The 72,089-nt window shown below is 33.5% G+C and overlaps 4 protein-coding genes and 2 long non-coding RNA genes across 10 annotated transcripts in view; all 6 read left to right on the forward strand.

Moving 5' to 3' along the window:
• The first annotated feature begins 7,778 nt into the window (after positions 1-7,778).
• Positions 7,779-11,821, forward strand: LOC142616981 (putative disease resistance protein RGA4). The gene has a single exon (XM_075789703.1). It carries the CDS (start codon positions 8,873-8,875, stop codon positions 11,819-11,821), a length of 2,949 nt encoding a protein of 982 aa, XP_075645818.1. The 5' UTR covers positions 7,779-8,872.
• Positions 11,822-12,188: 367 nt separating this feature from the next.
• Positions 12,189-19,904, forward strand: LOC142617093 (uncharacterized). 4 transcript variants are annotated; one of them, XR_012840899.1, is made up of 8 exons: positions 12,189-12,217; positions 12,315-12,639; positions 12,872-13,012; positions 14,690-14,760; positions 14,972-14,986; positions 16,068-17,824; positions 18,189-18,276; positions 19,531-19,904. It is a non-coding gene; the product is annotated as an uncharacterized LOC142617093 (long non-coding RNA). The 4 variants fall into 4 exon arrangements; XR_012840901.1 differs by having other exon boundaries at positions 12,315-12,525; XR_012840900.1 differs by lacking the exon at positions 12,189-12,217 and having other exon boundaries at positions 12,533-13,012; positions 16,068-16,179; positions 16,393-17,824.
• A 6,158-nt stretch (positions 19,905-26,062) lies between these two features.
• On the forward strand, positions 26,063-40,056 carry LOC142617097 (pre-rRNA-processing protein esf1-like). 2 transcript variants are annotated; one of them, XM_075789790.1, is made up of 8 exons: positions 26,063-26,385; positions 28,735-28,846; positions 29,060-29,159; positions 34,374-34,618; positions 35,690-35,852; positions 36,756-36,884; positions 38,132-38,838; positions 39,279-40,056. In XM_075789790.1, the coding sequence occupies exons 3-8, from the start codon at positions 29,136-29,138 to the stop codon at positions 39,538-39,540; spliced, it is 1,530 nt and encodes a 509-aa protein (XP_075645905.1). In that variant the 5' UTR covers positions 26,063-26,385; positions 28,735-28,846; positions 29,060-29,135; the 3' UTR covers positions 39,541-40,056. The 2 variants fall into 2 exon arrangements, with proteins under 2 accessions (XP_075645905.1, XP_075645906.1); XM_075789791.1 differs by lacking the exons at positions 26,063-26,385; positions 28,735-28,846; positions 29,060-29,159 and adding an exon at positions 33,608-33,733.
• A 220-nt stretch (positions 40,057-40,276) lies between these two features.
• On the forward strand, positions 40,277-40,928 carry LOC142617098 (uncharacterized). The gene is made up of 3 exons (XR_012840903.1): positions 40,277-40,407; positions 40,639-40,712; positions 40,792-40,928. It is a non-coding gene; the product is annotated as an uncharacterized LOC142617098 (long non-coding RNA).
• A 13,437-nt stretch (positions 40,929-54,365) lies between these two features.
• Positions 54,366-59,653, forward strand: LOC142617095 (putative disease resistance protein RGA4). Its single transcript, XM_075789788.1, has 2 exons — positions 54,366-57,781; positions 59,429-59,653. The coding sequence occupies exons 1-2, from the start codon at positions 54,601-54,603 to the stop codon at positions 59,563-59,565; spliced, it is 3,318 nt and encodes a 1,105-aa protein (XP_075645903.1). The 5' UTR covers positions 54,366-54,600; the 3' UTR covers positions 59,566-59,653.
• Positions 59,654-67,009: 7,356 nt separating this feature from the next.
• LOC142617096 (carotenoid 9,10(9',10')-cleavage dioxygenase 1-like) overlaps positions 67,010-72,089 on the forward strand; it is a 10,160-nt gene continuing 5,080 nt past the window's right edge. Inside the window, exons 1-5 of the mRNA XM_075789789.1 lie at positions 67,010-67,310; positions 69,579-69,649; positions 69,862-69,876; positions 71,315-71,426; positions 71,641-71,740. Coding sequence (XP_075645904.1) covers positions 67,074-67,310; positions 69,579-69,649; positions 69,862-69,876; positions 71,315-71,426; positions 71,641-71,740 — 535 coding nt within the window. The 5' untranslated portion in view covers positions 67,010-67,073. The remainder of the gene's footprint in view (positions 67,311-69,578; positions 69,650-69,861; positions 69,877-71,314; positions 71,427-71,640; positions 71,741-72,089) is intronic.

Raw genomic sequence — 72,089 nt, forward strand, 5'->3', positions numbered from 1 at the left:
CTAATTATCCTTATAAAAGAAAACATACTATATCACTAACTTACAAGACTCTTGACTTGAAGGAATTATAAATGTCTTAAACAAACATAATTAACATTGTAATTCTTAACTACTAGAAATATTGCACCACCCAACCTACTTGATTTTCAAGTAGGGTTATAAATGAATCAAAGCATTCATAAATAGCTTAGACTTAAATTAATCAAGCTTATGCCTAAATTTTTTGCTTGTTTAATAAACGAGATAGCTCTAAGTAGAAAAGTATATATAAAAAAAAAGATCTTCATAAACGAACTTGTGAACATTAATGCTCAATACAAAACAAGTTGACCCTAAACTAGTTTATAGGCTCAGTAATAAGCTTGATATAAGTTTGACAATTAAACTCATATCTTACTAAGATTTTAAGTAATTAGGATTAGTGATTACTTGTCCAAACCGATAAGTTTTATATGGGATTGATAATACATTTGTGTTGGATTTCAAGCTCGAAAACTTGAAATTAAGCTCGAGTTTAAGCTTGAGCTCAAAATATGAGCTTGAACTCGAACATTATTTATAGGATTGGTTCAAGCTTGAGCCAAGTTTAAACATTTTACATTCATTATCGAGCCAAACTTAAACATTTTAGATTTGTAATTCATTGTCGATCCAAATTTGAACACTTACTACTTGATAAAGGTTGACTCATTTATAGTCTATTTTCAAATTCACATGAGAAAAAAAAAGTTATACTTGTCTTTTCTTTCTTCTTCTTTTTTATTTTTTATTTTTTATTTTAAAGAAGAAGATAACTAGTTGGTCAAAGGAAATAACTAAGATGCATCAAGTGTGCCAAATGCTAACACATCAAATACCAAAAATACATCTCCATCAAATGTGCCATACGTCAAATAATTTTAACACATGCTATAGTACACTTCTAATAGATGGTGGGTGTTCTTTTAGGTTATTTTAATCAGTGACGTATTAAAATAAGAGATGAGATATAGGGTGTAATATTAAATATTATGTTAAAATAAATAAAGTAAATTTTTGGTATATTAAAATAGAATTTTCGTTTTTAAGCACATTTGGTGCTAATGCTCTAATGTTAGAATTTTGATGGATGTAATGTATAATAAATACATATTTAATAAATAGTGTAATCGTGTAAAGATGGCCAAGTCTATGTTCACATGGTGTTCAAGACTTTTTTTTTTTTTGATAAGCGTGCTCAAGACTTTGATACAATGGAAAATAAAAATAAATCTATGCTCAACGACTAGTGTTGTCACACACTGCCACTAAATGTTTAAAAAATTGTTGTAAAAGTTGTGCTTTTGTACCTTTTCTCTTACCCAATTCCACATTTCCCACAAAAAGCCAAATAGTCTCGGTGGAAAAATTCCTTGCTTTATCATTGTTTTTTTTTGAGGGAGTATCATTGTTCTTGTTAAAAGCAAATGCTAACAAGTAGCATGCGGTGTTTATTAAGGCTGGACTAATATGAGTCTCATTTAATAAAAAAATTAAATAAATAACATAAAAAGACATAAAATTGACCCCACAATCTATTTTAATATTTAAGAGAAATGAGTGGGTAAAAAATAAAACTAAATTTGAGTTTTTATTTTTAAATTTTGCTTGAATATAATTTTTTTTTTTTTTTGAGAAATTGCTTGAATATAATTTATTTGAATTAGTTCATCAAGAAGTCAGGTATGCATGATAATATTGGTAACATTCCAAGAAAATTCATAAAGTTATGCATGATAAACCGGTAGCTTTCTAAGAAAATTCATAAAGGAAGACTAGAAGTAACGGTAAATTTCTTAGAAAACACATAAAGTCATCATAATTAATGTAACTTTCTAAGAAAATTCGTAAAGGAAAACGTGTATGGATGAGAAAAAACAAGAGAAAAATATTTTAAAAATAAGAAGAAAGTAAAATGTTGTAAAGAGAGTTGGCTTGGGCAATGTGCTTTAGCCAAATTATAAAGCCACTGTCCAGCCTTATTTTGGAATTTTTCTTTGTTGCATTAAAAAAATTAATTAGTATTTTAACTAAAGTAATAGTAGTTTAAATGAATTGGTTAGATTAATTTTAAAATAACAAGTTTTATAAATTTTTTAAAAAAATTACGTTTTTATATATATAAAAAAAGTAATAGAAACTTCAAAATACCTTGAAATGATACGCTGAAATTAACCAGTACCGAAATATTTTGTTCCACTAAATAAACCAAAACGGTATTAATAACATTGTTATATATGCTCTGTTCTTGCCGCAACATGTAGTTTTAAGTATTCTTTTCTTCAAAAACAATAAAATATAAAATACCCAAAAAGAATTCTATTTTTCAACCTTTTTCACATAAAAAAAAAACAGGAAAATAAATTAATAAATGTCAATACAGTTAAATTCCAAATAAGTATCAAACACAAGACTAAAAGTTATTTCTTTTCCTCCACTTACCAAGCAAAAAAATATGTTAGGATTTATATATGTTTTTAACGTGTTATGTAAGTTTCTAATGATAGCTATTTCTATTTCTACTACCAATTTTTATTGGAAAACATTGTATTCTCGAATTTGTGACCTATATACTTTTCTTTGTATTGTTATGGTTGGTGACATTGGGGTAACAACTATATTTTATATCGATTATATTATGTTTTATATCAAGAAATACATGACAGTCACACTATCTCTACATATTTTTTATTATAATTACTAACATTTAAACATTACTACTATTTTTAAATCTCTTTAATTTGATAACATGATAGTAAACAAATCTTTTGAAAATATTACTACTATTTTTTTAAATCTCTTTAAGTAAATTTTTCCGTACATCACACGGATCAGTAACTAGTATATATAAAATAGAACAGAGAGATGTGTATTTATTATTACTATGCCTCTAAAAACTACGTTACTTTCCCATGCATGAGCATACTTGTTCTAAGAAAACTGGCTTTAGCTTCGTAAATGCAAAAAAGTAGCTATATGGGTCCAAACGGTTTTCTTTTGGTGCAAAAGGGTTCAACAGTCAACACTCTCACCTGGAGCCTCCTCAATTTTCATTCTCCTATGCACGATAACGGTAACATTCCAAGAAAATTCATAAAGTTGTGCATGATATAACGGTAGCTTTCTAAGAAAATTCATAAGCTTCATATTGGGCCTGACAAGCTTTACATGGTGCTCAAGACTTTGATGCAATGAAAAATAAAAAGAAAGTTATGTTCAATGATCAGTGCTGTCTCACACTGCCACTAAAATTTTTCAAAATTATTGTAAAAGTTGTGCTTTTGTACATTTTCTTTTACCAATTCCACATTCCCCACGAAAACCCAGATAGTCATGGTGGAAAAAACAATCCTTGCTCTATCATTGTTTTTATTAAATAAAACAAAATGAGTTGGTAAAAAAAAATTAGAATTGATTTTTTTATTTTTTATATTTGCTTGAATATAATTGATTTGAATTAGTTCATCATGAAGTCAGGTATCGAATCCACTCAGCATTCATTTCTTTTTCTCTTGAATTTAAACACTCTTTTTTCTTTTTTCGTTTTTGAGAAACAGAACTTAAACACTCTGATCCTCCGAAATATGTTATACGGCAGTCGTTTTAATTAGAACATATATGTATGACTAGTCGACTTGGTTAAGTGTTGTAACGATGTGTGTATAGATTTGATTGGATATTAGATATAGTTAGTGCTTTCTAAGAATATTCATAAAGGAAGACTAGAAGTAATGGTAAATTTCTTAGAAAACACATAAAGCCGTGCATGATTAATGTAACTTTCTAAGAAATTCATAAAGGAAAACTAGTAACGGTAACTTTCTTCCCCTTTACACTCTTATCTTATTAAGGTTTTAAGTAATTAGGAGAAGTGATTACTTGTGCAAACCAATAAGCTTTATATGGGCTTAATAATATATTTGTGTTGGATTTTAAGCTCAAAAACTTGATATTAAGCTTGAGTTTAAGCTTCAACTTGACTAATGGATCTAGCCAAGTTCAAGTTTTTAAACTTTTTAATGAGCTTGAACTTGAATGTGAACATTATTTATAGGATTGGTTCAAGCTTGAGCCAAGTTTAAACATTTTACATTCACTATCAACTAAACTTAAATATTTTATATTTGTAATTCGATGTCAAGTCAAATTTGAATACTTACTACTTGATAAAGGTCAACTTATTTACTGTCTATTTTCAAATTTACATGAGAAAAAAACAAGTTCTATAGTTGGTCAGAGAAAATTTAGAGCATTGACATCATGAGGTGTGTCGAATGCTAAAACATCAAATACCAAAAATACATCTTCATCACATGTGTCATATGCCAAATTATATTAACGCATGCTATAGGACACTTCTACTAGATGGTAGGTGTCTTTTTAGGTTATTTTAATAAGTGACGAGTTAAAATAAGAGATAAGATGTAGGGTCTAATATTAAATGCTATGCTAAAATAGATTAAGTAAATTTTTTGTATGTTAAAATAGAATTTTTTTTTATAACATTTGGTGCTAATGCTCTAGCGTTAGAATTTTGAGGAATGTGATGTATGATATAGTTAATTACTCGATGTGAATGCTAAAATTTTTAAAACCCTTAATGTGAATGTTCTTATGTCATTTTAGATAGTGTTTAATGCAGGGGCAGACCTAGGATTTTAAACTAGTGCGGCCGAAGTATAAAAAGAAAAAAAAAATCCAAATAAGTATTCATATGGTACCAACAAACTATCAACCAAGATCAATAAATAAAATAATTGTTTCTTAATACATTAAGATGTAATCATTTTACCAACAAAGACAAAAAAAAAAATACAAAATAATATTGTTCTTAAGAGCATCAATTGTTGCAAGAATGAATATATATATATATATATATATATATATATATATATATATATTCAGAAATTGACAAGGTTCATAGTAAACTTAAAGACAATTGTAAAAGAAAAGATTTGCAGATAAAATACTATGAGAAAAACTGTGCTTGTCCAACAAAAAGGAGAGATCATTTCAAAAAATATTCTTAGAAGAAAAGACACTATGCGGGACAAAAAAACAATGTATTAAGAAACAATGATTTTATGTATTGATCTTGGTTGATTATATATATATATTCACAAACCAAAACTTACTTTGGCTACTTTAATATAGCATTTGAAATGTCTCGTACAGTAGTGTTTTTGATTTTGGTGTTCTAAATGGATGTTTCGTACATGCACTTAAAAACTGAAAATTGTTGTTTAAAAATATGTGTAGAAATACGTGTGGGTGAAAATGTGTGTGGAAATATGTGTAATGTTGTTTAAAAATTGAAAATTGTTATTTGAAAACATGTACCAAACACCCCAATATTTACCATTTAGAACACCCAATGCTAGTACTTTAATACTGGGCTAACTGAGATTTTTTATTTTTTATTTTAAAATTTTGGTTTTGTTAAGTTTTTGAGTTTGGTAATTACTATTTAGGCTAGGCTAATTAAAAAGAGAGGGAGTCTAAGTTTTTAAAAGAATGAGGCACAATTTTTTTCTTTGGGCCAGGGGCTGAGCCCCCTTGGCCCCCTCCTTGTGGATCCGTCCTTAGTTTAATGGAGCACAAATATATATATATATATATATATATATATATATATATATATATATATATATATATATATATATATATATATATATATTATACATAAATTGGTGTAATCATGCAAAGAAGGGCCAAGGTATATGCTCACATGGTGCACTAGACTTTGGTGCAATGGAAAATAAAAATAAAGTTATGCTCAACGATCAGTGCTATCTCACACTGCCACTAAAATTTTTCAAAATTATTGTAAAAGTTGTGCTTTTGTACATTTTCTTTTACCAATTCCACATTCCCCAAGAAAACCCAGATAGTCAAGGTGGAAAAAAAAAAATCCTTGCTTTATCATTGTTTTTAGAGCATCCACAGCAGTGGAGCTAAAAATTTAGCTTTTTAGCTCTACAAAAAATTACTTTATCTATTTTAGCTATTCATTTTGCAAAACATGCTGCAGCAGTGGATTTATTTTAACTTTCAACGCAATAAAATAATATAAACATTACAATAAAATAATACATCTTCTACAATAAAATAATACAAATACACAGTCACCACAAACCAAACCCAGGAACCCGAAAATCCAACAACCCAAAACTGAAACTCACCTCGCCGGTACGCCGAAACCCACCACACCAATACGCCGGAACCCACACCGAGACGCCGAAACCCACCACGCCGAGACGCCGGAACCCACGCCGAGACGCCGAAACACACCACGAAGCCCACCACGCTGAGACGCCGAAACCCACCACGAAGCCCACCACGCCGATACGCCGAAACCCTCGCCGGTACGCCGAAACCCACCACACTAATACGCCGGAACCCACACCGAGACGCCGAAACCCACCACACCGAGACGCCGGAACCCACGCTGAGACGTCGAAACACACCACGAAGCCCACCACGCCGAGACGCCGAAACCCACCACGAAGCCCACCACGCCGATACGCCGAAACCCATGCCGGTACGCCGAAACCCACCACTCCGATCCACAAGCAAGCACTCCAGTCCACGGAAAGCCACTTCGATCCACGAGGCCGGAGCACAATCCACAACCCAACGACGGTGAGCTTCAGAGAGGGCGGTGAGCTTCAGAGAAGGAGAGACTGAAATGGAATTTCCGGAGTGACTGAAGCGAGGAGAGAGACGTGAAATGAAAGAGGGAGTCTGTGACCGAATAAAATAGTATTTTTTTTTATAACTTTCAGCTACAGTGCTCATGTAGTGATACATGAGCACTGTAGCGCAAAGCTAAAAAAATTTAGCTTTGCCTCCACTGCTGTGTATGGCATTTTGTGGTTTGAGTGGAGCTAAAATAGCAATATAGCTATTTAGCTCCACTGCTGTGAATGCTCTTATTAAATAAAACAAAATGAGTGGGTAAAAAAAATTAGAATTGATTTTCTATTTTTAATATTTGCTTGAATATAATTGATTTGAATTAGTTCATCATGTAGTCAGGTATCGGATCCACTCAGCATTCTTTTATTTTTCTCTGAAATGTATTGAATTTAAACACTCTGGTCCTCTGGAATCTGTTATACGACAGTCGTTTTAATTAGAAAAAATATGTACGACAAGTCATCTTGGTTAAGCGTTGTAACGATGCGTGTTAGTCTGTTATCCACATATAATAGCCTCTGTAGGCTCTGTTTTTTCCAGCCATGCTCTGTTTCTCAAAAAGCAAAGATGTGTGTATTTATTCAAAAAGCAAAAGGACTGGGCTAGACTTTCAAGGCAAGATGTTAGTCCTACATCATTACTCATTTGGATCTGCCTCTGAAAACTCTGTTTCTTTCCTATGCATGAGCGTGATTGTTCTAAGAAAATTGGCTTTAGCTTCATTGATGCACAAAGGGTTTTCTTTCGGTGCAAAAGGGCTCAACAGTCAACACTACCACATGGTGCCTCCTCATTTTCCTATGCATGATAACGGTAACATTCCCAGAAAATTCATAAAGTTGTGCATGATATAACGGTAGCTTTCTAAGAAAATTCACAAAGGAAGACTAGTAACGATAATTTCTTAGAAAAAAACATAAAGCTGTGCATGATTCATGTAACTTTCTAAGAAAATTCATACATGGAAAACTAGTAACCGTAACCTTCTTCCCCTTCAAATATTCGGTCCTCCTCGTCTCCTTCTTCACAGCAACATTACCCTCTAGCATTCTTCTCGCTCTTTTAGCCTTCTTTTTTCACTCTCTAGCATATTGAAGCATTTCAAGCTCTCACTCTTTTAGAAAGCTTTTCTTTCACTCTCTAGCACTGAACCACTTGAAGTCCACCCTCTCTTGCTTCCCTCTCGCTCTTTAAGTCTTCCTTTCTCTAGCATACTAAAGCACTTCAAGCTCACTCTCTAGCTTTCCTCTCATTTTTCTAGCCTGTCTTTCACTCACTAGAAAGTTTTTCATTCACTCTAGCATTGAAGCACTTGAAGCCCACCCTCTCTCTCCAGCATCCCTTTCACTCTTTTAGCCTTCCTTTGTCTCACTAGTCACTACGAACAAATGGCTGAAGCAATCATTTTCACTCTCTAAAATACTGAAGCACTTCAAGCTCACTCTCTAGCTTTCCTCTCGTTTTTCTAGCCTATCTTTCACTCACTAGAAAGTATTTCATTCACTCTAGCATTGAAGCACTTGAAGCCCACCCTCTCCAGCTTCCCTTTCACTCTTTTAGCCTTCCTTTGTCTCACTAGTCATACGAACAAATGGCTGAAGCAATCCTTTTTCACTCTCTAAAATACTGAAGCACTTCAAGCTCACTCTCTAGCTTTCCTCTCGTTCTTCTAGCCTTCCTTTCACTCAATAGAAAGTTTTTCTTTTACTCTCTAGACTCTAGCACTGAATTACTTGAAGACCGTCCTCTCTTGCTTCCCTCTTGCTCTTTAAGCATTCCTTTCTCTCACTACGGAAAAATGGCTGAAGCAATCCTCTGCGGAGTTGCACAGACCATAATTGAAAATTTGGGCTCTGCGGCTTTTGAAAATTTTGGACCACTGTGGAATGTTAAAGATGACATTGAAAGCATCAAGAACACAGTGTCCAGAATACAAGCTGTCCTTCTGGATGCAATGGAGCAGCCGAACCGCAACCATCAAGCCAGTGACTGGCTTGAAAAGCTCAAGGATAATTTTTAGGATGCAGATGACTTGTTGGGTGAGTATAAGTTCCACGTTGAATTAGCTTTGCAGCAAAAAGGGACGAGTGGGAATACTGCAGAAAAGGTACGCAATTTCTTTAGAAGTATCCCACTTGTTTTTAGAAATCGTAAGATGAGTCTTAGAATAATCGAATTGAGGCAAAATCTAATTGCAATGGCGCAAGATAGAAATAACTTTCATTTTAATGAGGGCCATGTGAAGCCTCAAGTGAGTCTGAACAGGGAGACTATCCCATGGTTACCAAATAAAGAAGTTATTGGGAGAGATGATGACAAAAATGCCATCATAAAACTTTTATTGGAGCCTAATAATGATGAGAATGTATCTACCACTGCTATTGTGGGAATTGGGGGGTTAGGCAAGACCACACTTGCTCAAACTGTATACAATCATGAAAAAGTCAATACACATTTTGAGCTAAAAATATGGGTATGCGTTTTAAATGTCTTCGAGGTGACAACAATTGCTAAAAAACTAATAAATGGTATTGATAAAGATGATAGCATGGAACTAATGCGAAAGAAACGTCGTAAGTTTAATCTTGAAGTCCTCATGGGTCAAGTCCGTGACATGGATCCATTGAGGGAACTTGTTAACAAAATTTATCAAAAGAAATTTTTACTTGTGTTGGATGATATCTGGAATGAAAATGATAAAAATTGGAATGACTTTAAAAGCCTTTTAATTGGTGGTGCAAAGGGAAGTAAGATTCTAATAACCACGCGAGTCCTATTGGTTGCAAAGATTACACGTCCTGTTTCAATATATGATCTTAAAGGTCTTTCTAAAGACTATTCTTGGTTTTTATTTGAGAAAATAGCATTTAGAAATAGGCAAGAGACCAACAACGCTAATCTAATAGAAATTGGAAGGGAGATTGTAGACAAATGTCAAGGAGTACCCCTTGCCATAGAGTCCATTGGAAATGCATTATATTTTGAAAAAAAAGATGGGTGGTTAAAGACGAAGGATAAGGTACAAGAAAATGTAATTGAACAGGGAGGTGGTAATACCCTTTTAATTCTAAAGTTGAGTTATGATCATCTTCCATCATATATTAAAGGTTGTTTTGCCTTTTGTTCTTTGTTTCCTAAATCTTACGGGATTGATAGGATGACATTGATTCAACTATGGATGGCACATGGGTTAATCCAATTGCCAAATAATATAGAGCAAGTAGAAGATGTTGCAGATGAGTGCATCAAGAATCTACTTTGCAGGTCATTTTTTTATCAAGACTGTGATTTTAATGGACAAGTGATATACAAGATGCATGATTTATATCATGATCTTGCACTATCAATTGCAAGGGCAGACTGTAGACTTGACTATTTGGATGAAAGAACTCGTCATGTATCATTTTCTAGTGTCTCGTCTTTTACTAAAACTTTAAGTTTGGTTAAAGCAAGCAATCAGGTACGTACAATTATTTTCACACATAGGAGTCATGAATCTGTTGCCATGGATGAGTCAACATTGAGTACACTAATTGAGAGTTTCCCAAGGTTGCGTGTATTAGATTTAAATGCATTGAATATTAAAATAATGCCAAATTCCATAGGGAAGTTAATACATTTGAAGTACTTAGATCTTTCTCTTAATCCTATTGAAACTCTTCCTGATTCAATTACAACATTGTCGAATTTGCAAACACTAAAACTTCAGTATTGTTCAAATCTTAAACAATTGCCTAGGGACATCACAAAATTGGTTAGCCTTAGGCACCTTGATGATAGGGGTTGTTATAAGTTGAGATTGCCTCAAGAATTATGGAAAATGATTGGTCTTCAGTCATTACCATTATTCATTGCGAGGAATAATGGCGGACTAGGAGAATTGAATGGGCTAAACAACCTCAGAGGAACACTTGAGATCAAAATTTCAGAACAATTGGAAGATGCTAACTCAGATTGCGAGGTCAAAAATTTAAGGGAAAAGCAACATCTTGAGAAACTGCAATTAACATGGACTCACCAAGAAGGACATGATGAGATGTTATTAGATAGCCTCCAGCCACATCCAAATCTCAAAATTTTGGAAGTATTTGGCTACACTGGTGTGACATTTTCAAGTTGGCTTCCTTCCATCGAAAATCTTGTTAACATCACTCTAATGACATGTGACAGATGCATCCACCTGCCACCATTGTCTAAACTCCCATTTCTAGAAGAATTATGGCTTGACAGAATGAAAGATTTGGAATGCATATCAGATCGTGATATAAGTGAGGAAGTTTCTACTTTACCCTTCTTCCCATCGTTAAAGTCTCTTAATATTTGGGATTGCCCTAACTTAAAGGGATGGTGGAGGAGCCCATCAATGACAGATCATCAACAACACCAGCATAACCGGTCACTGCCTTCATTTCCTTGTCTTTCTTCTTTTTATATTATTAATTGTCCTAATTTGACTTCCATGCCCTCCTCGTTTCCTTATCTCGGAGAATACCTATATCTAAGTAACGTTAGCTCAAAGCTTTTTCAAGAGACAATACTTCCTTCTTCCTCCTCTTCTTCATCCTCTCATCTCTCCAAATTAAAATATATTTATATAGTAAATCTGCCAGATGTTGTGTCTCTGCCAGATGGGTGGGTATCAAATCTAATTTCTCTCGAGCATTTATACATTTGCTCTTGGAAGGAGTTAAATCTAGGAAGTGACGTGGACGGAATGGAATGGCGACATCTCAATCGCCTCATTCATCTGTACTTTGACGGCCTTCCAAAACTGAATTCCTTACCTGTAGGTCTTCAACACGTTACAACCCTAGAAACGCTCTATATTGCAAATTGTGAGAATCTGAAAACATTGCCTCGGTGGATTGGGAATCTTATCTCACTTAAAGAGTTAACAATTTACAACTGTCTCAATCTGAAATCACTGCCTGAGGAGATGCGCGATCTCTCGTCTTTACAAACACTGAGGATTCTCGATTGTCCCGAGTTACAGAGAAGATGCGAAAAGGAAACCGGTCAGGATTGGTACAAGATCGCACATGTCACTGACGGTACGCATTCTATATACCCATTTTTTTGTATTGAATTTTTGTTTGCTGGCTGAGAAAACAGTTGAAAATGAAAGAAAGTGAACTTTTTAGAATTCTATTCTCTATCATTTATTGATTTCAATAAAATTTTTTGAAAAAAAGAATGAATTTTTTCTTTTGGATTTCAAAAATATAGGAACCAGTGTATATAATTGAACGGGGCTCACTTTAGCAAAGCTTTTGGTTTTCTAAAGTTTTCTAATAATAACAAAAATTTCTGAGATGTACAGAATCTTGGCCAATTTGATTGATTTCAAAGCAACCAAACTGTTGAATTGTTTTGAAGTTCTATTATTATTAATGTTATTTAATTTGATGGCTTGTGTTCTGTTCACAGTTATATTATGTACATTTCCACCACCACCACCACCACTACCACAAATTGGAGGATTTTGGATGGAGTACGAAAGGTACTTGGTTACACTTTCTATAACCAAAGGTTAATGAATATTTTGAATAAAATTTCATTCCATATATTTGATTCATTATTCTAAATGATTTTTATAGATGCTGATGGATGTGCTGTTTCGAGGTCTTTACATGAAGAATGCCTTGCTCAAGTCCTTAATTCTTCCAATGAACTTTGAATAGCTGGAAGTGGGTTATTCAAATGCTAATTCCTTTCCTCTTCTTCTTTGTTCTTCTTGTGTTATGGTGATTTCTCACTTGGTTTGATCCTAAATGCAGATCAAATTGGAAGCACAAAACAAAACCAGGGGTAAATATCTGAGCCTATTTGAAACCTTTTATAAAGAACATTTTGTCTCTATCATGATCTTATTTTCTACCATTGTTTAATGGGCTAGTGCTTAACATCAATTTTTTTCATGCGGTTAGAAGCATACACAATTTTAGTGGAATCTCTTTGTACATTCTGTATATGTTCCCATTGCTTACCATTACAAACTTAAGAAAAATCTCCTTTTTGGCCATTTTCTCTCACTTGAATAACCAGTTCATGGCAGTCTTTCACAATTCCCTGCCACTGTTAAACTTTGACTAGCCTGAGGATGCAACATGCATCATCATTGGGATTGTATGCTGATATCTAGTGTTATTTGCAGGGAGCATTTGGAGTGCTGTAGGGATCATCTCTTTTATGATTACTCTTTTACAAGAAGATTAAAGCAGCAAGTGTTGAAAGAGTACGTGGTTAATCTGCAGCTTGTCGTTTGAAATTCTTCTCCATTTGTTCAGATGCTAAGGTCACTTGGTGTTCTTGTTATTGTTGAAATCAACTTTAGTCTGATGTAGATTTGCTGTAATCTAATTATTGTGTTCTTTCTTGTTTTGGTAGTCTTTAGATTTTGTTTAAGAGAAAATTGTTGTAAACTCTTTATTCAATAGTGGAAGATTTTTTACTGGACTAGGTCCCGTGGTTTTTCCCTTCTCATTGAAGGGTTTCCACGTAAAAATTTGGTGTCTTGATTGTGGGTTGTTGCTAGATATTTCTGCTTTGTGTTGATTATTGTGCTTGCCTAATTTTTTTGAAGTTCCTATTGAATTTGCACAAAGAGAAATAGGGGATTCATTGTGTGCTATTGTATCAATCTGCAATTTTTCCCAATAGAAATAGGGGATTCATTCTTCAATGGGTAAAGGCTTGAGGTCTACCTTGTGCAAAGCTTGCTTGGGCTACATTCATCTACCACAGTCATATAGTTGATTAAAAAATGATGTGTGAATTAGAACTAGAACTTACAATGGTTTTAAAATGTCAATATAGAATGGGGTGTTGTTTAGTTATATGGGTCTCTCTGTCTGTTTTAACTTAGCTTGGTAGCTTGTCTTTTTGCCGCAGGGGCTGGCTGTTTTTTCTGCTGAAATGTAGTTTTCTGTCTTTTGAACTTCATGTTATAATTTTTGTGTTAATAAAATTTCCTCATTCATCCAAAACCAGAGGACAAGAAATAGTATCCAAATTGCCTGAGCACTAAGTCAGCTGCAAAGGCTTTATGATGTATATCATGAATATCAAAAGCTGATTACGAATCCAGAGGCTTATTTTTTCTACACTAGAAAATTATTAGACAAGTTGAAATGCATTACACAAATCTGGCTAAACACGCTCTGGCATTTAGTTCAGAAGAAGCACTAAAAATTTCATTGTAGATTTAACTGGATTAAGAATTGACTTGCACCAAACATTAGGATTTGCTAGCTGCTTAGCACCATATATACTTTATGAAAGGGGAGTAGAAGGTGATAAAGCATTTTGTCAAACATGTAAAAAAGCCTTTCAATAGGCGATGATGATTATATTTGATTGGTGTAAACCGAATAAGAATTAATTCCACATTCTGAAAAATTACCATACTAAACAAGTTTAGAACTAGTTGTAGCATTCACGGCTAACCACTTTTGTGGTTTCTCAAAGGAAACCCCATTAGTCAAGAACCTTATAATTCAGTGCCATTACTTGTTAGATTATCAAAAAGATGTGCAGCTTAAGGGCCTCATCTTTTTATGTTTTACGTGATTTACATCCACAACAAATTTTTGTGGTATATAATGTTTCTTAGTGATGCAAGAGCAATAGTAATTGATATTGTTTACAACACTGCAAATGAAAATGTATTAAATAAGCTTCATGCTACCTAAGAAACAGGTCAATTACAATTCTAGCTTCTTCTTTTGTATTATACTACAGCCTTGTTGCTGGGTAATAGTGGTCCTTGTCATGTAATAACCTGTCAATTTGAAGAATTCCTATCACCTTGAGTTTGATATGTGCTATCTCGTTACTATAAATGTATATATATTTCGATTCAAGTAAATGTAGCCATCAGTTTGACCAATTATTCATTTATTTCTCCAATGCATCAAGCTGCATCTTATTGCCTCTGTTGCCCATGACATGGAATTTAGAATATGTCTTACAGGATTGCTTAAACAGAGAGTTTGTTAGGGTGGGTCCTAACCCGAAGTTTTCTCCTGTTGCTGGATATCACTGGTATGTCTTTTTTTTTTTTTTTTAATTAATTAATATATATAAGCCCATCTGTGGAACTATTTACTGTAATTACTTGACTTAATTCTAAGTGAAGAAGCATATTCATTTAACTACCATATATGAAGGGTTTTATTTTTAGTTCTCGTGAATGAAAATTAAGATATTAATCAGATGACCATTGTACTTATTCCCTTTGTTGCTCTCTTTGCAGGTTTGATGGAGATGGGTGCGTGATTTTCTGTTCCCTTATTCCAAAGAGTATTTCTTTTAAGTTTTCTTGAAGAAAGAGTTCAAAGATATAACTTCAATACCACTTTTCCCACTCCAGAATACCATTAATGTTTCTCTGCTTTGTGTGTTTAATTTATGGTTGCTTTTTAGTGGCTACTCAACGCCCAATTCTCTACATTATAAAAGTATTTGTGTCATATACTCTGAAGGAAAAAGCTCCATATAAGAAAGAAAAAAATGCCAATTGGCTGCTCTATGTAATTTTCCTTAGTCATCATATATGGTGGCTATATGTGCAGTAAACCCTTGTAGTTCATTCTTTAGTTGGCCAAGATCATTTGGATTTTATATGGTGCTTAGTTCTGAGAAATTCACTGAAAATACCATGATTGTTCTGACACAACTGCAGTTTGGCAGTGGAGCCAAATGAAAAAATTTTTTAGTAACTGAAATTACATAATTGAAGTCCTCTAAGACATAAAATGATACATTTGTTCTTTTCCCCCTTCCACACTTACTTGAGGTTCCTTCCATTTGATTCATATACTATCTTGACATTAAATGCTGAAGTTTTACTAGTTTAACTACATTGAATTGCCAAATTGAGCCTGCCAATGAGCTCTAGCTCAAATACCATGATGTAATCAAAACAACTTTGAACATGCTGGTGAAATGTTCAATCATCAGGATTCAAAAGAAGATATTTAGCTTGCTCTTCTTCTTTATGATCCCTTGGCAAGCTTAGGTGTCACTCTATTAGTGAAGGGGGAAAGGAAACTTGATTGTAATTTACCCATGTTATTTGCTATTTTCAAGGTGTTTGTTAAACTATTTAGTCTTGTATTTTGGTTGGTTTTGGTGAGTCGTGTGTCTGTTTGCTCAGTAGACAGCAGTTGATTGTTTATAACCATCCTTGCTAGTTTACTGCTCTTGGATATATTGAAATTGGTCATGTTCCAATGTGTTTTGTATTCTTTCCACTTTTTTTTTTAACTTTAGAGGTTCATGAATGTTAGTTTATCCAATACTAGACTGTTAAGCAAGAAGGGATTAGGTGATATCTTTAACTTTTTCAGCATGATTCATGGTTTGCGCATCAAAGATGGGAAAGCAACCTATGTCTCCCGCTATGTAAGGACATCTCGCATCAAACAAGAAGAGTATTTTGGAGGTGCTAAATTTATGTAGGTATACCAGTAAGCTGTGGGTTTCTTTTTTCTTATTTTTATTTCTGGTATGTTCATTTGCATGGTTAACGTTAGTAGGATATGCCCCCTTTTTTAGTTACATGTTTTGCCTCTGCATAATTAAAAATCTTAAATAGATAATCATCAGTTGTATATGTTTGATTTGCTGGTCCTGTTGTATACATATTTTTTTCCTTTTCAAATGTCCTTACAGATTGGAGATCTTAAAGGGCTATTTGGATTATTCATGGTGAACATGCAATTACTGAGTGCAAAATTGAAAGTATTGGATGTCTCATACGGATATGGAACAGGTTAGTTAGTCTAGTATGCAAAGTTTGCTCAAAGGAAAATAAATCTGCTGAAATTGTGCACAGAATTTTTAGTAGAGTTCAAAAACATTATCCCATATATAATTTTGCTTAATTTTCTGGTTGCTCGGGTTCTTCTTTGTTGGGTAATAGTGTGTGTATAGTTCTTCTATCCATCAAGTCCCCATGTATTAGGATGCTGGTACAGGGCTAGGTTTCGAAGAATGAAGTGTCCAAATGCAAACTTCTTTCAGACCTTGCCTGGCAAATATGTTTACCTAACATTATGTGTTGCTCAACTCTTTTTCATTTTCTTTTTTTATTTATTTGTTGAATATTGTGGTGCACACTTGCACATATTTACTTCCTTTATTTCAATTATCAACCCCCCGGCAATACCCAAAAAAAAAATTATTATTTTTGGTGGGTAAGAGTTGAACTTAAAACCTACCAATTTTTTCCTGGCCTTTACAAGCTGAGCCAGAAGTTTGTATTACTTAGATGAATATGCTCCCTTCCTTTAGTAGACATATGTTTTGTCGAATATCGCTGATACATGCACTGTGCCAAAGTCTGTCGAATATCACTTTAATGAGATGTGATAGATGCAACCACCTGCCACCATTGTCTAAACTCCCATTTCTAGAAAGCTTAAGGGTTTGTGGAATGAAAGATTTGGAATGCATATCAGATCGTGATATAAGTGAGGAAGTTTCTGCTTTATCCTTCTTCCCATCATTAAAATATCTTGAGATTTGGATTTGCCCTAACTTAAAGGGATGGTGGAGGAGCACATCAATGACAGATCATCAACAACATCAGCATAACCAGTCACTGCCTTCATTTCTCGTCTTTCTTCTTTTACTATTAATAATTGTCCTAATATGACTTCCATGCCCTTGTTTCCTTATCTCGAAAAAAAGCTATATCTAATTTCTCTCGAGCATTTACACATTTTATTTGCAAGGAGTTCAATCTAAGAAGTGACGTGGATGGAATGGAATAGCGATATCTCAATCGCCTCATCCATCTGAAATTTCTCAGCCTTCCAAAACTAAATTCCTTACTTGTAGGTCTTCAACACGTTACAACCCTGGAAATGCCCTATATTGGAAATTGTGAGAATCCTGAAAAATTTGCCTCGGTGGATTGGGAATCTTATCTCACTTAAATGGTTTACAATTGACTACGGTCTCAATCTAAAATCACTGCCTGATGAGATGCGATATCTCTCGTCTTTACAAAGACTGGCCATTTACAGTTGTCCCGAGTTGCAGAGAAGATGCAAAAAGGAAACCGGTCAGGATTGGGACAAGATCGCACATATTACTGAGGGTACGTATTCTATATCACTTTTTTTTTATTGAATTTTTTTTTGCTAGCTGAGAAAACAGTTGAAAATGAAAGAAAGTGAACTTTTTAAAATTTATTCTCTATCATTTATTGATTTCAATACAATTTTTTGAAAAAAAAAAAAAAAAAATTTCTTTTGGATTACAAAAATATAGGAAGCAATGTATATAATTGAATGGGGCTCACTTTAGCAAAGTTTTTGGTTTTCTAATAATAAATTTTTTTTTTGAGATGTATAGAATCTTGACCAATTTGATTGATTTCAAAGCAACCAAGCTGTTGAATTGTTTCAAAGTTATATTATTATTAACATTATTTAATTCGATGACTTGTGTTCTGTCAACAGTTGATATTCTATGAATCATCTGTGAAATATGGTGGCAATATGCCTGGCTTGGATACTTTCTAAGATTTTGGATGGGGGAGTACGAAAGGTACTTGGTTACATTCCATATATTGAATAAAATTTCATTCCAAAAGGAAAAAAGTAATTAAAATGAAAGATGCATATATCCCTATTTCCTTCAATAAACTTTGAATAGCTGGAAGAGGATTATTCAAATGTGAATTCCTTTCCTCTTTTTCTTTGTTTTTCTTGTATTATGATGATTTCTCACTTGGTTTGATCCTAGATGCAGAATAAATTGGAAGCACAGAATAAAACTAGGCGTAAATATCTGAGCCTATCCAAAACCTTTATAAAGAACATTTTGTCTCTATTATGATCTTATTTTCTACCATAGTTTAATGGTCTACAGCTTAACATCAATTTTTTTTCCTGTGGTTAGAAGCATACACAATTTTAGTGGAATTTCTTTGTACATTGTGTTATGTTCCCATTGCTTGCTGTTACAAACTTGGGAAGAATATTTTTTTGGCCATTTTGTCTCACATCTTAGTAAAAATGCCTTGCCCAAGTCTCAAGTCCTTAATTTTTCCAATAAACTTTGAATAGCTGGGAGAGGGTTATTCAAATGGTAATTCCTTTCCTTTTCTTCTTCATTCTTCTTGGGTTATGACTTATGAAGATTTCTCACTTGATTTGATCCTAGATGAGGAACAAATTGGAAGCACAAAACAAAACCAGGCGTAAATATCTGAGCCTATCTTAGAACCTTTTATAAAGAACGTTTTGTCTACCAGCACTATTTTTAGTAATTTGTTAGACTTTGCAAAGTATTTCTCTGTTTGCTCCTTTGTTTGGACTAGTAGAACCTCCAATTCTGCAGCCCACATTGCTGCTAAATTGGCTCTCTTTCACTGTATGCCTTTTCCCTTTAATAAGGATAATCTTCCACCTGATTTGGCAGTTGCTTATAAGGAAGATAACCATGCTTGTTCCCGGTTTTCTTAGTAATGGATTGAAGTTTATCAAAAATCAATTTTTTTTTTTCATGTGATTGGAAGCATACTCAATTTTAGTGGAATCTCTTTGTACATTTTGGGTTATGTTCCCATTGCTTACTGTTACAAACTTGTGGAAAATAATTTTTTTGGCCATTTTGTCTCACTTGAATAACTAATTCATGGCAATTTTCACAATTCCCTATCACTGTTAAGCTTTGCCTCTAGCAATATGCATTTGAAAAAATGATCTGAACTTAAAAGGGTAGCTTGTATGGACCTTTTGTAATAACTCATCATAGATTGGCAAATTGGGATTACAATGTTGATATCTTGTGTTACAGGGAGCATTTGGAGTGTTGTAAGGATCATCTCTTTTATGATTACTCTTTTACAAGAAGATAATGGCAGCAAGTGTTGGAAGAGTACTTGGTTAATTTGCAGCTTGTCTTTTGAAATTCCTCTCCATTTGTTTAGATGCTAAGGCCCACTTGGTGTTCTTGTTATTGTTGAAATTGACTTTAGTGTGATGTAAATTTTTTGTAATCTAAAAATTGCTTCAATGTTCTTGGTAGTTTTTAGCAATTGTTTTAGAGATAATTGTTGTAAACTCTTTATTCAATAGTGGAAATTTTTTACTGGACTAGGTCCTGTGGTTTTTTCCCTTCTCATTGGAGGGTTTTCCACGTAAAAAATCAGTGTCCTAATTGTGGTTTGTTGCTGGATATTTTTGATTGTGTTGATAGTGCTTGCCAGATTTTTTTGAAATTCCTATTGAATTTGCACAAAAAGAAAAAATAAAAGAAAAAAAAATTCCTTTGTGTGTTACAGTATCAATTGGCAATTTTTCCCAATAGAAATAGTGGATTCATTCTTCAATGGAAAAAGGCTTGAGACACCTTGGATTTAAAGAAATGCAAGAGTCCATAATGATCCTATTCACAGTGAGAATAGTCATGTAGTTTATTTAAAATGATGTTAGAGTTAGAACTAGAGCGGGTTTTAAAATGTCAATAAAGGATAGGGTGCTGTTTAGTTATTTTGGTCTCTGTCTGTTTTAGCTTAGCTTGGTAGCTTGTCTTTTTGCTGCAGGGGTTGGCTGTTTTTTCTGCAGAAGTGTAGATTTCTGTCTTTTTAACTTCATGTAATAATTTTTCTGTGTTAATAAAATTTCCTCATTCATCCAAAAGAAAAAAAAAGAAAAAAAAAAGAGGATAAGAAATGCAATATAAATTGCCTGAGCACTAGGTTTTTCTGCAAAAACTTAAAGATGAATTTCATGAATCTCAAAAGCTGATTATGAATCAAGAGGAGTTATTTATTTATTTAAAACTAGAAAATTATAAGATAAGTTGAAATGCAGTATAGCCCTTCAAATTCTATTGCATCAATATGGCTATACATTCTCTAGCATTGATTTCAGAAGAAGCACTTAATGCCTAATGCTCCAACTGGTTTCCAGGTTTCAAAATGAGTTCTAGTTGGCGTTTGTTCAAACATACAGGCTGATGTGCATTGAAAAGACCTGGAAACATTAGTTTTTAAAAATGTCATTATAGATTTAACTGGATTATGAATTGATTTACACCAAACATTAGGATTTGCTAGCTGCTAAGTACTTTATACTTTATAAAAGGGAAGTAGAAGGTTATATACTAAGCTGATAAAGCATATTGTCAAACATGCAAAAATGCCTTTTAATAGCTTGATCCCTCCAGATTATTGTGTTTTACAAACCACAAAATTGGATTAATACCCTTCTTAACTAGTCCTAGAACCTCTTTATGAATAGTCGATGATGATTATATTTGATTGGTGTACCCCGCATAAGAACATAATTTTAGCTTTTCAGGAAAGTATTTTGTACTTAATTTTTATGCCAAAATGATAAATTTAGAATTAATTCCACATTCTGAAAAATTACCATACTGAACAAGTTTAGAACTAGTCGTAGCATTCATGGCTGACCACTTTTGTGGTTTCTCAAAGGATACCCCTTTAGTCAAGACCTTAGAGTTCAGTGCCATTACTTGTTAGATTATCAAAAAGATCTGCAGCTAAAGGTCTCATTTCAAAGCCCATGTGCAGAAGTGAATGTTATCTTTTTATGTTCTTCGTGCTTTACATCCACAACAAATTTTTGTGGTATATGATGTTTTCTTAGTGATGAAAGAGCAATAGTAATTGATGTTGTTTACAACACCGCAAATGAAAATGTATTAAATAAGCTTGATGCTACCTAAGAAACAGGTCAGTTCCATCTTACACAACTCACTCAAATGCCAAAAACACGCTGGCTGTCAAACAGTCCTATCATGGTCTCACAGACTAGTAGTGCTTATTCTGCTAAAGCTAATCATAGTCAATGAACATATTTAAACCATGTTATAGTTCTATCTTTTTGTCTGAATCATTGTGCCACATAGTTAATGGACCTGTAATATGGTAACTTCTTGTAGTAATACTATTTTCAAAGCACTAGATGGTTCAAGTTAAACACAGACGTATCATCATTAGGTAACCCCCAAAGGTAGAGGGAGGGGGTTTAATTCATGACTTTGATGGAACAGGATTAGAGGACAGTCAAGAGCCATTGGGTTTGCAATGAATGTCATGGCAGAATTATGGGCTTCAAGGATGGTCTAATTCAAATTAGCTAACTCAGTATCCAAGCAATAGAGATAAAGCTAGATGCCAAAGTTGTACTTGAACTTAATTCCAACTCCAACCCCATAAACCCTTCAAAGCTCTTGTGCCTTATCACAGACAAGTGATCAGAAGAATCCTTTATACCAAACTTTACCATTGTTTCATGAAGGCTAATGATCCCTTAACTAATGGATCAACCATAAAGGCCCATTTGAGGTCAAAATCCTCAGTTCAGCTAAGAATCGTCATTTTAACACCAAAATCAAAAGTATTTAAGGAACGTGGGAACTCCATTTTTGGGCAAAGGTCAAGTCACTTATCTACTCTTACCCCAAATGTGAGAAAGTCTCACATGCCAACCTTTTTCTAGTCTCTGAATGAGTTCCCTCTTGTTTAAGAGAGGAACAACTCATGCTCTGTAATAACTACAACCAGACACCGATTAGTGTATACTTTCATTCTAAAAATATTCCACTTACCTATTATATTCAAGCACTACTGTAGGTCACATAAAAATAAAAAACTCCTTAACTTTCTTCGCATACCATTATATTCTTATGACCATGGAGCTCCCAAGTGATTAGGTTGCACTTCCCAATCATCTAGTATTCATAGTATTAGAGCAACCACATATGTGCAAAAAATTTTGCATTTTACACATCCAAAACCTATTTTTTCTATTTTACACTATCATTTTTACAAAATACCCACGTCAGTTTGTCTATTATGCACACTTATTTAATAAAATATTCATTCTTTTACAATTTTTTATTATTCTCTCCCTCACCACCTCTCTCTCACTCAGACCCATTCTCTACAACATCAAAGCAAGAAACCAAAGGCTATGGCAAGCACTGAACCCGAGCACGAGCACAGAGAAGAAGAGGAAGCCCCAACCACCAGCGATCGTTAAGCTCCGATCAGCAAGAAACCGCCTCTCTCTCTCAGACCCATGCTCCGATGGACAAGAAACCGCCTCTCTCTCTCAGACCCATGCTCTGATTGTTAAGCTTGAGGAGATCGCCGTCACCACCGGCGAGGAGGATGAAACTTCCATTCTCGATCAGTACTCCTCTCTCTCTATCACTCTCTCTATTCCTATGGTTTTCCTTCTTTTTCATCGTGATCTGATTGAATCTAGGGATTTTTTATTTTGCAGCAAAACTAAACTTCACCAATCCGATATGGGAACCAATGGAAAGAGAGGCGTTGGTTCTGTCAAGTTTCTCAAGCACAAAGAGCACCAGAGACAAGAATGAAAGGAGGAAAAGAGAAGACCTGAGACCCGAGAGAGGCATGGCATTGGTCAGTGAGAGGAGAGAGAAAAAAAAGAGCGAAAATGAGTTTTATACCGTACATATAATATTAAAATACTTAATAAACGAGCTATAGTATCCATATATATTTACACGGGTACTGTAGCTCGTGTATGAATTTTCATATTTTTGCCTATTTATACACCCATTGACGTGGGTGCTTTTTTGCATAAAATGTGTAAAAGTTATACTTTCTTTTATTTTAGAAGACTTTAGCTTATCTGGTGTGGTTGCTCTTAGGTTGCACCAGTCAATACTAATGTACCACCATATGATAGTCTCTTTCTCTCCATTTTCACACATTTCAAGAGGGACAAAACTTAATTATAGTATCTTATGTGTTCAACTTTAAATTCGCCAATTAAATGTAATTGCATGACTATATTAATCAACACAATATAAGCAGTGTTACATCACCTAAGAACAAAATTAAAATCAATTATATGATATATAGTGAGAGTTTGGATAGTGGCAGGTTACACGTTTTGCGCGTTTGCGTTTTTTTTCTTGGGTCCCATGTATTGTTCATGAGATCTGTAAGTACAAAATCTGACAAAATCAACTTTAAAATTGGATCTCGCAACACTATTCACAATTTCAAAATTTATTTTGTTATAGTGTTTTCAATTTTCAGCATTAAGCGGTATCCAAACAGACTCATAGTTTGTTCCCTTTGTTGTCCTTTTGTTTTGTTGGTTTTGGACTTATTTCTTTAATGTTCTTCCTTATTATGGATATTGTCTGTAATGTATTATGCACTTTTTTGATAAATTTGATCGGATTGGAACCTTTGATGATTGTTGGTTCCATTAATGAGTAATGAAGTACATTTTTTAAGGTTGAAGATTTATTTATTGCAATCATGTATTTTTTGAGAGTTGAGCAACTCTTAGTTAGAAGATTTTTTTTTTATTAGCTCTTACTACTTCCCTATGAAGTGGGATCCACTAGATTCCTCATTTTAAGTATTTATTTATAATTTAATGGTTATAACGATAATGGAGTGATTTGAACTCTAAATTTCTTAAAAACTCTAGAAAGTGTCAATTCAATTGAACTATAAAACTCTTGGTAGACCTACTAAATTCCTCCTTAGCAAGGACACTTTGGCACCCTTTAAAAAAAATTTGTTTTTATTAACAAATTATGATTATAAAAATAAAAACATGTTAAGATACCAATTATGATTTTTTATGTATGCACAAGATTTATAATGTACAATAAAACTTTATCAATTAAACTACTACAAGTGCATTGACTAATAAACTTCCGCCCGTGTATGTGTGTTAAAAATACTTAGTATTCTCAAAATAAAAAACAATGGGTTAATCCCACATTGGAAAATGAGTATGAGTTAAAAAGGTTTAAAGTTTGTGCTGTGTATCCAAGAGTTGGGCCCTTTTGGATATACACCACTGTAAGTTTCTTTAAGATCTTCTCTCCTCTTCCTGTGTGTGTGTTAAAAATACTTAGTATTCAAAAAAAAAAAAAAACTTTCGACTGAATAAAATTTAACTATTCATATAGATTTTTTTTTTTTTAATGAATAACTATCCATATAGATAGTGACATAACAATGTTCATAGTGTATTGACTAATTTAACAATGTGCATAAACAAAATTTAACCATTCTTAGAGTTTTTTTTAATGAATAACTATCCATATAGATAGTGACATAACAATGTTCATAGTGTATTGACTAATGTAACAATGTGCCCAAGTTTAGTCGGATAGGATATGATTTAGGTTTAATGCAATGGACCCATTAGATACAAATATGAGTCAAATTTTAAATGCGTGTCAGTATTGTATTGGGTAACCCAATTGGATAAACTTACTTAAAAGTATTCACATCAGTTCATACAAAAATTTCTGCATATGAACTCACTTTTTCTATTTTATCTATTCACTTTTCAAAACACCTAACATCATTTTCTCTATTTTACATTATATTTCATTAAAAATTAATTTTTTTTTAAAAATTTTTTAATTGTTTTTCTTTCTTCACACACAATAACCACCATTTACTCTCTTCATTCATCTTCGAAATATGTAAAGAAAAAACTTTTTTTTGATGAACAAAAGGGAGGCAGAGGTGACCATATATCGCTTACCCCTAGGGCGTGACCTAATAGGGGCACCCCCGCTAGAGAATATTAGATTGAGTCATAGCTATTGTAATCGGGCTGCCACAAACCTCACCTTAGCACCCTAAAAGAGCTAACAGATGAGGCGCAATGTATACTAAGAACCCACCTCCCAAATGGTACCCGCCATGACTCGAACACGAGACCTCATGCATGCACGCAAGATCCTATATCACACGCGCTTCGCGCGTGGGATGAGACTTTTCTTTTTTAGTGGTCCTATTTTGTAAAAAAAAAAATTAAATTAAATTATTATATATATATATATATGATTTTTATTTTAAAAATCTAATTTATAAGTGAATAAATCAATTTAAAAATTAATAGGAGAGTGGTCCTATTTTTTAGGCAATATTTTAGTGGGAGTTGGAGTTGCATTTTTACCGGATTGTCTTTTAGTTTTGTCTCTACTTAAACATAAGATCAGGCATCTTTGAACTAAAAATGAGTTTTTACCGTATTATCCTTTAGTTTTGTCTCTACTTAAATATATGATCAGAACATTTTTTTAACTAAAAAATAAATCCAAGCAAAGCCTTAAATGTAAAATTGATAGAATAAATATAATTTACACAATTATGCGAGACCAATATAAGTTATTTATAAGATACTGATGTGACATGAATGGTCCAAAGATGCTAAATTTCTCTCAATAGAATCTTGAGATATTGATCCTATCACAAAAACGAAATGTGTCACCGGTCACCACCTTTCTAGCCAAACCAAAACCTATCATGCAAACAGACAAAACATAAACATAATCCACACTACCTCCAATATAACCCCCCACCCCACTTACTCACACAGAGAGTCTCACACCATTAACCAAAAAACCATCTCTCTCTCTCCAAACATGGCGGAGGAGAAGCAGAAGCTCAGCGGCGGCGGAGCAGGAGGAGGAGTTGTGGCAGTGGATCCAAAGCCCAACAATGGCCTGACATCAAAAGTCATCGACTTTGTAGAAAAACTGATTGTGAAGCTCATGTACGACTCTTCTCTGCCTCACCACTATCTCTCCGGTAACTTCGCTCCGGTTCGTGAAGAGACCCCACCCACCACTGATCTTCTCGTCAAAGGCCACCTTCCGGTGCGTACAATTATCCATTTTGTTTTGTTTTTTCTGTACTGTATAATTCTCTTCAAATCCTAACAGTTCGTTTATTGGGAAATTTATAGCCTGTTTAGTAATATACGTACTGTAGATAAAACTAGCCGAAATGGTACGGTTGGACCCAAAAATAGTACCAAAAAATATAATGATACCCAGAGCAAAAATAAACTGGCTTTTTAAGCCAATGCCAAACGTGACCTTAGTGGTTTGGATTTGCCACCTCATTAATAGTTGAAATTCAAATGACATGGTGAAATTGGTGAAATGGGCCTTTGTGGTTTGGATTTTGCCACCTCATCAATAGTTGAAATTCCGATGACATGGTGAAATGGGTTGTTTATATATATATTTTTTGGATAGATACGATAGTATTTTATAACATGTGAAATGGGTGATGTGTACGGACTGTGTACATTAAGGAGTGTGCAGTAATTAGTGACGAGTGATGGAAAATGATAAAGATTACAAATTTTATTGCTTAAGGTTTACAAACTGACGTGTCAATATGGCATCGAGTGTTAGAATTATGTTTTTGTAATTGGTGATACATCAGTTTGTAAAGACTATGTAGTTAGCATCACTCATGCTGAATAAATGGTAGCAAATGTTTGCTAAAATGTTGATGACATGGCAAATGTTAAACCACTCTTTGATTATGAATTGTTAGCTACTAGTAGTTTAGTTATAAATTGTTAGGATCTTAAGGATTTTATAATGAAGTAAGTAATAAATGGATGGTTTAGATTTTGCTGGATTTGGACCCTTTGGAGTAAAGTATTATCATTCATTCATTTTGAAAAGAGTGGATTGGATTGTGTCATATCGTCTCTAATTTAAACACAGATACCAAAATTATGATAGTTCACATTTTTTTTTTATTAAATGTTGATGACGTCGCAAAATCTAATACACTCATTTTAAAATGAATGGATGTGATTTTAGAAACTCCATGGCAAAGAATTTTAATCAAGATTTTGTCACATCAACAATAATGTTAGTAAATTTTTGTTTAAATGATGATGAGGTGACAAAATTTAACTTACTTGTTTAGATGCGTGGAGGGAAGTTATGACTTGAGAGGATTATGACGCATATGTATTTATTTATGTATGTGATTTGAGGGTCTGTTTGGTATTTTATAAAATGGAAGGTCTACTTAATCAACTAAACAAAGTGCTATATTTGAATTTTCAACATTTCCTTCTAAAATTTTTTGGGAGTTCCATTTGGAGTTTATAGCACATTTTGGGTTATTTTGCTGTATGACGTTGCAATAATCTTGATATGGCATAATTTTCTATGCGAATATGATCTTTGTACTGTGTTTTTTCGTACTTGAGTGAGTGATACAAATTTGATATGTGGATCCTTTATTTGAATTAAAAAAATGTTTTGGAGTTTAAAAATGCATTAACTTTTTGCACAGCTATGAAGGAACTATTATTTAACTTATCACTCAATGATCAATTTTAGTTAGCTAGTGTTTGAGGTACATGTTGTAGACATAAGCTGATTTTCAAAGCTTGTGGGGAAAATGTTTGGTGTGAAAGCCTCATGATTAGGAGCTGTGAATGTTGTGCAACTTGTGCTTGGAGGCTATGCTTTGCAGTGCAAAGCTAAATAGTGTTCATTATTGTTTTCTGGTGATATTGCTTTAGTATAATTGGGAAAGCAGCGATATTGCTTTTAGTGAATATGTTGGTTGCAAAAATCTGGTGTTGGAATTTTTAAGTCTGAATATAAGATATGAGAAAAGTTAAGATTTTGTGCAAGGAGTGAGGACGGGAAGTTTAGACAGATGTACTAAACAATCATATCAATTTGGTTTAGGTGTGTTCATGGTATACTGACAAGCAAGCCAGCAAAAGAGAAATATGCTAGATAAGAAGACATAGAATGGTGGAGAAGAATAAATGTGGCCAATCACGATTAATTTGTGATCAAAAGAAGATATTTAGCTTGTTCTTCTTCTTTATGATCCCTTGGCAAGCTTAGGTGTCACTCTATTAGTGAAGGGGGAAAGAAAACTTGATTGTAATTTACCCATGTTATTTGTTATTTTCAAGGTGTTTGTTAAACTATTTAGTCCTGTATTTTGGTTGGTTTTGGTGAGTCGTGTGTCTGTTTGTTCAGTAGACAGCAGTTGATAGTTATAACCATCCTTGCTAGTTTACTGCTCTTGGATATATTGAAATTGGTCGTGTTCCAATGTGTTTTGTATTCTTTCCACTTTTTCTTTAATTTTAGAGGTTCATGAATGTTAGTTTATCCAATACTAGACTGTTAAAGCAAAAAGGGATTAGGTGATATCTTTAACTTTTTCAGCATGATTCATGGCTTGCGCATCAAAGATGGGAAAGAAACCTATGTCTCCCGCTATGTAAGGACATCTTGCATCAAACAAGAAGAGTATTTTGGAGGTGCTAAATTTATGAAGGTATACCAGTAAGCTGTGGGTTTCTTTTTTCTTATTTTTATTTCTGGTATGTTCATTTGCATGGTTAACGTCCGTAGGATATGCCCCCTTTTTTAGTTACATGTTTTGCCTCTGCATAATTAAAAATCTTGAATAGATAATCATCAGTCGTATATATTTGATTTGTTGGTCCTGTTGTATACATATTTTTTCCCTTTTTATATGTCGTTACAGATTGGAGATCTTAAAGGTCTGTTTGGATTATTCATGGCGAACATGCAATTACTGAGAGCAAAATTGAAAGTATTAGATGTCTCATACGGATATGGAACAGGTTAGTTAGTCTAGTATGCAAAGTTTGCTCAAAGGAAAATAAATCTGCTGAAATTGTGCACAGAATTTTTAAGAGTTCAAAAACCTTATCCCATATATATTTTTGCTTAATTTTCTGGTTGCTTGGGTTCTTCTTTGTTGGGTAATAGTGTGTGTAAATGCAGGTACAGGGCTAGGTTTCAAAGAATGAAGTGTCCAAATGCATACTTCTTTCAAACCTTGCCTGGCAAATATACCTAACATTATGTGTTGCTCAACTCTTTTTCATTTTTTTTTTTATTTGCTGAATATTGTGGTGCACATTTGCAATACCCAAAAAAAAAATTATTATTTTTGGTGGGTAAGATTTGAACTTAAAACCTACCAATATTTTCCTAGCCTTTACCAGCTGAGCCAGAAGTTTGTATTACTTAGATGAATATGCTCCTTTCCTTTAGTAGACACATGTATTTGTCGAATATCTCTGATACATGCACCGTGCCAAAGTCTGTCTTTAAACGTGTATATTGGGTATCTATGCACATTTTTTTTTGTGTTTAGATAATCCTGGTGTGAAGTGCAAGACACTAAGTATTTGCCTCCTGTGCACTGCTAATACAGCTCTGGTGTATCATCATGGGAAACTACTAGCGCTTTCTGAGGCAGATAAACCTTGTAAGCTTGTCTTCTTCTTGTGTTTTTCATTCTAAAAAATTAAAATGAAAATGGTTGGTCTTCCTCTGGATTTCCATTCATATGATGTAACTGCTCTATTCTTTCATGGTGGGCGAAAGGAAATACGGAGCAATGCCAATTTGGTTGTCATATATGTACTCCATCAAGTAATTTGATGGTATGTCCTTGCTTCTGATGTGGAATTGAAATTCTCTTCATTACTTTATTTAGATGCTGTTAAAGTTTTGGAAGATGGAGGTCTCCAAACACTTGGTATGCTGGACTATGACAAGAGATTGTCACATTCTTTTACTGCTCATCCTTAGGTTGACCCATTCACTGGTAAGACATCCTCGTAAAAGCTATTTATCAACCATGGTAATGGAAGAAGTCCTTTAAACTTACAGAACCTTCCATGTAGGCGAGATGTTTACATTTGACTATTCACAAACACCACCATATATCACCTACAGAGTAATTTCCAAGGATGGTTTCATGTATGACCCAGTTCCAATAACAATATCAGACTCCATCATGATGCATGACTAAAAGTTGCAATGAGGGATACAGGGTTGAGAAAATTGCCAGGATGTAGCTTGATTGAGGTCAACGATTCTATTGTTAAGTTCTATTCCTTAGATGAGAAGCATTCTGAGAGAGAGGAAATCTATAGAGTTCTTTAAATGAATTCTTTTGCTTTGAAAATCTTGATTGGTTGATCTATGCTGGGTTGCACCGACACGCCATTTTTGGCATCGTGTCGGTGTCCGACACGTATCGGACACCGGAACCGGTATGATTCGCCGGACTCCGGTGTACAAGCAATGTCTCTTTTTTTTTTTTTGCTTCTCCGACACGGTCCAACGTGGCGCCTACACGTCCAACACGCCAGGGAAAAAAAAAAAAAAAAAAAAAAAAAAAAAAAAAAAAAAAAAAAAAAGAGAGAGAGAGAGAAGAAAATCACAGATTGGCGATCGGCGCTGCCGCTGCGGTGCCCTGTCCATCGCCGCTGCCGCTCTGCTGCCGTTGCCCTCTGTCCATCGCCAGAGCTAGATCGGGCCAATCGGCGAGCTCCATTGACATCGCCGATGTGCCCTGTCCCTTCCGATCTCTCTCTCTCTCGGTGTGGACGTCAGGTCCGATCCCTTTTCTTTAAGCTTCTTCTCTTTTTTTTTTTTTTTTTTCTTCTTCTTTTAGATATTTGGCCATTTGGTAATGGGTGAGTGGGTTACTTATAAACACTCACTTATTATAGGGACAACGTGCTTTTTTTTTCTTTTTTTTTTTAATCCCACTCACTTATTATAGTTTTATTAATTTATTAAAGTTAAACTTAAATATTGTAGATGATTTTATTAAGATGAATACTGAAAGTATAAATTGAAAATGAATATTGTAGCTTTTGAATGTAGCCTATTTAAACTTTTGGTTTGTACTCTAAACATTTTATGTGAATTATTGTACTATTTTGAGTGTTAGTTTACTTATTTGTAAATGTATTTTATGTCTAAAAATATTTAAAAATATACCTAAATATAAAATTTAATTAATTATTTAATTGTCGTGTCCACGTCGTGTCGTGTCCTTGTTTTTTTAAAAATTGCCGTATCGCCGTATCAGTGTTCGTGTCGTATCTGTGTCCGTGCATCATAGGATCTATGTGGACGTGTATGTTTCCTAGGTTTTAATGATAGAAAAATTGTTCTCTCTAACTGTAGTTTCTTTCCTAAGATTCTAAGTTTGAAATATTGATAATTGATTCTATGTGCTCACTAATTTTGGGAAACGAAAGCTTCGTTTAGAAGTCTACTACAATGTTTTGCTTTAGGGGTTTTAAAATATTTCTTTAGATACATGTATATGTTTAAGTGTTTGGGTTAAGCTCAACCTGATTTGATTTGTCCTTACTTGAGTATTTGAAAAATTACCCTCAAATCCTCTTTTAACCAAAAAAATCACTACTTTGAAACCTGGAAATATATCAATGCTTCATTTCAGTCAATTTTCTTGAATAGGTTTTTAATCAAATTTCACCTTTAGAAAGAACACCTTGTCTACAAAATATATCTTTTGTCTCTATTATTGTCTTATTTTCTACCATAGTTTAATGGTCTAGAGCGTTACATCATTTTTTTTCATGTGGTTGGAAGAGTACACAATTTTAGTGGAATCTCTTTTTTACATTGTGTCATGTTGTCCATTGCTTACTTCTATAAACTTGGGAAATATCTTTCTGGCCATTGCAATCAGGCTTGAATAACCAATCCATGGCAAATTTTCACAATTCCCTGCCATTTTCAAACTTTGGCTAGCTTGAGGATGCAGCATGCATTGTCACTGCAGTCGTTGGTAATTGGTCTCATAGCAATATGCATTTGAAAGAATGAACTGAGCATAAAAGGGTAACTTGGATGAAGAGAGAGTGTATTGGGGTTACAATGCTGATATTAGGATCATTTTATTATTATTATTATTATTAGTTTATTACACTTTTACTTGAAGAATATGGCAGCAACTGTAGAAAACATACTTGGTTAGTCTGTAGATTGCTTGAAATTCCTCTCTATGTGCTCGGAAGCTAAGACCCACTTGGTGATATCTTTTTTTGTTATTTTTGCTGAAATCCACTTTAATGTCATAAATATTTGCTGTAATCCTAGAGTTGTGTATTCTTAATGGTTTGGTGTCTTTAGCATTTGTTGTAGAGAAGATTGTTGTAAGCTCTTTATTCAATAGTGGAAGATTTATCCTGGACTTGGTCTTGCGGTTTTTCCCTTCCCATTGGACGGTTTAAAAATTGATGTCTTGGTTGTGGATTGTTGTTGGATATTTCTGTTTTGAGTTGATTGTTGTGCATGCCTACTTCATTTCAAGTGACCATAGAATTTGTACAAAGGGTAAAAATTGAAAATAATTGCGCTGCATGTTATAATGGTTTTTTTTCCCAACATAAATAGGGGCTTCATTCTCACAAGGACAAAGCGTTGAGGTAGAACTGAAGCTTTGCAAAGGGGTTTTATGCTGTTTAGCTATATGGAGCTTCTAACTCAACATATTCTGGTTGGGCCAATCACAAAATGTGTCTGGGGCCCACTCATCATCCATATCTCTACTTCACAGATTGGGCCCTTTAGCCCACAAGTCTTGACTTCACGTATCATGCTTTGAAACCCATGAAATCCTACTTCACAGTCTACCAGCATTCACCTTTATGACCAGGGCTGTGCACGGTTCGGTCGGTGCGGTTTTTGGGCAAATTTGCCACCGCACCGTAGCGATCGGTTACTTCTCCATCACCTCCATTCATCATCACTAGAGATCGGTTCTCCGGCGTCCATCGGTGCGGTTTTTAAGCATCACGTTTAGTCGGTCATTCTAATACATACCCACAGATCAAAACTCATGTAACCACAGTGACAGATCAAAACCCATATACTCACAGATCGAAACCCACACTACAACCATAGATCAAAAACCCAGAGCCGGAGGAGAAATCAAAAGTTGAAAACCACAAAGCAAGAAAGTAAGCTAAATACCTTAACAATCTATACCCAGTTACCCACAATGAAAAAGAGATGCTTTAGGTTCATCCAAAGTCTCAAGATTCAAGAGATGGTGGCAACCAGATTTCTAGAGAGTTAACTGTGAAAAGATAAAGAGTGTTCACTGCAAAAAAGGGAGCTGTGGAAATGTTTGACATGTGTGGGCCCCTGTGGGGGGTTTTGTCTCTGAACTAATGACCTAAAGAATAAAGCCCAAGCCCAACATTCATGTAGAAGAAATTTATTTAAGCAATAGCCCGTATGGACCAAACTTACAATTAAAAAAAAAAAAAAGCCCATGTAGCAAAGTAATAAGTCAACCTATAAACACCAAAACCCAAGCTTTGCTGTTGTTAATATGGACTGGAAGTATGTTAAGGTAATGTTACTCTGGTTTGGAACTGAGTTCAATTAAATTCAGGTTTTGAGTGAACGGAACTGCTGTGTCAAATCAGATAGCGCTTTTCAATTATTGAATAGAATGAAGTTTGAACTCCCATAGTACTAAAGGTCAATGCTGTTATATTTACTACTGCCTCCGTTGGGTTGATGCTGTTGAGTTGGTGGCATGCTGGAGAAGTGAAGTTTGATTTGATCTCTTTAAAATTGGCAACGATGGGTTTTGTGCATTTCGTGATTATATGCTATCATTTTGAGATCTTAGGTGCATGTTATTTCACAAAAGTTTAACACCCGTATAAAATTTTTAATTCGTCTATCTTACTGTTTTACTCGTCAAATTATGTCTACGTGAAATTCTATGTCATCTTTTATGAGAATCATATTATAAGCCAATAAAAATGGCAAGAAGAGTGCTTCTGATTCATTAGTCAATGCTGAATCCAAAGCCCAGAATTAATAAATGATGGAGGTTAAATAATAAAATAAAAAAGGATAATGTAGGTCTTGTTTAATTTAATTATGATATAATTTTGTTAAGTTACTTCTTTTTGTCTTTTCTTTATCTTCTGCACTTTCCAAGGATACATTCATCACCAAGAGTTTTTCATTTTATGTAGGCCGTTGACTTGTATGTTGTTTTGAGTTCAATTTTTCCAAAAGGTGGACAGATTTTGTCAGTGGCTGTCTATCCATCGGAGTTTGGACTTCAGCGTATGAAAGAGGAAGCAGTTCATGGTCCTCTTGGCTTCTTTAAAGATGAAAATGAGAAAAATGAAGATCAAGACGACGATAAGTTAGACTATGAGGACGATGATGAGATAGACTATGAGAAATTGCGTGCTTATGAGATAAGCAGGCTAAGGTAATTGACTGCAATGCAGTTTGTGCATTTCTTCTTGTCAGAATCTTTAATTTTGCCTTCTGATGCTACTATGGTATCTGCATTATTTTTGGTCATTATGTTTTATAATATGCCCAAAATTATGAGTGAAAACTTACCTTTAATGTCTATACATTTAATTTCATTTGAAACAATGCTTGTAGGAGTGAAACATTTACACACGCACACGCACAAGATTAGGAGTTCCCCTAGATTACTTAATACATGGTTTTGGCGGGTGAGGTTGTGTATCCATGGTTTAGGTGGGTCCAAAGGGCCTTTCTTTGGTGAGGTTCAACATTATCAAATATATATATACACACACATATACATATAAATATTGTGGCAAAACTTAGGTAAAATTTCTACCTATAAAAAAATAAAAAAACTTAGGCACAATTTCTTATGTGTTGTTGTACCTTAAGTTTCCCAATTAAATTCAGTCATGTGGTTGGAATGACTAATGAATCAGGTTGAATTTATTGTCTTGGACAATAAAATGGATCATGTTGCTTTGGTCCATACAACCACGTGGTTGAATATAATTGAAGAACCTAAAGCACAATACCTAAAGAATTTTATCTAAGTTTTACCCATATGGATATGTTGGAGTGTTGTTTTGGAGTTCCTGTCCTTCATTGTTAATCATATCCAAAAATTTATTAATTATTGTGATACTGTAAGTGATCCAAATAATGGTGGATTTATCTTAGCTACTCAGTTCATTATATAGTTTTGAACCTATAGAAGCACGTTTCTCACAATTATGCGATCTTGAAATATTATCTGGGTTGAATTTCATCTTCTCAATGTCTAGATGCCAAATAAAATGTGAATAGACTGCCTTGAATGTGTATTGTTTAAATATATAGTTATTTCTTAAATATATATTCAAGACTATTTTTCCCCTGTAATAAGCCTTTATTTTGGGTCAATTATCGCTCAAGAAATCAACATATATATTCACACACATGCACATATACGTACATGTGCGCGTGCACACACATATGTATTATTTTACATATCTTTTGGGTACATATCTTCCTTCCACAGGTACTACTATGCTGTGGTAGAATGTGATTCGAGTGCCATAGCAGATTACCTTTACAAATCTTGTGATGGAACTGAATTTGAAAGGTCTTCCAATAAGCTTGATCTGAGATTTATTCCTGACTCAATGGAATATAAACACCCACCCAGAGATGTTGCTAATGAGGTATGATTTTTAATCTTACAATGGTACTATGGGGTTTTGGTGCTTCATTTATTGAAAGTTTGCACAACAGTCTTATGTAAGGGTTATATATATATATATATATCAAATGTTCCATTTTAGTGAATAATCCTGCCAAAAATTTTCCTGGGAAAATGACTTGTAGACTAATGGAATTTATTGGATTTTCGGATGGAAACATCCAAGGTTCAAATCCCACTCCCCTAATTAAAATGTATAAAACAAAATCCTGGTCTCTCAAGTAACAAACACACAGCACCATATTAGCATAAGATAACCCTGATCCAAGAAGTAATGGTCTCTATTTGCTGCCTGTGTGCAGAAGTTGTGATAACTTGTTGATGTAATTTAAAAAATGAATCTATCTGAGATTCTTAGAAAATGAAGTTCTCAATGCTACCCTTTGTAAAATGGAAGTTGCATTCAGAGTGAAAGTTATGCAAGTTCACCTAATACATGGCAAGCTGTGTGGCCATTATCCATCTCTCCTACATGATATAAAAATTCAGCTTTGCATGGATGATTAAATTTATAACTAGGATAGCTTTGGGCCTTGGTTGACTAGGGTTTGAAATCCAACTCAGCACCACCTAAATCCTTACTTGAGCCAATACCTCCCATTCTGCATCAAACTTTGGATTAAATTAACACATAAGGGTAGCATGGAAGGATGCAACTTTATGATATTGCTTTTATTTTTTGTAATGGATTTACTCTACCCATCTTAATTAAAGGAAAAAAAAAACAGATTTACTCTACCCATACTGCACAGCAATGTTCACTTATATAAATGTGTGCAAATTTTGTTGTCATTACCCCACCTAATACACCTAATTCTGATGCAGTGGTTTCAAACTGCTGAATTATTTTCAATTTTTTTCTCAGGTGCCTGCAGACTATGAAGGTTTAGATTTTCAAACTAAAGCCCTGCAACAGAGTAGGGTTCAGCTTTCTTGGGATGAGGATGAACCGGATCATGTAAAGACCTTGAAACGTAAATTTAATGCTGATCAGGTTGGTGTGCTTGATCTGAATCTGAAACGTAGTACTTTACGCCTTTTTATTTATTTATTTATATTTTAAATTTTTTTTTTTAAATCTGATCCATATTAAATTCTTTCTACTTCAAAGCTCATATCTTTAATTGCATTCTGGCTGAGAGTCTTGTAGTTCAATTGGCATCTCCTGGTGTCTCCAAATGAGATATCTAGGGTTCAAATATCCTGTCCCCCAACTATCGAATTCAAAAATTGTGTTCTGTTTCATTCCTTTGGCGCCCTTAGAGCCCCCAATTGGATTGAAAGTTCACCTGACTGAACTTGATCATTTCTTATTGACAATAATAAATAAACATTCAGTTGTCTTCTTTTCCTTCTTCTTCTTCCTTTTTACCCCTTTGATGTATCGATTATTGAGCATGAATTGATCGTATTAATTCCATTCGTTGTCATAAATAAGATGGCTGATTCTTACTTCACTATTTTATAAATGTTAAGATGAGTGCTTATTGTTTTTCGAAATACACAGAAGGAAATGTTTGCTAATTTAAGAGGCTTCATTTCTGCTGGGGCACCATTTTTCTTCTTCCTTTTTTTTGTTTTGTGAAATGATCCAATAGTTAGTTTAGTGTGGCCTATAAATTCTCTGAATCTGGAGTGAATGAGGCCATTTTCCAAATACACAGAAAGAAATGTTTGCTAAGTAAGAGGGGCACCATTTTGCTGTCATCTTTTTTTGAGCGACCGCCAGGTGGGGTTTGGATCATTATTTTGTGAATTGATCTAATAGTTTGCTGTGGCCCGTACATTCCCCAAATCTGAAGTTAATGAGCCACGAGGGCCTTTTTTTGTGCCTCATGAATGTGGATTTACTTCAATTTAATTGAAATTTCTGGCCACATGGCAATAGGAACATATCACTATACAGTTTTTACTTTTTATTTTAAAATTTACTTATATATGAATGCATCCATTCGTGCCAAGATTAACATGCTTATGTTTTTTTGTTTTTTTTTATTATTATTATTATTTTTTTTTTAAATCCAAATGCACTTCATAATAGTACTTATCAAAAAAAATCCACATGTACACACATTAGAGGCTTGACAGCTTTCTGCAGCTATGGTTGTTTCACTATATTTTCAAAAGAAAATAGACAGTAAAAGCAGAGAGAACAATCAAGGAGCATAAAATGCTACTTCTAGTTCAGTCAGTATTAGCTTCAAATTTGTACAAAATTGTTACTGACTCTGTTTCTTCTAGCTAGCTCAATTGGAGTTGAAGGAGTTCTTGGCTTCTGATGAGGGTGAAAGCGATGATGGTGATGGTGAAAGCGATGATGATGATGATAAGAAGGATAAAAAACGAGATATGTACCGTGCTTTAGTCCAGTCTGGTGATGGTTCAGATGGAGATGGAGATGGAGAGGATGATGGCCAGGATATGGAGGTCACTTTCAATACTGGCTTGGAGGATATTAGCAAGCGTATTTTGGAGAAGAAAGATAAGAATTCAGAAACTGTGTGGGAGGCCTATCTTAGAAAAAGAAGAGAGAAAAAGCAGGCTAGGAAAAATAAGTCTAAGTATTCATCAGATGATGGCAGTAGTGATAGTGATACTGATCAACATGCGCCTGAACAACCAGATGACTTCTTTGTTGAAGAGCCTTCAGTTAAAAGAAGTAAAAAAGAGGCTGGAGGTAAAAGTGATAAAGAAAGGCTGAATCAAAATATGGTTAAGGAAGCAGAAGCAAGCCAAGCAGAGCTTGAGTTATTACTTGCTGATGATAAGGGGACAGAAACTGGTCTTAAGGGATATAGTTTGAAACCTAAGAACGCCAAGGGGAAAAAGGGAAAAGAAGTTCCAGATGAGGATAAATTACCATCTGTTAATTATGATGATCCACGGTTTTCAGCTCTCTTCACTTCACCTCTATATGCTCTGGATCCAACAGATCCTCACTTCAAAAGGTATTTTCTGTGCAGTACATATTTTTCTTGTGATTATTGTTTCCATTTTTTTTTTTTTTTATAGGAAGATTATTGTTTCCATTATAATCTGAAAGAAGCAGAAAATAAGAGGAGCACTTAGGTAGTATATGGCCTAATATGTGTATGGTAACTTGTATGTACCTTGAATGTATGTGACATGCAGGATGATTAACCCATGTGACATGATATAATTGTACCTGAGTATTCTAAAGGCTTAATTTGATGATCTTGATATTCCAAATTATGAACTAATTTAAGAATCTATTTGGCATTCTTTGTTCCATTCTTCCAAAATATTGCAAATTCTTTTTCTCTATATGCTGCTTGCTTTATAACTAAGTTGGCTTTAGTTTGGTGTTAAAAGTTATAAAAAAAAGAAAGAAAGAAAGAAGCTAAAATTTGGAGCTTTGGTGTTGCAGGAGTGTAGCTTATGCTGGGCAGGTGGCGCAGAGGCAGCAGAACAAGCAAGAATTGGTGGAAAAGGAACATTTTCAGTTACCTACAACATCACACTTGCCATCTGATGAGCCACCAAAGAAAGAGAAACATGAGTTATTATCATTAGTCAAATCAATTAAGATGAAGTCCAAGCCATTTCAATTGCCCTCTGATGGTAAGATGTCAAAAAAAAAGTGGAAAATTGCAATCTGCAGGCATGGTAGAAAAGGAGTTACAACATGATCTCTCAACGTTAGTTCGATCAGTTAAAAAGAAGTCAAGAATATCTCAAAAAATGAATCCCAAGATGAAATAAAAAAAACCGCTTTCTGTTTCCACAACATCATGCAGAAGAATAGATTGTGGTGGTTGGAAGCTGCAATTAAGCAAGTCAGATTGGGACAAGTCGCAAAGACTGAAGGTTTTTGGTAAACTATACTTTGACATACAATTTATTTATTTATTTGGATGGTAGTGGTGTGATTGGGATTTTTGTGACCCTGTAGTGTATGACAGTTTGGGACTTCATTGTGGTCATAGGGTTTAGTTCGCATTTGGGATCTTTGGATGATATTTATAGCCACTGCCACAGGCCCATGGCAAATTTTGATATTAGTGAACATTTTGCAAGTGGAATATCAGAATAAAAAGATAACATTGCAGTAATTGTAAAAGGTTCGTACAGTTGATATGCCATATTGTATGGCAGTAAGTACTTTTTTTAGCTGTTTTATTGTATGGCAGTAAGTACTTTTTATTTTTTACTCTTGGGCTAGTAGCGTATATTCAATACTAAAAGAATGATTATATATATATATATATATATATATATATATATATATAAAGTTATTTCTTTTATTATATTCCAATTTGGTAGCATATTTATGTTATCTTCTTAATATAATTTATTATAAAATATTATAATCAACTAATTAATCGTTTCCTTCTCAAAAAAAAAAAAAAAACTAATTAATCATTTAAAATATTTAGAATATATTTAGCATATTTAAAAAGTGATGACACTAAGTATTTGCCTCCTGTGTACAACTAATACAGCTCTGGTGTATCATCATGGGAAACTTTTAGCACTTTCCGAGGCAGATAAACCTTGTAAGCTTGTCTTCTTCTTGTGTTTTTCATTCTAAAAAATTAAAATGAAAAGGGTTGGTCTTCCTTTGGATTTCCATTCATATGATGTTACCGCTCTATTCTTTCATGGTGGGTGAAAGGAAATACGGAGCAATGCCAATTTGGTTGTCATATATGGACTCCATCAAGTAAATTGGTGGTATGTCCTTGCTTCTGATGTGGGATTGAAATTGTCTTCGTTACTTTATTTAGATGCTGTTAAAGTTTTGGAAGATGGAGATCTCCAAACACTTGGTATGCTCATCCTAAGGTTGACCCATTCACTGGTAAGACATCCTTGTAAAAGCTATTTAGCGACCATGGTGATGGAAGAAGTCCTTTTAACTTACAGAAAGGTCCATGCAGGCGAGATGTTTACATTTCACAAACACCACCATATATCACCTACAGAGTAATTTCCAAGGATGGTTTCATGTATGACTCAGTACCAATAACAATATCAAACCCCATCATGATGCATGTGACTAAAAGTTGCAATGGGGGATACAGGGTTGAGAACATTGCCAGGATGTAGCTTGATTGAGGTCAACGATTCTGTTGTTGAGTTCTATACCTTAGATGAGAGGCATTCTGAGAGAGAGGAAATCTATAGAGCCTTGAGGGGGTTGATGAAATCGTTAAGATCATTTGAATATCTACCAGACCTGATGGAACTTGAGCAGGGAGGTTAAAGATAATGGAGGGTTAAGGCAAACACTTTTTTAAGTTTTAATTAACTCAACACTTAAAAATTAAATTTCTCATCTCTGGATTCTCTTAGTCCCCTTTGGGATTAAATTTCTATTTTGTTGAATATAGAGTTCCTTAAATGAATTCTTTTGCTTTGAAAATCTTGATTGGTTGATATATGTGGACGTGTCTGTTTCCTAGGTTTTAATGATAGAAAAAATTGTTCTCTCTAACTGTAGTTTCTTTCGTAATACTCTAAGTTTGAAATATTGATAATTGAGTCTATGTGCTCACTCATTTTGGGAAACAAAGGCTTCGTTTAGAAGTTTAGTACAATGTTTTGCTTTAGGGGTTTAAAAAGATTTCTTTAGATACATACATACATACATATATATATATATATATATATATATAAGTGTTTGGGTTAAGCTCAACCTGATTTGATTTGTCCTTACTTGAGTATTTGAAAAATTACCCTCAAATCCTCTTTTAACCAAAAAAAAAAAATTCACTACTTTGGAACCTGGAAATATATCAGTGCTTCATTTCAGTCAATTTTCTTGAATAGGTTTTTAATCAAATTTCACCTTTAGAAAGAACACCTTGTCTACAAAATATATCTTTTGTCTCTATTATTGTCTTATTTTCTACCATAGTTTAATGGTCTAGAGCTTAACATCATTATTTTTTTTCATGTGGTTGGAAGAGTACACAATTTTAGTGGAATCTCTTTTTTACATTTTGTGTCATGTTCTCCATTGCTTACTTCTATAAACTTGGGAAATACTTTTCTGGCCATTGCTGTCAGGCTTGAATAACCAATCCATGGCAAATTTTCACAATTCCCTGCCATTTTCAAACTTTGGCTAGCTTGAGGTTGCAGCATGCATTGTCACTGCAGTCGTTCGTAATTGGCCTCATAGCAATATGCATTTGAAAGAACGAACTGAGCATAAAAGGGTAACTTGGTGAAGAGAGAGTTTATTGGGGGTTACAATGCTGATATTAGGATCATTTGTTATTATTATTATTAGTTTATTACTCTTTTACTTGAAGAATATGGCAGCAACTGTAGAAAACATACTTGGTTAGTCTGCAGATTGCTTGAAATTCCTCTCTATGTGCTCGGAAGCTAAGACCCACTTGGTGATATCTTTTTTTGTTATTTTTGTTGAAATCCACTTTAATGTCATAAATATTTGCTGTAATCCTAGAGCTGTGTATTCTTGCTTCTTTGGTCTCTTTAGCATTTGTTCTAGAGAAGATTGTTGTAAGCTCTTTATTCAATAGTGGAAGATTTATACTGGACTTGGTCTTGCGGTTTTTCCCTTCCCATTGGACGGTTTAAAAAATTGATGTCTTGGTTGTGGATTGTTGTTGGATATTTCTGTTTGAGTTGATTATTGTGCATGCCTACTTCATTTCAAGTGACCATTGAATTTGTACAAAGGGTAAAAACTGAAAATAATTGCGCTGCCTGTTATAGTGGTTTTTTTCCCAACATAAATAGGGTTTCATTGTCATAAGGGCAAAGCCTTGAGGTATATCTTGTGCAAGCTTGCTTGGGCTACATTCATCTACCATATTTGGATGCAGCAAAATGCAGGTGTCCATAATGATCTGATTCATTGTAGGGATAGGAATTAGGATCATATGGTTGATTAAAAGTGATGTGGGAGGTAGAACCTAGAATGCACAGACATAGGTATGGATACAGGTACGAGTATGACACAACAACTCGAGCAATTTTTGAAAAATTATAACATGAAACGGTAGATACAACACCGGTATGACATGGGTACGACACAGGCGCCCTAAATGAAGTGTCCATGCATCTTAGGCTAGGCTAGAATTTTAGCTTGCAAAGGGGTTTAAGCTGTTTAGCTATAGGGAGCTTCTAACTCAACATATTTTGGTTGGGCCAATCACAAAACATGTCTGTGGCCCACTCATCATCTATATCTCTACTTCCCAAATTGGGCCCCTTAGCCCACAAGTCTTGACTTCACGTATCATGCTTTGAAACCCATGAAATCCTACTACACATCTACATGCAATTACCTTTATGACCTGCAAGCAACAATCAGGTCTCACCCCTGCCCATTTTGATTTAAAACATAGTAAGCACATCACCTACTTTTATGGAAATCAAAATTCAAAAGCAATCAATGGGTTACCCGCAAGTCTGCAGCATTACCTATTCATCAACTTTTATTTTATGTACATATTCATTAACTTTGATTGGGAATAATAGACACTGGTATTCATCACATTGAGGTCCACCATTCACATGGTACGTGATTCTTGTTAGTTTCCTATGAATGAGCATGATTGTCATCATTAGATTATGTAAGGTTGTAAATGAGCCGAGTCGAGTTGAATATTATAAATTCAAAATTAATTATTTAATTCGATGATTGTGATATTTTATGTCTGGGTGATGGTTTATGTACAAAACATTTATAACCTGTGTAGACAGAAGCTGAATGGCATGAATTTATTTTCTTTCGTCGCTGTTTTTTGTTCAAAAATATTCTAAAGATTTTCTTTCAATTGTTTGGTGATGATAAAAGAATATTTTACAAATTGATAATTGTAACATTTTCAATAATTTAGAAAATAAAAAGTAAATCTTAGAATTAAAAAATCATATTTAAATGGCTGAAGATAAATATGAATCAAATGATCAACAGTATTATCCAAGTGAATTTAAAGAATTAAAATAAATAATTGATCAAATTTAGTGTCTGTTTAATTAGGTGCCACATAATTTTTGGTAGCTTCTATACTTAGCATGTTTCAAAAGACATAAGTTTTGGTTGATTTTATATTAAATATATGACAAATAACTAAAACCTATCTTTAATAAATAAACAACTAGATTTGTTGAAAGAATTTTTAGAAAAGTCACAACAAATAAAAGTTTTTAGTTTTTAATGCATAAGACAAAGTCTATATACTCTATAGACACAGCAAATTTGATATCTAGCGAAAGGTTATTTTATTACTGGATTTAACTGAAAATTAGTAAAAACTTGCCTACTCAACTATTATGAAAATTATTATAAATTGTGTAAAAAAAGATAGTTGTTGGGTCAAAATTCGGGTCATGTGACAAACTTGGTTATAGTTAATGATTAGTGAATTTGGACAAATCTACCTTTAAATTACATTTTGCTTGTGAAATTTTAAGAAAATCAAAGATCAATAACTGTGTCATTAATCAAGTGTTTAAATTTCAAATTTTTTGTATTTTATGAATTGAATAGTAAATAATATTCTATCGATGCAAAATTAGGCATAAGAATATAAAAAAAAATATACAATTCAACGATTATAATTTTAAAATATATAGTTATAATAATTATTTTTTTAATAAGAGTTTAAAAACCCCAAGTTGCTATTTTACAACTCAAAACACCTAAAACCCACTTCATCTGGGTTTGTACTCTTAAAAAAATTTGCCACATTGCTACAATAACCTTTTAGAGCACTAGCATCTGAGGATTAAAAAAAAAAAAAAAACTTATTTTGTATTCTCAAACACCACTTTATCTATTTTACCAACTCATTTTATCACTTAACCTACATTTTAGTTTTTATTTTTACATACAACCCAATAAAAATAATATAAACTACCTAATAAAATAATAAATAGTATTATTCTATCTCTCTTTCCTCAAACTCTCTTTTTTTCTTCACACACAACCACAAGATTAAAATAATATCTTTTTTCTTTACAACTCATGAACAATAGCACTAGCACTTGAGGGTGTAAACACCCCCCAGTTGCTATTTTACAATCCAAGACACCTAAAACCGCTCCATCCGAGTTTGTTAAAACTTAAAAAGATTTGCAACCTATGAACAGTAAGGTTGCATATATATGCAACCTTATTGTTCATAGGTTGTAAAGAATCTTTTTTTTTTTTTAATCTTGTGGTTGTGTTTGAAGAGAAAAAGAGAGTAGGAGGAGAGTACTTTTTATTATTTTATTAGGTAGTTTATATTATTTTATTGGGTTGTATGTAAAAATAAAAACTAGGATGTGGGGTGAGTTGTAAAATGAGTTGATAAGAGCACTAGTATCCGAGAATGCAAAAAAAAAAAAAACAAAAAAACAAAACAAAACCTATTTTACTTCCTCAAACACCACTTTATCTATTTTATTAATCTATTTTACAACTCACCCTACATCCTAATTTTTATTAAGTCTCCAAATGTGGATGCTGTTATCTCACATAGTCATGGAAACCCCCTCCTAAAAACTATATAAAACTAAATGTGGATGTTGTTGTCTCACATAGTCACATGATTTCACCTCTTCAACTGTGGTGGTAAAAAATGCAATTGGAGAGCTGTTAAAGGTTTGGAGCAAGATTTATGACTTATGCACTCCTGTTGAAGCTCAAACAGTGGTAATTTTGTGGGCTTTATTTAAACTTGCCTAAGTCTGAAAATTGGTGCATTATCATAATGGGAAGGAATACAAAAGTATGTTTTGATATCCTAGTTAGAGAAGAAGAACCAAGTATGCTTTGGTCTATTTCTACTATCATGAGCAATGCTTTTGATTCAAGACTGTATTTTGCTAATTGGGAATTATGCTAGGTTAGAAAATCTCTTAACTTCGCAGTTCATTCCCTTTTTAAACTTTTTATCGTTCTTAAAGCTTGTTTTCTAGTAATAGTTGCAATCTACCGGTTATTGTACTTTTTTTTATTCTTAATAAATTAAAGTGTAAAAAAAAATAAAAAAGTATATCTCATATATGTTTTTTAAACTAATAAAATAATTAAATTTTAACAATTTTAAACCATCTATAATTCAATCGGTTTTGAGTAATTGGATTTGGATGAGCATATCGGATTGAAAAGTGAGTGTTGGACTCGGGCCCATTTGCCTGCAATAATTGATCTGTAACCACGGCCGAAATGGTTGATGATCCATTGCGTATATTCAAAGTCTTTAAAGTCTAACTGGCTCGGATTTCCATGGTTGTTTCCCAAAATAATTTCAATGTGTCACAACAAGAGGCCTGGTATTGTTTCAACGAAGACAAAACCAACGTACCTATGCTATTTCTTATCAACTTGTGATGACCCCTTTTTCTTCTTCTATTATTGGGCTCCATTTTATCACTTATTGCTGACTTTTCCCACAATCACAAGCATTGGTCTTCCTGCTGACATGATTGAAGGCTGAAGCAGCCTGGTCATTTCTTCTTTTTCTCTTTTTTTTTAACCTATGGTCATTTTTTCTTGAAGCAATGTGACCTCTGCACTTGGTTTCATATTTTCTTTTCTTAATGAAAGATGAAAATTCGTAGCTAAATTGGTTAGAAGTTCCAAAATTAAATTAAATGTCAGTTTTAGTATCTGTTTATTTTGTTAAAATTAAATTTTTTTACTGAAAATACTATAAATAAAAGTTAAAGTTAACTAAAATAGTATAAAAAACATATAAATGATATAAAAAAATACAGTAAAATCTATAAATAATAACAAAATTAAATTAAATAATAAAATTAATTAGTAAAATTAATTTTTAACAACTGACACCAAATTTATATAAAAGGAGGGCCAAGGGCTATGTTCACAGGGTGTTCAAGACTTATCAATGAAGCTATACATGTTCAACGATCGGGGCTGTAACACACTGCCACTAAAGGACGAGATTGTGTTAAATGTTTCAAAGCAAAATATGCAGAGCACATGCATTTGCCATATATCAGCTTAAAGTCATTGCAGTATCATTAATGACCAAAGGCTAGGCATGATTCATTGTTTAGTGTCTGTTTAATTGGGTGCATGCCACATAATTTTTTGTAGTTTCTATACTTAGAATGTTTCAAAAGACATAATTTTTAGTTGATTTTATACTAAATATATGACAAATAACTAAAACCTATCTTTAATAAATAAATACTAGATTTGTCGAAAAAGTTTTTAAAGTCACAACAAATAATAGTTTTTAGTTTTTAATGCATGAGACAAAGTCTACATACTCAATAGACACAACAAATTCGTTATCAAGCGGAAGGTTATTTTATTATTGGATTTAAATGAAAATCGGTAAAAACTTATCAATAGTTTATATTATTTTATTAGATTGTATGTAAAAATAAAAACTTAAATGTAAGACGAGTTATAAAATGAGTTGGTAAAATAGATAAAGTGGTGTTTGAGAATGCATAATAGTTTATTTTTAAAAAAAATACTATTCATAGGTTGCAAAATTTTATAAATTTACAAACCCAGATGGAGTTGGTATTGGGTGTCTTGGGTTGTAAAATAGCAACTAGAGAGTGTTTACACCCCCAATACTAGTGCTCTTACTGTTCATGGGTTGTAAAGAAAAAATAATTTTTTAATCTTATGGTTGTGGGTGAAGAGAAAAAAAAAAGAGTGGGAGGAAAGAGATAGAATAGAATAGTATTTTTTTTATTAGGTAATTTATATTATTTTATCGAGTGCTATGTAAAAATAAGAACTAAAATGTTGAGTGAGTTGTAAAATGAATTGGTAAAATAAATAAAGAAGTGTTTAAGAATACTAGTGCACTAACCAAGCTTTGTCTATTATAAATCTACCATTGACAACTAGGTGAAAAATACACGGTTTAAGACATGTGGCTGTGTTCGAATTGTGAAAGAATTTAATGATAGAGATGTGAGCGTGAGCCAACATTGTGTGTTTGGTCATTGGTGTGGTGTGACTGAGACACTATAGGTTATTTGGTTAATGCTTTTAAACAATACTTTTCAGTATTTAAACATTGAAAACTATTGTTTAAAAAAAAAACATGTTTGGTTGGGCATTTTTGTTAAGTGTTGTTTGAGTTATGTTATTCAAAAGATGGTTTTTAAACACTGCCTTTTGAAATCACCAAAGACCTATTTTTGAGTTTCAAACAACGCTTGCAATGGCATTACCGTAAATATTTTGAAACCCATGAGTCCCACGTTGATGTGACAAAACCCTTTCTCTCTCCTCTTTTTCTCATCGGATCTGCCTTAGCCCTCTTATTCAAAACATGATAAAATGATTTTCTTTTCTCTCCTCAAATAATAAATATTATTTTGTATCGGTTAGGTTTTTTTAGAAATCAAACACACATACTAAACGCATATTTTATGTTTTTCAAACATCGAAACATGTTATTTGAAACATGATACCAAACATGTTTTTTGCTTTATGAACACAATAAATACGTGTTTCTGTAACACTTTTTAAACCATAATTTTCACATCATTTTAAATAATGATGTTTAAAATCTGCTACCAAATGGCACTTGTAGACTTGTATTTTTATATTACCTTTTAAGAGATTGGAAAGGTATGAAAAGACATAACAATTAAATCAATAAAAAATTACAAATTAAACATTTATTACCTCTTAAAAAATCAAATTTATAAAGTTTTGATACCAACAAATTCTAAGATCACATAATAAAGCACCGTAAATGTTCACGTGATAGTTTATAAGTGGTAGAAAAAAAGTAGTGTATTAATATGAAAGTGACATGTAATTAATTACAATTTACTATATAAAATTGTTGCGACAACAGTTATGACTTTTTATATGATACCAAAATTACTCTTTAATACCATTATTATGAAAAATATAAAAAAATTATCAAAAAAATCAATTTCACTTTATTGAGCATTTTTATGTAACGTCACATGCTAAAATAATCCAAACCACGTCATTTGGAGTATCAAAATCTTCACCATTTGTGTCACGGTGCCCTGTAGTCTGCAGAAATCTATTGATATGCACATATTATGTATGCACAAACAAATAATATATATGTGTGTGTGACTTAAAAATTATTCTAGACTATAAAATTATACTCACGTGAATATTAAGTACTATTTTAATATCCAAATACTAATACATAGCTAGAATATTTAAATTTTGTTAATTTGTAAAGGTCATTTTTTATAAGGTAAAATACAATTAACTCTTCAAAGTTTTACTCCAATGCTAGTCAGGTTCAAGATATTTTTAAATTAACAAACTTGGTTTTTAAGCCCAACTTGGTTCCTAAACCATTACTCATTTTTCTCCCCCTTCTCATGGTGATTAAGGATCGAGTTAGTCAGTTTTGAAATATTTTGTATGTAGCTCACATTAACCCAAATCTCAGGGTTGTTGACTGAATTTTACCCTTTTTATAAGTGAATAATTTATGTTGAGATGTTTTATATAGTCACATTACACTTATGATTTTTATCTTATGATTATTAGCAAGAGTAAAATTTAGGAGTAAATTGTAATACATTAAGTCTCCAAATGTGGATGCTGCTGTCTCACATAGTTAGGGAAACCCCTCCTAGAAACTATATAAAACTAGATGTTGTGGTCTCACAGTCACATGATTTCACCTCTGTCTGTGGTGGTAAAAAATGCAATTGGTGAGCTGTTAAAGGTTTGGACCAAAATTTATGACTTATGCACTCCTATTGAAGCTAAAACAATTGTAATTTTGTGGGTTTTAAAGTTTAAACTTGCCTAGGTCTGAAAATTGGTGCAATGTCAGAGTGGAAAAGGATACAAAAGTATGTTTTGATACTCTGATTAGAGAAGAAAAACCAAGTGATTTGGTCTATGTCTACTATCATGAGTAATGCTTTTGATTTAAGTTTGTATTTTGTTAATGTAAGGACCAAAAAATCATAAACCAGCTTCAGTATCTCGCTGCTCGTTCCTTGACTAAAGGTCCAAATACAATATATTTGGTAGAGAGGGTCCAACAACAAAAGTCTCTCTTCTGTATCTTCATGTTCCTATTTATATCATTGGCTCCTATCATCTCAGCCTTACACTTTGCAATCTATTAAGCTTTTTCCCCAACACCTGTCTGTCGGTAATGGAGCAAAGTTCTAACTTTGCGTTTCGCATTGTTCAGGTCATATCTACATTAATGCAACGGACAAAGTTGATACTTTCTAATTAGTGCGGCCAGAAAGGTTGGTGCCGGACATTTAATGTAATCTTCTAAGTTATCTTGCCACGTTCAGATATTTGCAATATGTCTCCTATGTCACCAGCGCCCATGCCACTTCATCTTCGGGTATCATCGGGTATCATCGGGTAAATTTCCTTATTCCTTTATTTCCTCTCGCCTACTACGTGTCGGCCTTCCCTTCCTCGGGTCCTCGGGTTCTTGGGTCCTCGACACCTCACAGTTAATTATTGTGAATTTTGCAAGGTTAGGAAACCTCTTAACTTTGAAATATTATGCTGTTAAATTTTCCATTGCTCTTAAAACTTGTTGTCTAGTAAGGATTTTGTTAATGTGTGCCCTTAGGGCACACAATAATTCATCATTTTTAGAAATATTTTTTCAGAAATTGAAAAAGTATTGATGGCTCACACGTTAGCCAGACATGCAATCTATTGATTATTGTACTTGTTTTTTATTCTTAATAAATTAAAGTTTAAAAACATAAAAAAGTATATCCCATATATGTTTTTTAAACTAATAATATAATTAAAGCGAAAATCACATTTTCGTCTCTACATTTTCACGCGATTCCTACTTTTGGTCCCTAATTTTTATTTACACCGCTTTTGGTCCCTTTTTTGAAAAACGCGTTTCGTTTTTGTCCCTGCCGTTATATAAGAGACGGAAAATTCACATGTGACAAACGGAGTGCACTATTGACACACTAAAAGCTAACATTGCCATTAAAATAATAATAAAAAATCTTATTTGGCATTTAAAAATGCCACATCAGCATCTAAATTTTTTTTAAAAATTAAAAACTAAAAATCACATGAATCCAAATCTAAGCGTGTCTTGAACAAGAACACTAACTCAAATTTAAGAACACAAACTCAGAAATTAAAAAAAAAAACCCTAGATTCATCGTCCTCCTCCTCAGATCTAAGAACACATACCATCAGATCTAAGAACACAAACCCTCTTCCTCTCAAAATCATCGTCCTCCTCCTCCCCTACCAGATTCCTCAACCCTAAATCGTCGTCTTCGTCGATCAAACTCGGAGCCACAATCTCCTTCACTGCGTCTCCACCCTTCTTCACCAGCCGCTTCCGCGGTTTCCCGGTCTTCAACAAAGCCTCGTCGTACACCGGCGTCTCCGATCGCTCTCTTTGTTGCCAGTTCTCCTCATTGTCGTCATCCAAGAGATCCTACCCTCGTAACTCCTGATATTGTTCCCGATCCGACTGTACGTTGTCGAAGTCCATCAATGGCTCTACCTTGTCACGAAACTTGAAAAAAATTTCCAAATTTGATTTTCAATTAATCAAAGTAAAAAAAAAAAAAAAACCCTAATTTTGAGAAGAAGAGAGAAAGAAATACATACGGATCGTCTTGGAAACCCATTATTGGGGCTAATGAATTAGAGAGATTTTAGTGCAAATAGAAAATTGCTCTGAGAGATTTTTAAGAATCCTCTATAAGTCAATCAAAACAACAACAACAAAGAAAATTTCTTTAGTGTGCGAAAGATAAAGATTATGGAATTTCTGGGTTTTTTTTTTATTTAAATTTCTGGGTTTGTGTTCTTGTTCAAGATACACATGTAATTTTTAATTTTTTTTTAAATTTAGATGCTAACATGGTATTTTTAAATCCCAAATAAGAATTTTTTATTATTATTTTCATGGCCACATCATCTTTTAGTGTGTCAATAGTACACTCTGTTTGTCATATGTGCATTTTTTGTCTCTTATATAAGAGTAGAAACAAAAATAGAATGCGTTTTTCAAAATAGAAATTAAAAATTTAAAAGCAGTGTAAATAAAAATTAAGGGCCAAAATAAAAATTACGTAAAAATATATTGGCGAAAATATAGTTTTAGCCTATAATTAAATTGTAATAATTTTAAACCAGCGTATCTATGCTATTTCTTATCAACCCGTGACCCCTTTTCTTCTTTTATCAGTTGGGTCCATTTGTCATTGGTCTTCCTGGTGACATAACTGAAGGCTGAAGGAACCTGGTCATTTCTTCTCGAAGGAACGTGATCTCTGCACTTGGTTTCATATTTTCTTTTCCTAATAAAAGATGAAAATTTGAAGCGGAGTATTTGATAAAAATTAAAAAATAAGTTTATTTTATTATTTAATTTATTTTTATTATTATTTATGAGTTTGTTGTATTTTTCAATACTATTTATATGTCATGATATATTATTTGAATTAATTTTTACCTAATTTATAATATTTTTAATAAAAAATTTCAATTTTAACAAAATAAACCTATTTAAAACAAACTTAAATTAGAAGTTTCAAAATTAAATTAAATTAATATGAAAGAAGGGCCTAAGGCCTATGTTCACACGGTGTTCAAGACTTATGAATCTTTATAGGTTCAACGATTAGTGCTGTCACACACTGCCACTAAAGGACGAGATTGTGTTGAATGTTGCGAAATATGCAGAGCACATGCATCTGCCATATATCAGCTTAAAGTCATTGCAGTATAATTAATGACCAAAGACGAGGGATGATTCATTGTTTGGGAGTCGTATAATACAATTAATCTTAAGTGATTTGGGTATTAAGCTTAATTAAGTGAATGCAAAGTTGCAATTTGCAAACACTCTGGTCCTCTGGACTCCGTTATACTGCAGTCGTTTATATTAAAACGTGTTTGTACGATAAGTCGTCTTAGTTAAGTGTTGTAAATTGTAACGATTATTTTGTAGTGATGGAAACGTGTAAAGATTTGATTGGATATTAGATATAGTTAGTCTATGGATGTAATAGCCGTTGTAGGCTCTGTTTTTTCCAGACATGCTCTGTTTCTCAAATATGCAGAGTATATAAGAACAGAACAGAGAAGTTGTAATTATAACTAACTTAAGCTTAATACCCAAATCAATCTAAGAGCTTTTCCCTCTCAAATATCTCATTCTCTCTCTCTCTCTCTCTCATTCAACTTTCAACAAAACAGGGACGGAGCCAGAACTTAGAGTTAGGGGGGGCGACTTTGCTGCTAGCTGTGTGCGGTGGCTCCGACCCTTGAGTCTATTTTTTTACTACTAAGGATTTTTGTTAAAATTTTTTTAAATGGCCAAGTAGTTTGTTCTGGGTAAAATATATTGATTGGACTTAATTTTTTTAGTTTTATTATATTGGTAATTTTTATTGTTGAGCTAATTTTTTTGAGTTTTTATATTTTGTTTTAGATTTAGTCTATTAATTTTTTATGTCCTTTAAAAGGTGAAAAATGCTAAAACTACAAAATTTTTACAAATTGCTAATGTGATAAGTGGTTATTGATATATAAAAAGTTATGCAAGTGTACGAACTAATAACAATTTGCTACCTTAATAGTTTGTATAAACATTGTAAAAACGTTTTTGGCTATAAGATTACTCTCAAAAAGAATTAATGGCATTATTAAGGGGGGCAAAGTGTAATTTTATTGGACAAAATTGTTAAACTTAGTACCTATTAATATAATAATATTTTTATAAAAAAAATTAGGGGGGGCCATTGCCCCCCCTAGTCCAATAACAGCTCCGCCCATGCAACAAAATGTGTTCCCACTGAAGAAATGCCTCACTCATTTAGGTGGAGTTTGGATAGCGCGTCCAAGTTTTTTGCGTCCGCGTATTGCTTTTTTTTTTTTTTAACCCAGCCGCAAGTTTGGACTTTTCAGCCATAAACAGTGCACAAATGCACTGTTTATGGGTCCTACAAATTTTACTTTCCAACAACTTTTTTATTAAAAATAGGTCCCACAGTACTATTCACACATTTAAAAATTATTTTGCTACAGTGTTTTCAGTTTTCAATTTCAACAAAATAAATTCTATCCAAACGGACTCTTAGGCTCCATTTAAAAGATCTGGATTGTCAGACCCACCTTTTTGACGTAATTGACACAATGATATTGGTATTGCGAAATTTCCGGGAAGGGAGTTCAAAAAGCAAAAAGACTGGGTCATAGACTTTCATGCACTTGAGAATATGATCTTTCTAAGAAAATTTACATTAGCTTCGCAGATGCTGAAAGGGAATAGTACAATCGGGTCCACACGGTTTTCTTTCTTTCGGTCTAAAGGCCTCAACAGTCAGCAATCACATGGTGCCTCCTCATTTTCCTGTGCATGATAACGGTAACATTCCAAGAAAAATCATAAAGTTGTGCATGATAACGGTCACTTTCTCAGAAAATTCGAAAGAGGAAAACTAGTAACAGTAACTTTCTTCGCCTTTAAGTATCCGGTAGTTCTCTGCTCCTTCTTCACAGCAACATTACACTCTCTAGTATTTTGAAGCACTTCCACTTTCTTCTCGCTCTTTTAGCCTTCCTTCACTCTCTAGAATATTGAAGCACTTCAAGCTCTCACCCGCTGTTCTTCTCGCTCTTATAGCCAATCTTTCACTCACTAGAAAGTTTTTCTTCCACACCTAGCATTGAAGCATTTGAATCCCAGCCTCTAGCTTTCCTCTCTCTCTTTTAGCCTTTTTTTTTCCCTCTCACTACGCACTAACAAATGGATGAAGCAATCGTCTCTAGCGTTGCTGGGTCCATAATTGAAAATTTGGGCTCTGCTGCTTTTGAGCAGGTTGGATCGCTCTGGAATGTTGAAGATGACCTTGAACAAATCAGGAAAACTGTTTCCACAATCAAAGCTGTACTCCAGGATGCAGCGGAGGAGCAGAACCACAATAATCAAGACAGAGTCTGGCTCGAAAAGCTCAAGGAAGCAGTTTTTGATGCAGATGACTTCTTGGATGAGTCTAAGTACCACACTGAATTAGCTTTGCGGCAAAAAGAGACGAGTGGGAGTGTTACAGAAAAGGTACGCTATTTCTTAAGTTTAATCTCAGTTGTTTTAGGACGTCCTAAGATGAGTCTTAAAATAACTAAACTGAGTCAGGAACTAGATGCAATAGCCAAGGATAGGGAAAGGTTTCACTGGAAAGAACGCTGTACTGTAAAGCGTATTGTGAGTCCGAGTAGGGTGACTCGCCCATGGCTGACTCCTAATAATGGAGTTATTGGGAGAGAAGATGAGAAAAATCAAATCATAAATCGTTTATTTGAGCCTAACAATGAAAAGAATGTTTTAGTTGTTGCTATTGTGGGGATTGCAGGGATAGGCAAGACCACACTAACTCAGTGTGTATTCAATGATGATAAAGTTGATAAACATTTTGAGCTAAAATTATGGGCGTGTGCCTCAAATGTCTTTGAGGTGACAACATTTGCTGAAAAACTAGTAGATGGTATTGATGAACAAAGGCTAAAGAAACGTCGTAAGTTTAATCCTGAAGTTCTCATGGATCAAGTCCACAACAAAATTTATCAAAAGAAATTTTTAGTTGTGTTGGATGATCTTTGGAATGAAAATTGTAAAAATTGGAGTGATTTTAAAAGCCTTTTAATCAGTGGGGCAAAGGGAAGTAGGATTGTAATAACTACGCGTGACAAATCAGTTGTAGATATTACACGTGCTGATGCAACACATTTTCTTGAAGGCCTCTCTAAAGACTATTCTTGGTCTTTATTTGAGAAATTTGCATTTGAAAATAGTCAAGACACCAAAAACCCAACAGTAGTAGTTTATGGAAGGGAGATTGTAGGCAAATGTCAAGGAGTACCCTTAGCCATAAAGTCCATTGGAAATGTACTATACTCTAAGAAACCATACGAGTGGTCAAAGATCAGAGATAAGGTAGTAACAAATGTAATTGAACAAGGGGGTAATACTTTTCCCATTCTAAGGTTGAGTTATGATTATCTTCCATCTCATTTGAAAGGTTGTTTTGCCTTTTGTTCTTTGTTTCCTAAAGATTTTAAGATTGATAAGATGACAGTAATTCAACTTTGGATGGCACATGGGTTTATCCAATTATCAAATGATACTCAGCAGGTAGAAGATGTTGCAGATGAATACTTCAAGGATCTACTCTGTAATTTTTTTGAGAAACTATGGGATTTAAAATATAAAATGCATGATTTATATCATGATCTTGCAGAATTAATTGCAGGGTCGGACTGTAGACTTAACAATTTGGATTGGAAAACTCGTCATGTATCATTTTCTAGTGTCCCATCTTTTACTAAAACTTTAAATTTGGTTAAAGCAAGCAGCAAGCTACGTACTATTCTTTTCACACATGATGAGAATGCATCTGATGCCATGGATGAGTCAACATTGATTACACTAATTGAGAGTTTTCCAAGGTTGCGTGCATTAGATTTACATAGATTGGAGATTGAAATAATTCCAAATTCCATAGAGAAGTTAATACATTTGAGGTACTTAGATCTTTCTTTTAATCCTATTAAAACTATTCCTGATTCAATTACAGCATTGTTGAATTTGCAAACACTAAAACTTCAAGAATGTCATAATCTTGAACAATTGCCTAGGGACATCACAAAATTGGTTAGCCTCAGGCACCTTGATGATAGGGGCTGTTTTAAGTTGAGATTGCCTCAAGGATTACGGAAATTGACTGGTCTTCAGTCATTACCATTATTCATTGCGAGGAATAATGGTGGACTAGGCGAATTGAATGGGCTAAACAACCTCAGAGGAACACTTGAGATCAAAATTTCAGAACAATTGGAAGATGCTAACTTAGATTGTGAGGTCAAAAATTTAAGGGAAAAGCAACATCTTGAGGAATTGAAATTAACATGGGCTCACCAAGAAGGACATGATGAGATGTTATTAGATAGCCTCCAGCCACATCCAAATCTCAAAATTTTGGAAGTGTGGGGTTACACTGGCATGACATTTTCAAGTTGGCTTCCTTCCATCGAAAATCTTGTTGAAATCACTCTACAAAGATGTGACAGATGCAACCACCTGCCACCATTGTCTAAACTCCCATTTCTAGAAAGATTATGGCTTGATGGAATGAAAGATTTGGAATGCATATCAGATCGTGATATAAGTGAGGAAGTTTCTACTTTATCCTTGTTCCCATCGTTAAAGTCTCTTCGGGTTTGGGAATGCCCTAACTTAAAGGGATGGTGGAGGAGCGCATCAATGACAGATCATCAACAACACCAGCATAACCGGTCACTGCCTTCATTTCCTTGTCTTTCTTCTTTTTCTATTAGAAAATGTCCTAATATGACTTCCATGCCCTCCTTGTTTCCTTATCTCGGAGAAGACCTAGAACTAAGTAACGTTAGCTCAAAGCTTTTTCAAGAGACAATACTTCCCTCTTCCTCTACTTCTTCGTCCTCTCATCTCTCCAAATTAAAATCTATGTCTATAGGAAATCTGCCAGATGTTGTGTCTCTGCCAGATGGGTGGGTATCAAATCTAATTTCTCTCGAGCGATTATCCATTTACTCTTGCAAGGAGTTAAATCTAGGAAGTCTCAATCGCCTCAATCGCCTCACTTCTTTGTTCTTCTTCGACCTTCCAAAACTGAATTCCTTACCTGTAGGTCTTCAACACGTTACAACCCTGGAAAGCCTCCGTATTCAAAATTGTAAGAATCTGAAAACATTGCCTCGGTGGATTGGGAATCTTATCTCACTTAAATGGTTTAAAATTTACACCTGTCTCAATCTGAAATCATTGCCTGACGAGATGCGCGATCTGTCGTCTTTAGAAACACTGGTGATTTGCAATTGCCCCAAGTTAAAGAGAAGATGCGAAAAGGAAACCGGTAAGGATTGGTACAAGATCGCACATGTCACTTACGGTACGCATTCTATATACCCATTTTTTTGTATTGAATTTTTGTTTGCTGGCTAAGAAAACAGTTGAAAATGAATGAAAGTGAACTTTTTAGAATTCTATTCTCTATCATTTATTGATTTCAATACAATTTTTTGAAAAAAAGAATGAATTTTTTCTTTTGGATTTCAAAAATATGGGAACCAGTGTATATAATTGAATGGGGCTCACTTTAGCAAAGCTTTTGGTTTTCTAAAGTTTTTTAATAATAAAAAAAAATTCTGAGATGTATAGAATCTTGGCCAATTTGATTGATTTTAAAGCAACCAAACTGTTGAATTGTCTCAAAGTTCTATTATTATTAACATTATTCAATTCGATGACTTGTGTTCTATCAACAATTTATATTTTATGAATCATCTGTGGAATATGGTGGCAATATGCCTCGCTTGGATACTTCTAGGATTTTGGATGGTGGAGTACGAAAGGTACTTGGTTACACTCTCTATAATCAAAGGTTATTGAATATTTTGAATAAAATTTCATTCCATATATTTGATTCACACATTAAGAAGGACCCAAAAGGAAAAAGTAATCAAAATGAAAGATGCATATATCCCTATTTCCTTCAATAAACTTTGAATAGCTGGAAGAGGGTTATTCAAATGTGAATTCCTTTCCTCTTTTTCTTTGTTTTTCTTGTATTATGATGATTTCTCACTTGGTTTGATCCTAGATGCAGAATAAATTGGAAGCACAGAACAAAACTAGGCGTAAATATCTGAGCCTATTCAAAACCTTTATAAAGAACATTTTGTCTCTATTATGATCTTATTTTCTACCATAGTTTAATGGTCTACAGCTTAACATCAATTTTTTTTTCCTGTGGTTGGAAGCATACACAATTTTAGTGGAATTTCTTTGTACATTGTGTTATGTTCCCATTGCTTGTTGTTACAAACTTGGGAAGAATATTTTTTTGGCCATTTTGTCTCGCATCTTATTTCCAATTTGTTTCAAAGTCTTTATATGAAAAATGCCTTGCCCAAGCCTCAAGTCCTTAATTTTTCCAATAAACTTTGAATAGCTGGGAGAGGGTTATTCAAATGGTAATTCCTTTCCTTTTCATCTTTGAACTTCTTGTGTTATGACTTATGATGATTTCTCACTTGATTTGATCCTAGATGAGGAACAAATTGGAAGCACAAAACAAAACCAGGCATAAATATCTGAGCCTATTTAGAACCTTTTATAAAGAACGTTTTATCTACCATAGTTTAATGGTCTAGACTCTAGAGCTTAAAATCAATTTTTTTTTTCTTCATGTGATTGGAAGCATACACAATTTTAGTGGAATCTTTTTGTACATTTTGGGTTATGTTCCCATTGCTTACTATTACAAACTTGGGGAAAACAACTTTTTTGGCCATTTTGTCTCACTTGAATAACTAATTCATGGCAATTTTTCACAATTCCCTGTCACTGTTAAGCTTTGCCTGACTTGAGGATGCAACAACATCATCATTGCAATCATTCTTGATTGGCCTCTAGCAATATGCATTTGGAAAAAATGATTTGAACCTAAAAGGGTAGCTTGTATGGAACTTTTATAATAACTCATCACAGATTGGTAAATTGGGATTACAATGCTGATATCATGTGTTATCTGCAGGAAGCATTTGGAGTGTTGTAGGGATCTCTTTTATGATTACTCTTTTACAAGAAGATTATGGCAGCAAGTGTTGGAAGAGTACTTGGTTAATCTGCAGCTTGTCTTTTGAAATTCCTCTCCATTTGTTCAAATGCTAAGGCCCACTTGGTGTTCTTGTTATTGTTGAAATTGACTTTAGTGTGATGTAAATTTTTTGTAATCTAAAGATTGTGTTCTTCAATGTTTTGGTAGTTTTTAGCATGTGTTTTAGAGAAAATTGTTGTAAACTCTTTATTCAATAGTGGAAATTTTTTACTGGACTAGGTCCCGTGGTTTTTCCCTTCTCATTAGAGGGTTTTCCACGTAAAAAATCGGTGTCCTAATTGTGGTTTGTTGCTAGATATTTTTGTTTGTGTTGAAAGTGCTTACCGGATTTTTTTGAAATTCCTATTGAATTTGCACAAAAAGAAATAATGGATTTAAAGAAATGCAAGAGTCCATAATGATCCTATTCACAGGGAGAATAGTCATGTAGTTGATTTAAAATGATGTGAGAGTTACAACTAGAGCGGGTTTTAAAATGTCAATAAAGGATAGGGTGCTGTTTAGTTATTTTGGTCTGTGTCTGTTTTAGCTTAGCTTGGTAGCTTGTCTTTTTGCTGCAGGGACTGGCTGTTTTTTCCGCAGAAGTGTAGATTTTTGTGTTTCTGTCTTTTGAACTTCATGTAATAATTTTTCTGTTAATAAAATTTCCTCATTCATTAAAAAAAAAAAAAAAAAAGCTGATTATGAATCAAGAGGAGTTTTTTATGTTATTTTTTTTTTTATAACTAGAAAATTATTAGATAAATTGAAATGCATTATAGCCCTTCAAATTCTATTGCATCACACAAATTTGGCTAAACATTCTCTAGCATTGATTTCAGAAGCACTTAATGCCTAATGCTCCAACTGGTTTCCAGGTTACAAAATGAGTTCTTGTTGGGGTTTGTTCAAACATACAGGCTGATGCGCATTGAAAAGACCTGGAAACATTAGTTTTTAAAAATGTCATTATAGATTTAACTGGATTGTGAATTGATTTACACCAAACATTAGGATTTGCTAGCTGCTTAGTACTTTATACTTTATAAAAGGGAAGTAGAAGGTTATACTTAGCTGATAAAGCATTTTGTCAAACATGCAAGAATGCCTTTCAATAGCTTTATCCCTCCAGATTATTGTGTTTTACAAACCACAAATTCTAGCTTTTCAGGAAAGTATTTTGTACTTAATTTTAATGCCAAAATGATAAATTTAGAATTAATTCCACATTCTGAAAAATTACCATACTGAACAAGTTTAGAACTAGTCATAGCATTCACGGCTGACCACTTTTGTGGTTTCTCAAAGGATACCCCATTAGTCAAGAGCCTTAGAATTCAGTACCATTACTTGCTAGATTATCAAAAAGATCTATAGCTAAAGGTCTCATTTCAAAGCCCATGTGCAGAAGTGAATGTTATCTTTTTATGTTCTTTGTGCTTTACATCCACAACAAATTTTTGTGGTATATAATGTTTTCGTAGTGATGAAAGAGCAATAGTAATTGATGTTGTTTACAACACTGCAAATGAAAATGTATTAAATAAGCTTGATGCTACCTAAGAAACAGGTCAGTTACATCTTACACAACTTACTCACAGACTAGTAGTGCTTATTCTGCTGAAGCTAATCATAGTCAATGAACATATTTAAACCATGTTACAGTTCTATCTTTTTGTCTGAATCATTGTGCCACATTGTTAATGGACCTGTAATATGGTAACTTCTTGTAGTAATACTATTTTCAAAGCACTAGATGGTTCAAGTTAAACACAGATGTATCATCATTAGGTAACCCCCGAAGGTAGAGGGAGGGGGTTTAATTCATGACTTTGATGGAAACAGGATTAGAGGACAGTCAAGAGCCATTGGGTTTGCAATGAATGTTATGGCAGAATTATGGGCTTCAAGGATGGTCTAATTCAAATTAGCTAACTCAGTATCCAAGCAATAGAGATGGAGCTAGATGCCAAAGTTGTACTTGAACTTAATTCCAACTCCAACCCCATAAATAGACCCTTCAAAGCTCTTGTGCTTTATCACAGACAAGTGATCAGAAGAATCCTTTATACCAAACTTTACCATTGTTTCATGAAGGCTAATGATCCCTTATTTAATGGATCAGCCATAAATGCCCATTTGAGGTCAAAATCCTCAGTTCAGCTAAGAATCATCATTTTACACCAAAATCAAAAGTATTTAAGGAACATGGAACTACATTTTTGGGCAAAGGTCATGTCATTTACCTACTTTTACCCAAAATGTGAGAAAGTCTCACATGCCAACCTTTTCCTAGTCTCTGAATGAGTTCCCTCTTGTTTAAGAGAGGAACAACTCATGCTCTCCCATAACTACAACCGGACACCGATTAGTGTCTACTTTCATTCGAAAAATATTCAACTTACCTATTATATTCAAGCACTATTGTAAGTCACATAAAAAAATTTAAAAAAAAAAAAAACTCCTTAACTTTCTTCACATACCATTATATTCTTATGACCATGGAGCTCCCAACTGATTAGGTTGCACTTCCCAATCATCTAGTATTCATAGTATTTGGTTGCACCAGTCAATACTAATGTACCACCATATGATAGTCTCTTTCTCTCCATTTTCACACATTGTAAGAGGGACAAAACTTAACTATAGTATATTATGTGTTCAACTTTAAATTCGCCAATCAATATATATATGTATAAGAGTAGAGACCTCATGCACTTTTAGTGCATGAGGTCCTACCACGTGGCACTTTAAGCTTGTAGCAAGCTTTAAAATGAGCTGACATTTAAAAAGCCCCAAGCCCAATTAATGAATTATAACTTAACTACCGTGTTACAGCTCTTTCACATCTTTTCACTCATCTTAAAAGCTGAAACGTTCAACAATCTCTCTCACTCTTGACTGCTACCTGTTTCTCTCTTTTAACTCTTCAATTCCCCTTCAATTCAAGGCATACTTTTCTGTCTCTCTTTCTCTCTCGCTCTCTCTCTCTCTTTGTTTCTTTCAGTTCATTTTTTTATTTCAAGTATTGAGTTTCTGGTCTGCAATGTTTATAGGAGCACAGATTTGGGAAAATCAAAGCTTCAACTTTACCGGTTGTGGTTCAAAATACTAAACCGAAGGAGGAACAGCCACCAAGGAATGAATATCAAAACCTTCATTTGTATCTAAGAGGTACAAAATACTAACTCTGTTTTGTTCATTTTGTTGTTGTTGTCTGGTAATGGGTTTTTGCTGAATAAAGTGGTCTGTTTGTGTTGTTTTGATATCTTTATTGGTTGAGATATTTTTTGACCCACACCATTTTTATAATTTATAACTTGGTCTTTAGGTTAGTGGTTTAAATATTTTACATGGGGACGTGATTAAGGAAAATTGTCAAATTTGATACTGTTTGGATCCTAAGGCTAAGACTGGGTTGATTCAATAATTTGCTTTTGTTGGGCATGTAGAAAGATCCGTGAGGAAGAACTCTTTCATGTCACATGCAATCAAAGCGTAGACCCATGTATCTATGTGGATTGGATCAAAGTGCCAGTGGAGGTGAAACTTTTGTAGTGGATTCGAATTGCAAAGAGCCCAAGAGTAGGTATATATTTTATTTTGAATCCATAATGTTTGATAAAATGCTTGAAAGAAAATTGATTAATTATATTTCTATCTTGATGAATTTATAATTTATTTTCGTTTGTTCAGTATTTTGTTTGGGACTAGAAACAATTAAATTTGGGAAAAGTTGATTGAAAGCACTTACATTTACAGATACATAGCTTGCGTTCACTGGGTTTTCTTTATTGTTGCTCATGCCGATGTTGGTTGTATGATGTATCAGCCTCTAATTGACACAGGTGGAAACAAATTAACTTACCTTTGGATAAGAAAGCGTTTTTTTTTTTTTTAAAGGTGAATACTTTTTTTTTTAACTGTTGAGGGTTAAGGATAATGTAAAGAGAATTTTTAAAATGATTACCATAATCTGCACATATTATATATGTCTTGCTTATTGCAGGCTTTTACCATGTTGATGGAAGCAAATTATCTTAAGTCTATGAAATGAGATGTGCTTAGGGTTAATAATTATATTCAAGTTTCTTTAGAAGCCTCTAAAGTGACATCCCATGTTATCCAGTAATATTTATTTTAAGCAGAAAATAACTTCCTAGATGGGAATATTTAAGAGTTATGTCCTTCAAACTAAGAATACATGTGACAAATGTAAAGTGTGTGCATTAATGCTAAGGATGACAAAAACTAAGAGCAATATGGATATGATGATTGTATTTTACTTTGAAGAAAAAGACAATATATTGCAATAATTGTTATATTTAGTTTCACTAATGATTGTTATTAATGATTTCTTTTTCAGGCATAGTGGCTATAAAACTGTGTTATCAAAACTTTTGGTTTGGTATTGCTTTACAAGTGCAATCTGTGTAGGACAGTCAAGCTCCTTTGTTTGACTTGCTCTTCCTTTACGTTTAAAAAGGTACTACTGATGTTGTAATACTATATGCCTCTTTTATGCAGCTTAGGTCGTATGCAAGGTTTGTTGCAAGATGATATATTAGTTCCTAAAGCTAGCAAAAGTGCTTTTGGCTTTCAGTAAATTTCTGTTGTATCTATAGCAATTCAATATCTTAAATTTTGCCTTTAAAAACCAAGCTTTTCCAAGTGGCACATAGAATTGAAAGACTTTCTACATTCTTTTAGCCATTAAGACTTTCTTATTAAGTGCCACATTAGTATACTCTCTTCAACCTATATTTTAGCATGCCTGAACTGCTACACAATCTCTTCTAACCTCTTGACATTTCCTATTTCTGTCTCCACTCTTTCCCATACATTCGATCATTTTGCTATGAACTCATTTGGCCTTAACTATAGGGTTTGTCTTGGGTGATAATATTTAGGTTCTATTAAACCATTTCTTTTGTTTATTTTTCCATAAGGATTATGTCAATAAGAACAAATGACTATATTTGCCAAGTGTTTATTTTTCCACTAAGTATTTTATTTTTTAATTCTCATTTGATCTGTCTTCTTTTGTTTCTATACAAATAAATCTCCTGTGGTGGAGCTTAATGCTCTAAAACATTGAAAGAGAATCACAAGTAGCATAAGTAATCAGTTCTTCCAACGTTCAACACATTTTTTCTTTTGTTTTACTTTGTGCCTAATAGTGATGTCTTTATTTAACTTCAATTGAGCTGGTGGTTCTTTTTTTGTTTTATTGGAGTCATTTGCAATTTGTGGAGCCAAGGATAAATGTTATGTTAATTGAAAATTGTATCGATGTAGCATGTAACTGCAATTTTTTTGGTTCAATGACAATTAGTGCTACCCCTATATAACTTCAAGTGAGTTGATGCTTCCTTAATTCTTTATTGAAGTCATCTACAATTTCTAAAGCCAAGGATAGATGTAACGTTTATGGAAAATTGTATTGATGCAACATTTAACTAATTAGTGAATGCCATTAGTAGATTAAGTGATTCTAATTTACTTGTCCCAAAAAAAAGAGAAATTCTAATTGAAAATTTATCTACAATTATATTTTTGAATGGATAAAAATGTCTTCTTTCATGTTATTACTTTCAAATAAGTTTAGCATTCTACTTAACTTTCTTATATAGCATCTTATAACATTATCCGCGCATCGCACGGGTACTCCACTAGTTAAATGTAATTGCATGACTATATTAATCAACACAATATAAGCAATTTTACATCCACTAGGAACAAAATTAAAATCAATTATGTGATATATAGTTTATTCCCTTTGTTGTCCTTTTGTTTTGTTGGTTTTGGACTTATTTCTTTAATGTTCTACCTTATTATGGATATTGTCTGTAATGTATTACGCACTTTTTTGATAAATTTGATTGGATTGGAACCTTTGATGATTGTGGTTCCATTAATGAGTAATGAAGTTCATTTTTTAAGGTTGAAGATTTTTTATTGCAATCATGTATTTTTAGAAAGTTGAGCAACTCTTAGTTAAAAAAATATTTTTTTATTAGGTCTTACTGCTTCCCAATGAAGTGGGATCCACTAGATTCTTCATTTTAAGTGTTTATTTATTTATAATTTAATGGTTGTAACAACAATGAAGAGATTTGAATTCTGAATTTCTTAAAAACTCTAGGAAGTGTCAATTCAATTGAACTATAAAGTTCTTGACAGGTCTACTAAATTCCTCCTTAGCAAGGACACTTCGGCACCTTTTAACAAAAACTTTGTTTTTATTAACAAATTATGATTATAAATAAATAAAAAACATGTTAAGATACCAATTATGATTTTTTTTTTTTTTTTTTTTTTTTATGTATGGACAAGATTTATAATGTACAATAAAACTTTATTTATTAAACTACTAAAAGTGCATTGACTAAAAAACTTCCGTCTAAATAAAATTTAACTATTCATATAGGTTTTTTTTATATAGATTTTTTTTAATGAATAACTATCCATATAGTCATAGATAGTGCCATAACAATGTTCCTAGTGTATTGACTAATTTAACAAAGTGCATGAATAAAATTTAACCATTCTTATAGATTTTTTTTTTTAATGAGTAAATATACATATAGATAGTGACATAACAACGTTCATAGTGTATTAACTAATGTAACAATGTGCCCAAGTTTAGTCGGATAGGATATGCCTTAGGTTCAATGCAACGTACCCATTAGATGCAAATATGAGTCAAATTTTAAACGCGTGCTCGTATCGTATTGGGTTCAGACTGGACCTAAGTTTAACCCAATTGGATAAACTTACTTAAAAATATTCACATCAAGTCATACAAAAATTTTTATCTACGAACTCACTTTTTGTATTTTACATATTTACTTTTCAAAACACCCAACATCATTTTTTTTATTTTACACTATATTTCATTAATTTTTAAAAAAATTTTAACTGTTTCTCTTTCTACACATACAACAACCACCACCATTTACACTCTTTTTTCATCTTCAAAATACGAAAAGAATAAACAAACAACTAAATGTAAAATTAATGGTGTAAATATAATTTACACAATTATACCGAGACGAATGTAAGTTATTTATAAGAGAGCCAACGGATGAGGTGCAATGCATACTAAGAACCCACCTCCCAAATGGTACCTGCCATAACTCGAACACGAGACCTCATACATGCACGCGGGATCCTATATCACTGGACCGCCCCTCTTGGGGCATGTAAAGAAAAAACAAACAATTAAGTGTAAAATTGATAGAAGAATGATGATGAATTTACATGGGGGATAACTCTCTACTCACTTCAACTCATTATATGAGCCAATTATGCAAAATTATAATTTTGAGTGTGGCTCCAGAATTACTCTGTGGTCCAAAGGTGCCTAAATTTTTCCTCAATGGAATCTTGAGATATTGATCCTATCACAAAACGAAACGTGTCACCGCTCACCACCTTTCGCCAAACAAAACCTGACATGCAAACAGACAAAACATAAACATAATCCACACTACCTCCAATATAACTCCCCACCCCACTCACTCACACAGACAGTCTCACACCATTAACCAAAAAACCATCTCTCTTTCTCTCTCTAAACATGGCGGAGGAGAAGCAGAAGCACAGCGGTGGAGGCGGAGCAGGAGGAGGAATTGTGGCGGTGGATCCAAAGCCCAACAATGGCCTGACATCAAAAGTCATCGACTTTGTAGAAAAACTGATTGTGAAGCTCTTGTACGACTCTTCTCTGCCTCACCACTATCTCTCCGGTAACTTCGCTCCGGTTCGTGAAGAGACCCCACCCACCACCGATCTTCTCGTCAAAGGCCACCTTCCGGTGCGTACAATTATCCATTTTGTTTTGTTTTTTCTGTACTGTATAATTCTCTTCAAATCCTAACAGTTCGTTTCTTGGGAAATTTATAGTCTGTTTAGTAATATACTTTTTGCTGAAAGTACTGCAGATAAAACTAGCCGAAATGGTACCGTTAGACCCAAAAATAGTAACAAAAAATATAATGATACCTGGAGCAAAAATAAACTATATAGCTGGCTTTTTAAACCAATGCCAAACGTGACACGGTGAAATTGGTGAAATGGGCCTTAGTGGTTTGGATTTTGCCACCTCATCAATAGTTGAAATTCCGATGACATGGTGAAATGGGATGTTTATATTTTTTTTTGGATAGATACGATAGTATTTTATAACATTTTATAACATGTGAAATGGGTGATGTGTACGGACTGTGTACATTAAGGAGTGTGCAGTAATTAGTGACGAGTGATGGAAAATGATAAAGATTACAAATTTTATTGCTTAAGGTTTACAAACTGACGTGTCAATATGGCATCGAGTGTTAGAATTATGTTTTTGTAATTGGTGATACATCAGTTTGTAAAGACTATGTAGTTAGCATCACTCATGCTGAATAAATGGTAGCAAATGTTTGCTAAAATGTTGATGACATGGCAAATGTTAAACCACTCTTTGATTATGAATTGTTAGCTACTAGTAGTTTAGTTATAAATTGTTAGGATCTTAAGGATTTTACAATGAAGTAATTAATAAATGGATGGTTTAGGTTTTGCTGGATTTGGACCCTTTGGAGTAAAGTATTATCATTATCCATTTTGAAAAGAGTGGATTGGATTATGTCATATCGTCTATAATTTAAACACAGATACCAAAATTATGATAGTTCACATTTTTTTTATTAAATGTTGATGACGTGGCAAAATCTAATACACTCATTTTAAAATGAATGGATGTGATTTTAGAAACTCCATGGCAAAGGATTTTAATCAAGATTTTGTCACATCAACAATAATGTTAGTAAATTTTTGTTTAAATGGTGATGAGGTGACAAAATTTAATTTCCTTGTTTAGAAGTGTGGAGGGAAGTTATGACTTTAAAGGATTATGACATGTATGCATGTATTTATGTATGTGAGTTGAGGGTCTGCTTGGTATTTTATAATATGAAAGGTCTACTTAATCAACTAAACAAAGTGCTATATTTGAATTTTCAACATTTCTCTCTAAAATTGTTTGGGAGTTCCATTTGGTGTTTATAGCACATTTTGGGTTATTTTGCTGTATGATGTTGCGATAATCTTGATACGGCATAATTTTCAATGCAAATATTGTGGATGTACTGTGTTTTTTCATACTTGAGTTAGTGATACAAATTTGATATGTGGATCTTTTATTTGAATTAAAAAAAAAAAATGTTTTTGATGATTTGGAGATTAAAAATGCATTAACTTTTTGCACAGCTATGAAGGAACTATTATTTAACTTATCTCTTAATAATCGATTATAGTTAGCTAGTGTTTGAGGCACATGTTGTAGACATTAGCTGATTTTCAAAGCTTGTGGGGAAAATGTTTGATGTGAAAGCCTCATGATTAGGAGCTGTGAATGTTGCGCAACTTGTGCTTGGAGGCTATGCTTTGCAGTGCAAAGCTAAAGAGTGTTCATTATTGTTTTCTGGTGATATTGCTTTAGTATAATTGGGAAAGTAGCGATATTGCTTTTAGTGAATAAGTTGGTTGCAAAAATCTGGTGTCGGAATTTTTAACACTGTATATAAGATATGGGAAAAGTTAAGACTTTATGCATGGAGTGAGGACGAGAAGTTTAGACATATGTACTAAACAATCATATCCATGTGGTTTAGATGTGTTCATGGTAAACTGACAAGCAAGCCAGCAAAAGAGAAATATATTAGATAGATAAGAAGACATTGAACGGTGGAGAAGAATAAATTTGGCCAGTCACTTCCAAATTTTTGGGGCTGAGGCTTTGTTATTGTTGTTTGTTTAGCCTCACGTCCTTGAACTAAGCTATTTTTGGCATTCCTGTTACCATTCTAGGTTTTTCTTTTGTATTACTACAGCCTTGTTACTGGGTAATAGCGGTCCTTGTCGTGTAATACCCGGTCAATTTGAAGAATTCCTCTCACCTTGAGTTTGATATATGCTATCTTGTTAATATAAATGTAGCCAGCGGTTTGACCAATTATTCATTTATTCCTCCAATGCATGAAGCTGCATCTTATTGCCTCTGTTGCCCATGACATGGAATCTAGAATATGTCTTACAGGATTGCTTAAACGGAGAGTTTGTTAGGGTGGGTCCTAACCCAAAGTTTTCTCCTGTTGCTGGATATCACTGGTATGTCTTTTTTTAATTAATTAATTAATTAATATATGTATATAACCCTGTCTGTGGAACTATTTACTGTAATTACTTGACTTAATTCTAAGTGAAGAAGCATATTCATTTAACTACTATATATGAAGGGTATTTTTTTAGTTCTTGTGAATGAAATTCAACTATTGATCAGATGACCATTGTGCTTATTCCCATTGTTTCTCTCTTTGCAGGTTTGATGGAGATGGGTGCGTGATTTTCTGTTCCCTTGTTCAAAAGAGTATTTCTTTTAAGTTTTTATGAAGAAAGAGTTTGGAGATATAACTTCAGCACCACTTTTTCCACTCCAGAATACCTTTTATGTTTCTCTGCTTTGTGTGTTTAATTTATGGTTGCTTTTTAGTGGCTACTCAGTGCCCAATTCTCTACGTTATAAAAGTATTTTTCTCATATACTCTAAAGGCAAAAGCTCCCTGTAACAAAGAAAAAAAAATGCCAATTGGCTGCTCTATATAGTGAAGTGTCAATTTTCTTGAGTCATCATATATGGAGGTTATATGAGCAGTAAACCCTTTTGGTTCATTCTTTAGTTGGCTAAGGTCATTTGGATTTTATATATGGTGCTTAGTTCTGAGAAATTTCACTGAAAATATCAAGATTATTCTGACACAACTGCAGTTTGGCAGTGGAGCCAAATGAATAATTTTTTTATTGACTGAATTTACATAATTGAAGTCCTCTAAAGGTAAAATGAAACATTTGTTCTTTTCCCCCTTCCACAGTTGCTTGAGGTTCCTTCCAGTTGGTACATATACCATTTTGACATTAAATGCTGAAGTTTTACAAGTTTAACTACGATGAATTGCCAAATCGAGCTTGCCAATGAGCTCTAGCTTAAATGGCACCTCCCCCCTGGTAAGAGTAAGGTGGAAGGTTAGGTCGTGGGTTCAAGACCCACTTGTGTGTGTGTGTGACTTATCAATCAAAAAACAAACTAGAATCACCAAATTGAGCTTCTTAAGAATGAAAATTTTCCCTATGGTATTTCTCTATGTGGGTGTGTGCCAGCCAGAATATCTTATTGAATGCAACTGCCATGCTAATTAGTGAGTTACAAGTGTTTATGATTTCTAAGAATACCTGGTCTTAAAGAGTGAAAAATAATCATGATGTGATCAAAACAACTTTGGACATGCTGGTGATATGTTCAATCATCAGGATTGAAAAGAAGATATTTAGCTTGTTCTCCTTCTTAATGATCCCTTGGCAAGCTTAGGTGTCACTCTATTAGTGAAGGGGGAAAGGAAACTTGACTGTACTTTACCCATGTCCATTTCTATTTTCATGATTTTTTTTTTGATAAGCATTTTTTTATTTTCACAATGCTTGTTACACTATTTTAGTCTTGTAATTCTGTTTGGTTTTGGTGAGGCATGTGTCTGTTTGTTCAGTGGAACATGACCAATTTCTATATATCCAAGAGCAGTAATCTAGCAAGGAATAGCCATCCTTGCTAGATTGCTGCTCTTGGATATATTGACTTGGATATATTGAAATTGGTCCTGTTCCACTGTGTTTTGCATTATTTTCACTTTTTCTTTAATTTTAGAGGTTCATGAATGTTAGTTTATCCAGTACTAGTCTGTTAAAGCAAGAAGGGATTAGGTGATATCTTTAACTTTTCAGCATGATTCATGGTTTGCGCATCAAAAATGGGAAAGCAACCTATGTCTCTCGCTATGTAAGGACATCTCGGATCAAACAAGAAGAGTATTTTGGAGGTGCTAAATTTATGAAGGTATACCAGTAAGCTGTGGGTTTCTTTTTTCTTATTTTTATTTCTGGTATGTTCATTGGCATGGTTCACGTCATTAGTATATGCCCCCTTTTTTAGTCACATGTTTTGCCTGTGCATAATTAAAAATCTTGAATAGATAATCATCAGTTGCATATGTTTTATTTGTTGGTCCTGTTGTAGACATGCTTTTTTTCCTTTTTAAATGTCATTACAGATTGGAGATCTTAAAGGGCTGTTTGGATTACTCATGGTGAACATGCAAATTCTGAGAACAAAGTTGAAAGTATTAGATGACACATATGGATATGGAACAGGTTAGTTAGTCTAGTATACAACTTTTGCTCAAATGAAAGTACATCTGGTGAAATTGTGCACATAATTTTTAGTAGAGTTCAAAAACATTATCCCATGTATAATTTTGCTTAATTTTCTGGTTGCTCAGGTTCTTCTTTGTTGGTTAATAGTGTGTGTATAGTTCTTCTATCCATCAAGTCCCCATATATTAGGATGCAGGTACAGGGCTAGGTTTCAAAGAATGAAGTGTCCAGATACATACTTCTTTCAGACCTAGCCTAGCAAATATGTGTACCTAAGATTATGTCGCCCAACTTTTTTTTCTTTTTCTTTATTATATTATATTATATTTTATTTTCTGAACATTGT

Source organism: Castanea sativa, chromosome 11, assembly GCF_040712315.1.
Source record: "Castanea sativa cultivar Marrone di Chiusa Pesio chromosome 11, ASM4071231v1".
Lineage (NCBI taxonomy): Eukaryota > Viridiplantae > Streptophyta > Magnoliopsida > Fagales > Fagaceae > Castanea > Castanea sativa.

Coding starts and splice junctions, on each gene's coding strand:
- LOC142617097 (XM_075789790.1), top strand. CDS start 29,136: ATGTCTCATACGGATATGGAACAG. Junction 29,160..34,373: donor CTCATACGGATATGGAACAG/GTTAGTTAGTCT, acceptor CATTTTATGTAG/GCCGTTGACTTGTATGTTGT. Junction 36,885..38,131: donor GTAAATTTAATGCTGATCAG/GTTGGTGTGCTT, acceptor TGTTTCTTCTAG/CTAGCTCAATTGGAGTTGAA.
- LOC142617095 (XM_075789788.1), top strand. CDS start 54,601: ATGGATGAAGCAATCGTCTCTAGCGTTGCTGGGTCCATAATTGAAAAT. Junction 57,782..59,428: donor GATCGCACATGTCACTTACG/GTACGCATTCTA, acceptor TGTTATCTGCAG/GAAGCATTTGGAGTGTTGTA.
- LOC142616981 (XM_075789703.1), top strand. CDS start 8,873: ATGAGTCTTAGAATAATCGAATTGAGGCAAAATCTAATTGCAATGGCG.